We start from the raw sequence: 72,089 nt of genomic DNA, 5'->3' as shown, positions 1-72,089 counted from the left end.
TGAACCAGGGACGTTTCCATATGAACACATGCATGTGTGGAGACATCTTCTTCCCTCCACAGCCTCCTGGACACACAAATGTTGCCGGGGAGGCACCATGAAATCAGAAATGTGAAGACTGTAAAGATATTCTCTCCTTTAGCTCTTCCTTTTATGTCGGCCTCATTAAGGATGCTTTTAGTGTTTATCCAGGATACTTACCTCAATACTGAGTGGAGACCTGCGCCAGCTTTATGAATTGTTTTGTTTGCATGCAAATCATACTTAGGTTAAGACTTCTGTTGTAATCATAGGGTGGACGAGTTAAAAATCTCAGAAAAGCTGAGAGCAAGTTGCTATAGGAGCAGAAGTATGGCAGGCACACCTGCGAGTACGAGTGCTTGTGTGTGTGCATGTATGCATGTGTCTGTGTGCATGTGTGTGTGTGTGTGTAGGGGAACACTGCACAATTCAAAGCAACACCTGATCAATAAGAGTGTAAATGGTGAACAATACAGAGGGTTTGGCCCAGGATTGGGTCAGAAGAGTCGTGGTTTAAGCAGAACATCAGTGAATGTCAGTGATAGGACTGAATTGTGTTTTGGCAAAATTCATCCCTTGAAGCCTTAACACCCAATGTGACTGTTTTCAGAAACAGGGCCTTTAAGGAAGTTATGGGGTGGGGCCTTACTCAGATAGAACTGGCGTCCATATAAGAAGTGGAAGAGGCACCCTTTGAGGACACAGCAAGAAGAGACCATCTGCAAGCCAAGACAAGAGGACTCACCAGGAACCTAACCTTGCCAGAACCCTGACCTTGGACTTTCCAGCCCCTAGAACTGTGAGGGCAAAAAAATTATGTTGTTTAAACACCCTGTTAAACTGTTGCTTTACCACTCAGTGTGGGAATTTTTATTTATTTATTTATTTATTATTTTTTTTTTATTTTTTATTGAGATGAGGTCTTGCTCTGTCACCCAGGCTGGAGTGCAGTGGTGCGATCTGGGCTCACTGCAACTTCCACCTCCTGGATTCAAGCGATTCTCCTGCCTCAGCCTCCCGAGTAGTTGGGACTACAGGCACTTGCCACCACGCCCAGCTAATTTTTTATATTTTTAGAAGAGACAGGGTATCATCATGTCAGCCAGGATGGTCTGGATCTCTTGACCTCATGCTCCGCCCACCTCGACCTCCAAAGTGCTGGGGTTACAGGTGTGAGCCACCATGCCCAGCCCTGGGTGTGATGAGTTGTTATCCCAGCCTGAGCAGACTAAGTCCGTCTTATAGAAGGTATGATGGCTATGGTAGCTGTGCCAGACACACCTAGGTGTGCCTCAGCATAGATTTAGCCTTACCGTCCAATAAAGTCACCTGTACTTCGGGAGCTGGCAGATTTATCTGGACACACCTCTGAAGACAATGCATTCATGAAAACACATTCCAGGCAGTGCTCTTGCTTTTTGATCTCATCTGACAAGCTGAATTCAGTGTCTTGGCATGTGCCTCCTATTGCTTTATAACAAAGAACAAGGTTCTACTGAGGTCATTCTGGCTCCTTCTGAACCTTGAGACGTGTTCCCGTCTGAGAAAGAGCGTGTGGCACTTTTAGAACACACTTCTGGGAAGGCAAGAGGCAGTCTTGGGGCTGGGTATGTGCAGCCCCGTGTGGTGGTGTCTTTTACAGGTCTCAGGGGAACCCCTCTCACTGGGATTGTAATGACTGGTTAACACATTGAGTCACAATAGGAAAGCGATGCTGCTGCACAAGTCTCGTGGGTTTGAGGAGGCAGAATTGCAGACCCCAAGTGTCTGATTCATAATCAGTGAATGTGGGAGTTGGACGGCCCTCGGAGATGAAGGCTTGCCCGACAGCTTTATTTTAATAAAATAAAATACCTGTGAAAATGCCTGTAAAAATGAAAAACCTGTGTCGTAGCTTAACTAAGTGCACCGCCTTCTGTCTCAGCTAAAACCAGCGGGGAAGACACCCAGATCATGGCCTCTGACGGGATCTTTCTACCTTATAAAGCTGTGCAAACTTGGGCTCCCCCAGTTCCTGCTGGACAAATCTGCTGTAGCCTGTTTGTAGCTAATATCCATCTACTGAGCCATCCACACCAGCTGTCTGAAATCAGAAGATTGTGCCCTTGTAGATGGCAATTGCAAGTTCTAAACAAAATACCCATTTACCACTTTTTGTGTCCATCACAGGCATATTAAAGACTTTTTCTGCAAAATGAGGAAGACATTATTAATCACTAGTCTTGCCTTCTGTTTCCAGATCCTGGGATCCAGAGCAACAAAAAGACCTTAATTTAGTTAACATTTTATGAATCTATTGTAATTCTTGTGATAAAAATTATATCATGAGTCTGGGCACAGTGGCTCACGTCTGTAATCCCAGCATTTTGGGAGGCCGAGGCGGGTGGATCACAAGTTCAAGAGATCGAGACCAGCCTGGCCAACATGGCGAAACCCCGTCTCTACTAAAAATACAAAATAAATTAGCTGGGCGTGGTGGTCCAGCTACTCTGGAGGCTGAGGCAGGAGAATCACTTGAACTGGGAAGGCAGAAGTTGCAGTGAACCGAGATCGCACCACTGTACTCCAGCCTAGCAACAGAACGATACTCTGTCTCAAAAAAAAAAAAAAAAAAAAAAATTGTGTCATTAGCCATATAAAACGATATAAATAAAAATCTATAATAATTGGTATAAAAAATGTTTACTTTTCAGTTTTAGAAAGAAAGCGTAATACTTTATAACAAAACCATTTGGATTGTTAAATTACTGGAAATTGCTGGTTAAGTCAATTGCTTATTATATGAATATTTTGGAAGAATCTCACAAACTAGCCCATGGACTAGTTTACAGTCAAAATAACAAGAAAGTAAGGTTAAAGAGAAACAAATGAGTCAATCTTATTGGAGATACACTTGAAAGTTGTACAGACCCTGTCTAAAGTAATCAGTATAAAATGCCATTTCAGGCACTTTGTCATGAAGAGAAAGCACAATTTATATTCTGTTCCACTGAATGTAAGTCTGGATTCTCTGTTGTATTTGTTCAGTTGTCCAGAGAAATAAAGGGACTGATGTGCCTGGCAGTTAAAAAAAAAAAAAAAAAAAAAAAAACTATTATTTTTTAAATAGGGGGATTTTATGGAAAACTTTTCTAATTAAAAAATTTTTGTCATTGGTTCTGTTTATGTGATGGATTACGTTTACTGATTTGCGTATCTTGAACCAGCCTTGCATCCCAGGGATGAAGCCAACTTGATCTTGGTGGATAAGCTTTTTGATGTGCTGCTGGATTCGGTTTGCAAGTATTTCATTGAGGATTGTCACGTTGATGTTCATCAGGGATATTGGTCTGAAATTTTATTTTTTTGTTGTGTCTCTGCCTGGTTTTGGCATCAGGATGATGCTGGGCTCATAAAATGAGTTAGGGAGGATTTCCTCTTTTTCTCTTGTTTGGAATAGTTTCAGAAGGAATAGTACCTGCTCCTCTTTGTACCTCTGGTAGAATTCGGCTGTGAATCCATCTGGTCCTGGGCTTCTTTTGGTTGGTAGGCTATTAATTACTGCCTCAATTTTAGAACTTGTTTTTGGTCTGTTCAGGAATTTGACTTCTTCATTCTCAGCAAACTAACACGGCAACAGAAAAGCAAACACCGCATATTCTCACTCATAAGTGGGAGTTGAACAACGAGAACACATGGACAGAGGGAGGGGAACATCACACACTGGGGCCTGTTAGAGGGTGGGGAGCTAGGGGAAGGATAGCATTAGGAGAAATACGTAATGTAGATAAAGGGTTGATGGGTGCAGCAAACCTCCATGGCACATGTATACCTATGTAACAAACCTGCAAGTTCTGCACATGTATCCCAGAAGTTAAAGTATAATAAAAATAAATAAATATGAAATTCAGAAAAAAGAAAAAGAATTTATCCCAAAATATATGGAACACTAATAAATTGGTCAAACCTAAATTTCCAACTAATACCAATGTCAACACTATTTTTGTACTTCTGCGAGTTGGTAACAAGTTTGTCTGTCGTGCTTAATTACAGGAGACTTTGTATTGACTTTGATGGTGATGAAATAAAGCACCAGGCAGGAAAGAACAGTGAGGATGCAGGGAGACCTTTTAGAGAGGCTGGAACTCTCAGTAACAAAAGAATTAGGAGACAATGTTTAAGATATTGGAGATTCACAGTAACATTTAGGGAATTGAGAATGCACAGTAAATGATTGCTTGTAGGAAGGCAGTACTCTTTCGTGTGCCATAGATAAATCAAGGCTGGAAGAGGAACATTGCTGAAGGTCCACCTTAAGCTCCTGTGATGTGCTTAGTGATGGTGGCCTCAGAGGTCTCCAGGTCCTGTCCCGTGGAGCTCCTCACAGTAACAGGCACAGAGATGAAAGCAGACGCTCACCACCTGAAAAGGGGTTTACGTAGAGATAAATTGGAAGGATAGCTAAGTTAAAGAGGCATATGTTTCTGCTTCGTTACTGTATTTTTCTCACTCTGATTAGAAACAGCAATAAAGTAGTTCCCTTTTGCCTTCTCTTGCACCAACTCTTGGAGTTTCGTTGTTGAAAGCACCTGTTTCCTGAGGGCACCTTCCATCCTTTCTCAGCTTCTGACTTTGCAGCCAGTTAAGGTGAGTGGAAGGTGAGGATGAGGGTGGTGTGTGGTGTGGTGTGTGTGTGTGTGTGTGTGTGTGTGTGTGTGTGTGTAAAGAAAAGACTTTCACTTGCAATTGAGCGAGATGGGCAGCGAGTCTGAGATGTTCCCCAAGATGAGTGCAGGGACAATGGTTTTCGGTTCTTAGTTTGTCTCTGTTCCCTGGTAGGACCTCAGAGGTAAATGGCTTCTAGAGAACCCTGGGGAGAGGGAACCCTTGTCAGTGGAATTCCAGCTCCGGCAGAGAGCTTCTGTCAAGCAAGTGAAAGCAGGCCCAGCCAGCTGCCCTCAGGGGACCGCATGGGCTGAGCAAACACCACACTATCTTTGACCACAAAGGACCACATGGCGGGAGGGCCACCATCCCCTCACCTCCTAAGAAGAGTGAGACCCCAGAGCTTTCCCAGGAACCTGGGAGGGAGAAATATCCCCAGGAATGACTGGATGAAATTTCCTTCCATGGAAATAATATAAAGTTAGAGCTAGATTTTCCTTTATGCCAAAAATAGTAGGGAAAAAAAACCATACGCACACATAAACATACGTATCATATGTGTATACACACAGATCATAACTGTACATCTCAATGGGTTTTATGCAGCATACAGATTAAGAACTAGAGTTTTTTTTTAACCTCAGAAGAATTCCCTGCCAATAAACATGATTACTTTTCCTTTCCTGTGTGTTCCCATGCTGCCCTTCAGGACCCTTGTTGAATTCCAGATAAATGGACTCATACAATGTGTGTTACTCTGTGTCTGTTGGTCAATGTCTGTCTATTGCGCTGAGTAGTTCTCCCTTAATATTTATTGGATAAACATGCCAAAATGTATTTATTGGCTATACTATTGATGAACATTTGGGTTGTTCCCATGTTGGATTGCTATAAGTACAGCTGGATTTTTACAAGTACAGTTGCATCAGACGTTGGTGCACATTTGTACTAGTTTCTCATGGATATGAATCTAGGAGTGGGTTCTGTGGTGGACTCATGTTTATTTTTGGTGGATACAGCCAAAGCAAAGACATTGTGCCAAGTTACATTTCAACGAAGAATGCATGAGTGACAGTTGCTCCCCACGTCCATCTACACTTGGTACTCTGGGTCCTAATTTTAGCCATCCTGCGGGGTGTGTATCTGGTAGTATCACATCGTGGTTTAACTTGTGTATCACTGATTTATATTGACATTGAGCTTTTCATAGCTTGCTCACCATTTGCATATTCTTTTCTGTAAAGTGACTGCTCAATGCTTTTTGCTGATAAAAAATTTGGTAGTTTTTTATTTTAGTTGATTTACAGGCACTGTTTAAAATATATTTTAAATAAGAATCTTTTGCTGTATTGCAAATGCCTTATCCTAGACTATGGCTTGTTTTTTTATTCTTCTTAATAGGGTTTTTCAATGAGCAGAAGTTCTTCATATTAATAAAGTAAAAATCATCATTTTTAAATTTTATTATCATATTTGCTTTTTCTGTGTATGTCCTGTTTAAGAAATCTTGGCCTACCCCAAGGACCTAAAGATAATTTCCTGTTTCCTTCCTGAATCTTTATTATTTTACTCTCCACAATTCATTCTAAGACATTAAAAATAATAATTAATGTTTGCATTAATTATTAATTCATTCTGTGACATATTTAAAAATAGTTATGTGAGGAAGGGACCAAGACTTATTTTTCCCCTTATGGCTACATAACATCTTCACCACTATTTACTGAAAGAGTGTCCTTTTTCCAGTGAATTTCACTGGTGCCTTTTTCATGCATCAGGTCATTTGTATATGTTTGTATGTCTGTGTGTGTTTCTGAACACTCTTCTGTGCAATAATCTGTTATTTACCTTTGGACAATATTTCCCTGTTTTGATATCTGTAACTTTATAGAGAGCCTTAATCTCTGGTACTACAAATTCACTAACATGTTTCTTCTTTAGGATCGTATTATATTCTAAGTCCTTTGCATTTCCATGTAAATTTTAAAATGATCTTGTCAATTTTCTTTAAAAAGCCAATGAAAATTTAAATTCTGATGACATTGAATGTGTTGAATTGCATCAGTCTATGGAGAATTGACATCTGAATACAACTGAGAACTCCAATCAAGAGTATGGGCTATGTCTCCATTTATTTACATTTTAGGTTAGGAATAAACCTAACATACTTTGTTAGGCTTATTTCTAAATATTTGGTGATTTTGACTTACTGTTATAAATTGTATTTTTATTTTAATTTTCAAGTATTTGTTGCTAGTATATTGAAATATTATTGAGTTTTGTATATGAATCTTGTATCCAGCAATATTTTGACAACTCACTTCCTAATTTCAATAGTTTGTTTATAGATCCTTTTGTATTTTCTCTATATGCAAATCAAGACATCTGCAGAAATGATAGGCTTGCTTTTTTCTTTTCCAGAAGAAAGCTGTCAATTTCCTTCTATGTGCCACTGTAGTATATCAAAAAAGTTTTAATAATATTGGGCATTTAATATGTTTTGGTTCAAAATATTTTTGTCATTGTGATTTCTTTTTTTATGCATATGTTATTTAGAATAATGTTCTTTAATTTCTAAAGAGCTGTAGACTTCTTTGTTACGTTTTCCCCACAAGTATACATTTTATTCTTATTTTCTTTCATTATTAATCTAGGTTGGATCCCCACTGTAATGTTGAGTTATACTGATAATATAATATGATAGTGGTCATTTGTGTCTTTTTCCCAACCATCAGAGGACAAATGTTTAATAATTTACCATCAAGAATTATGTTGCCTGTTCATGTTTTATAGATTTTTCTTATGAGATTGAGAATGTTCTCTCTATTCTTTTTTTTTTCTTTTAAGTTATCCTAGGGTAGTGAAGTCTGTCTCATAGATATTGGCATATATTTACTTAATCATATCTTTTTTCTTTTTGCTAATAAAATGAATTGCATTGTTTGATATTCAAATATTAAACCAACCTTGCCTTCCTGGAATAAACTTCACTTGGTTACGATATTTATTTATTTCACATACCAAGTTTGATTTGCTAATATTTTGTTTAGCATTATAATGGATGTGCAATATCTCTCATGAGAGATATTGGCCTCTGATTTTCTTTTTCTGCCATGTTTTTGCCAGGTTTTGGTGTCAGGGTTATGCTGACCTCAGAAACAAATTGTAATATGTTTCCCTTTTCTCTATTTTCTGAAAGAGTTTGTATAAATGTAATATTATTTTCTTCTTAAATAAGTGGAGGAATTAAGCAGGGAGAACATCTGGGCCTGTGACATTTTCTATAGAAATTTTAAAATTATGTGTTCATTAAAAAAAAGTAGATATAGAACTAATACTTTGTCTATTTCTTGTGTTCATCTTGATACTTCTTAAAATGAATTTGTTAATTTTCTCTGCATTGTCAAATTTATCAGCATAAATTAGTTTATAATATCCTCATCATTATTTATATTTTTCTAAAATTTAAAAAACTTGTAATAGCTTCCTTTTTATTTCTTATGCTGCTAATTAAATTTTTTTTTGGCTTTACAAAATCTGTTTGGGTTAGGGGTTATATATTTTATTAACCTTTTCAAAGAGCTACCCTTAGACTTTCTTGATATCCTCTATTATATGACAGTTTTCTATTTCCTTGGCTTCTGCTTGTATCTTTCATTTAATTATTGTAGATTTTAAATTACAAATTCTACAAGATTTTAAATTACAAAATCTACAAGATTTAATTAATATCTACAAATTATTGTAGATATTAATTAAATCTTGTAGATATTAATTAAATCTTGTAGATTTTGAGTTGGTAGCTTACATCATTAATTTTATATATATATTTTTCCAAGATATGTATTTGAAGCTGTCAATTTATTTCTAAGTACCACTGTAGTATACCTAAAAAGTTTTAATAATGTTGAACATTTAATATGTTTTGGTTCAAAATATTTTTAATTTTTTCATTGTGATTTCTTCTTTTATGCATATAATGTTGCTTAATTTCTAAAGAGCTATAGACTTTGTTATATTTTAGTTATTAATTGCTCGTTTATTTATACTATTTTTAAATACCATAACTGTGTGCTTTCAATTCTCTAAATTTTGTTGACCCCTGCTTTATGGACCAGAATATGATCTGTTTTTAAAAACCTTTCACATACACGGAAGAAAAGTGCTACCCCTGCAGTTGTCAGGCTTAGGCTGTGTGTCAGTTACATAAAATTGGTTTATTGTGTTACTTGAATCTCCTTTATAATAAAATTTTCGTCTCCATGTTGTGTCAATTAATGAGAGAGGTGTACTAAACTTTCCAATCAAAATAATGGATTTGTCTGTTTCTCCTTTTAGTTCTGTCAATTTTTGCTTTAAATAATATGAAGCTATGTTTTCAGGAGCATAGGAATTTAAGATTGTTGTGACTCTCTGTTGACCTGACTTCTTATTATCTTGAAATGTATCTGTTTGACACTAGTAACACTTTTTTTCTTGAAATCACCTTTGTCTATTATTACTGTCACTGCATCTATTTTGCTTAATATACATGATTCTTCCATTTTGTGGTATAAGCACATGTGCATTATATTTCTGGTGGTTAAAAACTTATGTATGCATTTTGCTTCTCTTTATTCAAACTGACAACGTTTATATTTTTTTAATAGGATTTAGTTCATTTATATTAAAGGTATTCATTCATGTAATTGGCTCTAAATCTGCCATCTCACTATGTATTTTCTCCATGTCCTACTGGATTATTTGCTCCTTTATTCTTTTTTCTTATTTTGAATTAATCAAATATTTTTTTCCCATTTACTCTCCTCTGTTATCTCTCAAATTTTACAGAGTCTTGTAAAGACTTTTTTTAGGGTTTACCATAGAAATTTCAATATGCGTATTTGAATTATTGCAGCCTAACTTAAGTTTTGCTTTTGTTCTGTTTTGAACAATATCCCATAATTTACCCATGCCCTCTTTTTTTCTACTCTTATGATGTTTTTACTTTTATGTATGTCAGTCTCCCACAGAATAGTATTATTTTGTGTATAACACTCATTATTATTGTATATTTGCCCACGTATTTGTTCTTTCTAGTAAATTTTATTTTTTCAGCATTGCTGCACTCACATCTAGAATCAATTGTGTCCAGCAAAGAACTTTTTATTTTCTAATTATTATTATTATTACTATCATGTTTCTTATAGGATGAATTCACTCAATGTTTGCCTGAAAGCATTTTATTACACCTTTTTACTCTAAATTAGCTATATTGAGAGACAATACAAATCCAATAATACTCACCAATTTTAAGTGAAATCAGAACACTTAGTTTTTCCATCACCTCCCAAAATACCCTTGTGCCATTTTGAGTCAGTCTCCTCCTTTTTGGCTCCGTTTTTGACAGCCACTGATCTACTTTTTGTCAGTATAGTATTTTGCTAGAATTCTGTACAGTCACATTCATTGAACACAGTGCATTTGAGAGTCATTTATATTGCTCTGTACAACAGTACTTTAGTCCTGTTTATTGCTGACCAGTATTTTGATATAGGGGTGTACCACAATTTATTTATTCATTCAACAGTGAAATAAAATTTGGGTTGTTTTTGTATTTGTTCATTATTAATAAAGTTGCTATGAGCTTTTATGAATAAATACTTTTTATTATATGCTTTTGTTTCTTTTGGAAAAGCACTTAAAAGTGAAATTGGTTGGACATTTGGTAGGTATTAAGTGGTATAAAAAGAGCAAAATATTTCTCCACTGGCTATACCATTTTACATCCCCATGAGAAATTTATGAGAATTACAGCTGCTCTTCAGTCTCATCAATAACTAGTGTTGTCAGTCTTTTTACTTTAGCCATTCTAGTGACTGAAGAGTGGTATTTCATAGTGGTTTTAATTGAATTTTACCTCATAATTGATAATATTGAGAATTTTTTCTTGTGACCATTTTCAGTTCCTAGATTCTTCTTGGTGCACTATTTATTCAAAGCTTTACCTTTTAAAAATTCGATTATGTGTCTTATGAATATTGTGATATAACAGATTTTAAATGTATTCTGAACACAAGTTCTTTTTCAGATGTATATTTGTAAGCGGTTTGGTTTCTAGTTTGTGGCTTCCCTTTTCTTTTACTAATGGTGTCTTTGAAAAGGCAAAAGAAATTGATGAAATGTAATTTATTGATTTCTTACTTAATGATTTATGGTTGCCTAATTCAAGATCATAAAGTTTTTTTTCTAGAAATTTTATAGTTTAAGGTCTTACATTTAGGTATATTATTCACTTCTAGTTAATTTATGTGAATGGTGAGAGTGGATGATATTTATTTTTCCAAATGGTTATCTATTTTTCTAAGACAATATGTTAAAAACTGTATCATTTCTTATTGTATTTCACTGATATTTTTGTCAAAAATTTATTGATTTTATATATGTGGGTATATTTATTGACTCTCATTATGTTCCATTAACTTATACATTTATTCTTATACCAATACCGCACTGTCCTAATTACTAATTTTAGAGTAATGCTTAAAATTATGTATTAGAAAGCCTCCAAATTTGTTGTTAATTTTAAATGTCGATTTGGCTATTTTAGATTCTTCATTTACATATAATTTTAAAAATCAACTAACCGATTTCTACAAAACAGTTTGCTAGAATTTTGATTGGAATTACATTACATATATAGATCAATTTGGAAAGGATAGATATGTTATCAATATTGAACCTTATACTTTGTTAAATTCTTGAGTATTTTATAATTTTATGCTACTATATAATACTTCTAAAACTTTTAATTTCTAAATGTTTATCTCATATATATATATAAATTCAATTGATTTTCATATATTGACTGCTATCATTTGAATGTCCCCTCCAAAACTTATGTTGAAATTTAAATGGCATTGTAATAATCTTAAGAGGTGGGATCATTAAGAGTTGATTAGGCAGTGAGGGCTCTGCCTTCATTAACGGATTAATGCTATTATTGTGGGAATGGATTCTTTATCACAAGGGTGGTATCCTTATGAAAGGATGGGTTTGGCCCCCTTTTTTCCCTCTCTCTTGCCCTCTCTTTGTCCGTCTGACATGAAGTAATGCAGTAAGAATACCCTGAAAAATGCTGGCCCCTCCATCTTGGACTGCCTAGCTTCCAGAATAATGAGCCATTAAATGAATGTTTATGACAAATTACCCTGTCCATGGTTTTCTGTTATAGCATCACAAAATGGACTGACATTGACCATCTCGCCTATGACCCTGATAAACCCACATATTCATTCTAGTAGCTTTTTGTACATTTTTCAGGAATTTTACAGAAATGTTTAAGATGCCTGTAAATGAACAGTTTTATTTTTCTTTTCCTTTCTAATCTAAGTGCCTTTATTTATTTTTCTTGCCTCATCACACCGGCTAGTATCTCTGGCACATACTGAATAAGAAATGATGAGTACAGGGCTGGCATGGTGGTTCATGCCTATAATCCTTGCATTTTGGGAGGCCAAGGTGGGCAGATCACCTAAGGTCAATAGTTCGAGACCAGCCTGGCCAACATGGTGTGAAACCCCATCTCTATTACAAATACAAAAATTAGCTGGGCATGGTGGTGCACACCTGTAGTTTCAGCTACTCAGGAGGCTGAGGCAGGAGAATTGCTTTAACCTGGGGGGTTGGGCGGAGGTTGCAGTGAGCCAAGATCGCACCATTGCACTCCAACCTGGGTGTGTGTGACAGGGTGAGACTTCATCAAAAAAAAAAAAAAAAAAAAAAATACCATGATGAGTACAAACATCTTTGTCTTGGTTCACCTAATGATAAAAAAAAATATTGTCTTTCACTATGAATATATGTTTGTTGTAAGATTGCATGGGTACTCTTTATTGGGCTAAAGAAATACAGTTTTATAGTGTGCCGTTTTTATCAATATGAGAAAGTTCTCTCTGCTTCTGTTTTGTAGTGTGACTTAAAAAAATCATAAATGCATGTTGAATTTTGTCAAATTCTGTTTTGTTTCTATTGATATGATGATATGCTTTTTATTCTGTAAGTCTGTTAATACAGTCAATTACATTCACTGATTTTTAAGTGCTAAAACAACATGACCTCCCTTAGCTAAGCCATATATTATAAAGTGTTACCGTTTTCATATATTTCTGGAACCAATTAGCTAAAAGTTTTGATAAGAATTTTAATGTGTGATTTTACTTTTATAATGTCTTTGTCTGATCTTAGTGCCAGTGTCGTGCTAGTTTCATAAAATTAGTTGGAAAGTTTTTACCTCTGCTCTGTGTTTTCAGAAGAATTTGTGTAGGGTTGGTATTACATTTTCTTTTAATGTTTGAAATAATTCACCATGCTAGCCATATGAACATAGGTTTCTTTATAAGCAGGTTTCTCATATACATTCCACTTCTAAAATCATTATAGGGGTATTGTGCAATCTATTTTTTTCTTAAATGATTTTTAGGATTTTGTGGTGTTCAAGAAATTTGTCCACTTAATATCAGCTGCCAAATTTACTGGTATAAATGTACTTTCCTAATATGTTTTTATTTTTCTGTAGGATTTATAACTAAGTACTCACTTTCATTTCTCTTATTGTTGATGTGTTTCCTTTCTTTTATCTTTCTTTCCAGCTTGTCCCAAGGTTTATCAAAACCGTGTTGACCTTTTGAAGGGATCAGATTAAATTCTTTGAGTTTTTAAAATTTTAGGCATTTTCTCTTGTATTGATTTCTGCTCTTATTTCTATTATTTTCTTTCTTCTGCTACTTCTACTTGAGTTTCATTTGTTCTTTAAAAAATATTCATCTTTTGGGTAGAAGCCAAAATCATTGATTTTGACATTTCTTATTTTCTAATATAAGTAGGTGATGCTATCAAATTATCTCTTTTCATGGCTTCATCTATGTCCCAGATACTTTGATATGTTTCTTTTTCATTTTTGGTCAGTTTAAAATATTTTCCAATGTTTCTTGTGATTTATTCTCTGATCCATATTTACATTATTGTGCATTATTTAATTTCCAATTATTTGTGGATTTTTCCAGATATCTTCTCTTTATTTATATCCAATTTAATTGCGTTGTGATTAGAGGACTTCTGCTTTATGTCAGTCCTCTTAGGCTTACAGAGATTTTAAAATATAGATATTTTAATGTACATATTATATATAACATATAATAACATACAAATTTATAAATACATAGATAATAAAATGTGAATATATATACAGTGATATATATTTTAAGTGCATTCCTTGTGGCTACTTACATTTTCATCTTCATTACAAAAAATAATCTGAAATTTTTTGCTTTTTTTTGTCATTATAGGCATTTATATTTAATGTAATTATTGATATTGTTGGATTTAAATGTGTCATATTACAAATCATCTTTTTGAGTCCAGGCGAGGTGTCTCACACCTATAATCTTAGAACTTTGGGAGGCTGAGGCAGGCAGATCACCTGATGTCAGGAGTTCGAAACTGAAACCCTGTCTCTACTAAAAACACAAAAAATTAACTAGGTGTGGTGGCATGTGACTGTAATCCCAGCTACTCGGGAGGCTGAGGCATGACAATCGTTTGAACCTGGGAGATGGAAGTTGCAGTGAACAGTGATCGCGCCACTGCATTGCAGCCTGGGCAACAAAGTGAGAGCCGTCTCAAGAGAAGAAAAAGAGAAAAAAAATCTAAATTATCTTTTTTCATCTTACCCATTATTCGTTCCTCTTTTTCCTATTTGTCTTCTTTTGCATTGATTATTATTTTTTGATTCCATTTTGTTTCTACTAATATTACACAACTTTATAAGGAATACATCACCTTACAATAGTATACTTACAGCTTCCATCCGTTGTGCTGTTTTTGTCACATGTTTTAATTCTACAAATGTTATAAAATTCGTAAGACCTTGTGGATTTGTTTTGTATGAAACTGTGAATTGTCTTTTGAATTTATTAAAATATACAAGGAGCACTTTATATATCTGTCTATATGTTGATCACTTCTGGTCCTCTTCATTACATAGATCCAAATTTCTATCCAGAACCGTTTTTTCTTCTGTCTAAATAATTTTAGCATTTTTTTCTTGTGGATGTCTCCTGTTCATAAATTCTCCAGGTTCTGCTTCTGTATTAAATCTTCATATCTGTTTTATTTATAAGAGACATCGTGCTAGATTTTAAAAAGTTGGATTTTTTTCTTTCTTTTATTTTCTGTTCTCTTTTTTCTTTCCTTTCCCCTCTCTTCCTTCTTTCCTCCTCTTTTCTTTTTCTTTCTGTCTTTCTCTTCCTTTGCTTCCTTTTTTCTTCTTTCTTTCCATACTAAAGGATGTCTCTACTACCTCTGACATGCTCTGTTTCTGAAGAAAATCTGTGTATTTTCTTGTTTGTCCCTCCTTGTATCATGTGTCTTCTTCCCTCTGACTGTTTTTAAGATTTTCTTCCTATTACTGATAGCAGAATTTTGATTCTGATATCTTGCTTTTTCATGGTTTTAATCTTCTTAGGATTTGTAAAGTGTGTTGAATCAGTGATTTATCGTTTGCATCAAATTTGTAATATTTTGGCCATTATATTTTCACATATTTTTTCTTGATTTCTTCCTTTTTTCTGAGATTTCAATTGTAGGTATGTTAGACTGTTTGATATTGTCCCACAGATTATCAATACTATTTGCATTTTATTTCCATCTTTTTTATTTCTTTGCTTCACATTTAATAGTTTCTGTTGCTATGTCTTCAAGTTTATGATCATTTCTTCTGCGATGTACATTTTGCTGATATTCCAATCTGGTGTATATTAAATTCAGACTTCCCACCGTCTGTGGAAGTTTCAGGTACCTTTTAGAGAACTTTTGTCGCTCTCTCTCACGTCTCTGTTCGCCTTAATTTTTGTGATCATCTGAAGTATCTTTCTGCATCTGTTTTAATGTCCTTTTTCTTCTAGTTGCATCATATCTGTCCTTTCTCAGTAGTTTTTGTGAATTAACTATTATCCTAGTTAGTAGTCATGTTTTTCTCATTCTTTGTATGTCTGACAATTACTTATTGAGTGCCAAATATTTTTTTTTAGTTGATGTATTTTGTTGTAATCCTTTAGATATTGTTGCATTTGCTTCTGATGCACAGTTCAGTTATTTGAGTCCATTGGATCTTTTTGAGGCTTTGTTAAAGTGCTGTCAAGGTTTGCCTAGAGAAACTTTTGTTCTAATACTAAGTTAGTTTTAGTGCTAGATGATAACTTACGAGGAGTCTGTTCAGGTACCCTTTCCATTATAACCTTCTATTATAACCTATGCTGGTGAAAACACAAGCAGTTTTCAGCCCTGAATAAACTCTAAAAATGGTTTCACCGACTCTTTTTCAATTAATACCAAATGTATGCGGGTTTCTCTTTACCCTGGTTCCTCTGCACTGGCTCGGGCTGCATTGACCCCAGGGAAGAAAAGAGACAGTGCACGTTGAGTCACCTAGCAAGGACTCTTTGCTCTCTGGAATGAAGTTGTCTTAACCTTGGTGCATTCATAGTTCTCAAGTATCTTTACAGAATGATTTTCCCATTTATCTTGTTATTTTTAGTTCTTACAGTGAAATGTTAGCTTTCATGACATACTAGAGTCAACCTGGAAAAGCGGAAGATTTCTTACAGACCCAAGTCTGTAGGGAAAACAAATGTATTAAATCCATAGATGTATCTCTATTAAATGTGCCATGCTCAACAAGGTAGATGGTTTATTAATTCTTGCAAAAGAACAGAGCTCATGAGGTGGCCGCATATGAACTTGAAGGAGTCAAATGTTCTACCTGTTAAAATATTAAGAGTGTACTGAAACATTAAGAATCTCCCCTCCAACTCTCTACCCAGCGTCTCTGCACCTTGTCATTCACTTTGTGGGATGGGTTCAGGTCAATGTGGAAACTGACCAGAAATGTTCAAAAGAGCATAATACATGGAAGAGATATAGAATTCTACAAGTATTCAAGTAAAAGGAAGAGGGGAAAAGCTTTATGAATAAATGAACTTGGGATACATTTGAGATAAGTAAAATACATGAATCAGGTGAGGAAACTGAACTTTAGATGGAAGAAACAGAATGAGCAAGCCATGGAGTCAAATGATAAGAAAGAAGATTTGGGCAGCGAAATGGAGATAAATTAAGACTTTTAGAGAAGCAAATTGTTATTCCCTTAGGAAAGGCCTTGGTGGCTGAAGGGAAGCATGAGTAGTTCTTTACTGGCAGATTTAAATGCTCTGAGGCAGAAACCATACGTAGGTTTGTGTATTACTAAATTCATGGTGGAGTCTCAATTTATACAGATTAATTCGATTTTAAACTCAGTGTGGTAGGTAAAATTGTGCACTGCTAAAACTACCTTTTAATAATCTCTTCATTAGTCCATTAAATATGATATATAGAAATACTGTCTCTTAAAAAACTCCAACATCACCAATTTTATTCCAGCCCTGTAACAGATTTCCATATTTGAGAACAAGATAAAGTCATTGGCTTATGGACAGGAGCCATATTATATAGAAAGTTCATATCTGTAATAAGCAGAGTAACTCGCTGTCAGCACTGAGGGAATTTAGTAGAGTTCACACATGTTAATTGCATGTAAGTTGTGGCTCCATTGGGATCTCATTAGGATGGATTGTGGTGGAAGATGCTGCAGATAGTGTGATGACTGGGGAGGCTTTCTGACTTCCAGGGGAAGAGCACCTAAAATTTCACTTGTGGCCCATTTTGAAAGGCTTGACAAGTTATTTGGTTTGAGTGCTGAGAATGTCAATGGTGAGAAGAGGCAAAAAAAAAAAAAAAAAGAAAAAAAAATGACTTGCGTGAGGGGAAGACGACAGAGCATTCACTAGAATAGGAGGCTCAGTCATGCAGCTGCTTTATGTGCAGTGAGGGGAGGGGCGTTGTGTTGAAGATGCTATGGCCTATCCGGTTAGTGATGCTTGGTGGACAGAAAAATACAGGGCTGGACATAGGAATGGCTAGATCTCCAGACTGACAGCTGTCTGCACATGTCATGTTTGAAACTATGGCTTTGAGTAAGATTGTACGGACTTAGCCAGAGATTAATAAATGGATTTATAGTTCAGAGAAGCCTTGGCATATTGGTCAGCGTTACTTTTCCCTAGTAGGGTCTTCTAAATTTCATTACGTAGACCTTGGAAGATATGACCCAAGCCATAATCTCATCTCAGGCAGCAGTAGCTCTTGATCTGTTTGCCCTCAGTGGGTGCTCAGGTAGGGAGTAGTTGTGATTTGCTGACCCTGATCTTACATGGTCTTCATCACCCAAAGAGCTCCGCTGTGTCCCTGGAATGAGTACATCAGCATGTGGCCAAGGCCATCTCATAGGGCTGGTGACAAGTATTCATTCATCAGACAAAAACTGATCACCTTGAAGACACCAGCCACATTCTGAAATATCAGACCCGAGAGACTGATCAACTTTCAACTTCAGCAAAAGGTGTTTGAGTTTGGCCCCTCTGGAGGGCAAGTCATAATTCTGATTTTATTTAACTAGAAGGGTAGAGAGAATAATGTGACATTTTATTTGCACAATGAGTACTTTCCAATATCCCATTGTATATGTAGTGTATAATTCACTAAGATCCTAGTCATGCTTTTCCTAATTATTTATTTTTGGGGGGGAAAGTTATACAATTCATTTTTATAGCATTTTAATGTAAAACTAACACCATATTGTGAGCAAGATGTCATAGTTTACATAATTCCCTTGGATTTATTGCTTGCAGTTCTATGTATTAATCATAACAATATCACACATTAGAAATTGCTTCTCTACCTTGCCCATTATATTTATAGAGAGGGTCATAATTACCAAAGTATTCATTTTCAAAGTCTCTTGGTTTGCCTCCAGTCTCATTTATTATGGTTGCATTATTTCTGTAATGCTGTTTATTAGTTGGTGCCAATCAATATCATAATACATTTGCTGTGTTGCAGCCAAGTCATATAATAGATATAAAATTCTGTGAGTCACATCTTTTACTACCCTGTCAGTTGCCTGAGAATGAAACTAATTGAAAAATTTCTCCGTATGCATTTAAAAGAGGCGTATATTTACTGTGACATGGGCAGAGGCACAGCTCAGATTTAGAAGAGAGAATGCTGCTAACATATAGCAGGCCTCATTTTTCTCACTGGTAAAATCAGATTTGCCCATCTCAGGGTTTGTTAATCTAAGGTTTGCAGAGCCCGAATTTCCTTGGAGCCTTAGGGAGGTTCTGAGAACTTGGGACCCCTCTCCTCTCATGCCAACAAGAGCAGCTACACTTTTGTTTCATGTATTGTATATGTGGATATAAGGATCCATGCATAATTTTGTTTGAATAAAAGTTTCCATGGGTCTAATATTATATGATTTCATGAAGCAAAATACTTAGATTCCTATGGAAGTGACAGAAATAATAGATCATGAGCCCGTGGAGCTCTTTGTGTGAATGCCTGGATATTTGGAGGCGCCTGAGGATGAGTGCAGGAAGGGGAATCTCGTTAAAATGAAGGAAGCTCACCTTCATGCATGTACTGAGCATTGCGTCCTAGAGAAATACAATGTGTTGAGACAATGTCCCTAGTGTCAAGGGTGGGGACACTGACAATGTTGACATTGGGGACATTATCTCAACAGGTTGTATTAAGGGAAAGGTTCAGGGCAGTTGAGGCAGGCACTCCAGACTGGGCCATGCTAGAAGGTTACCAAGGCACTAACCCTCTGGCTCACCGTCTTCTGGAAGTCACAGTGGCTAACTTACATTCACATTGGTTTCTACCCTACCACAGCCTGCAGAATTTTGTGTCCATAATTTTTATTTTATGTTTCTTGAATAATATCCACGAAAATATACCCAGGAAAGAAACATGAAAGGCATGTGGAGTGATAGGAATGGAGCTGATAGGAGCTAACCACACTCAAGAGGACTTTGCGGCTCAGGTTCCCATAGGTAGGTGATACACACCTGGGCGGATGTTGTAACAGCAATCTTTCAGAGCTGTGAGGTCAAGGTATGTCCAAACAGGATGGAATATTCCACATTCGTCCTGAAGCTGAAAATGTGGCTGTGTATGTGCAGCTAATATATCATGAAAGAGTGTGACCATAGTCAGAATGGTCTATGGAGTATGGAGATGTGAATTCTGCAGGGGTGTTCTATTGATCTACATCAGTCGAGCAAAAGTAGGAGATAGTCTTTCTGAATGCAGGTAGATGTGTTGCACTGATTTTCAGGCCCCTTGAAACTATTAGTAGTGACCCTTTCCCAAGGCCACCACACTACACAACCCTGGGAAGCACCAGGCACATGGAAAACAAGAGGAAAGGTAACTCCTGAAGCTGAGTGGTGTGGCAGCCCTGAATCCTAATATTGAGTGGCCATCTCCCAGCTGTCTTTGGCCACCTCTGTCTAAACAGCTCGAGGGTGCATCAATAATCTACATTTTCCTAACCGAGCACACTCCTCCTTACTTCCCTATCCTCGCTTCCCTCTGACCCCCAGTCTCCTGTATGGTCTTCATCTTGATGGTGAAGCGTTGTCACCCCTTGGTTACCTTCATTGCATTTGCTTTCTTATTCCCTAAGCTCAGTCAGCTACATGGCCAAGTGACACATCCTTCCCCTTGTGCTCTGTCAAGCTTCTGTAACTGGCATCTTTAACCTTTGGGACCTCATAGAATATTCTCAGCTGAGAAGCTCTCTGATGGCTTCCTCTGGCTTGGGGACTCTCCTCCTTTAGATGAGAGCTGGGTAGAACATCGTCCCAGTCAACTTCTCAGAACTCAGTGTTGATTGCGGACCTTCTTTCTTTCTTTCCTAGTGCATACAGGATAAAATTCAGACAGCTTAGTGCAAGGTATTTCACTTTAAGATCCCCAAATGCTTACAAACTTACCTCCTGATTAGTTCTGTGCAAGGACCCCATGCTTGTGACTCAAGGCCATGCTCCTTTCCTTCATGATTTTGCATTTGTTTTTCCACTGTCCTCTGGAAAGTCTGTTCTCCCATCTCCTCCCATCAAAGTTCTCACCATCAGTTCTACTATACGTGGGTACCTGGGCACCCTTCCTACAGTACCTCTGCGCCACACAACTCAGACTTCCTATACTGAAAGTTGGATTTGCCCTTTTCATTCTGAAAACACAGCCAGTTGTCATGTTTTTCCTTTTCGGAGCTGAAAACATAGGCAGACAGACTCAATTACCATAGGTTGGAGGTTGAATCAATCCACAGCATTTCAAGCTTCTGCTGGAGAATCCTGAGTTATCCTTCTGAGGAAAATTACAAAATGAAAGGCTTTTTTAAATTGACATTTTATGACTCCAAGAACAGAGTGAGCAAATGCAGTGTTAAAGAGTTGGGTATATATAGCTATTTAGGGCTTGTCTTTTTAAATAAAATTTAAGAAACATGAAGCTTCCAAAGGTAGTCAACTGTTACCCAGACTGTCTTACTTCATCTCTGAGTACTATAACCTTCCACTTGAAGGCATGTAATGGTCACAGTGATTGGGCAATACTGTGTATCAATTATTTCATATAATGTGTTTATTTGTAAGAAATGGAATTTGCTTGCTAATGTTGTATATGAACTCAGCAGCCTTCTACTAATATAGTTCTAAGCAGTAGACAATATATTGCTAGGTTTATATGTTAAATATTATAAAGGTGACAGATTCCTTTGTTGCTCTGAAAATGTGAGACTTTGATTTACCTTTCTCTTTTTAGGCATACTTTACCCAAAAATGTGACCCTAGCATATTCAATGCAAACAAACTGAAATCTATTATTTCTAGCATTTTCTCTAGACTAGAAGACAAAATATAATTAATTTATAGGTTGCTTTTCTAATTTATTAATCTCAACAATAATCCAAATTTATCTGAAGCCCATTTTCTATTTAGTATCATTTTGTTGTCGCTTTTTTTTTCTTTTTCTTTTTCTTTTCTTTTTTTGAGATGGAGTCTCTTGTTGCCCAGCCTGGAGTGCAATGGTGCAACCTTAGCTCACTGCAATCTCTGCCTCTCAGACTCAAGCGATTGTCCTGCCTCAGCTTCCCCAGTAGCTGGGATTATAGGCACACATCACCACACCCAGCTAATTTTTTTAAAATGTATTTTTAATACAGACAGGGTTTCACCATGTTGTCCAGGCTGGTCTCGAACGCCTGACCTCAGGTGATCCACCCGCCTCTGCTTCCCAAAGTGCTGTGATTACAGGTGTGAGCTACCACATCTGGCCTGTTTTGTTTGTTTGTTTTGTTTTGTTTTTTTCTAACCAGTGTCTTTACATTTGGATCATTCACAGTGAAATTCCTCTTTTTTTTTCTTTTAGTAACGGCATCTCCAACCCTATTTCTCATGAACTCTGTTCCGTTGAACAGTTTCAGGAATAGTTTTCTCTCCTGTCTATCTAAAGACACGTGTTGAGTTTTCAGCCTTTTGTTTCCAAATTGAGTCACTGTGTCTCCTTCCTATTTTTAATGCAAAACATCCTGTATCTATTTTTCAGGCTACTGCGTGTGTCTCCCTCTTTTTAGCCTGTCTGTAGTGATGTTCTGTTAGCTTTGTGGTTGTGGAGTGTCTGTGTCTTTTCCACCTTAGGAGATCTCTCAGGGACGCTCCTTATAAAGTGTGGGCATGGGGTAGCTACCATATGTGTGAATAAATTTTTTAAAATACTGTACATAGTATGCAGACATGGCATTGACCACTTATTCCAAAGTCATGTGCATTAGCTTAGAAACTGTAAATTGTGTCAGATTGAACGTATGGTTGTCTATTTGGCCAAATGTCCTCATTATCTGATGAGGACTTCTTGTCTTGACATCTGGACGTTGGTGTCAGATGATTGTTTGGGAGCAGGCCTGTGCATGGTGGGATCCCTACATTTGACCACTGGATGCCAGTAACATCTCCCTCTCCCAAAGGTGACCACTCAAAATAAATATCTCCAGACATTGCGAGATGTCCCTGTGGGGGGACTGTGTGTGGCAAAATCATTCCTGGCTGAGAAAACCATCCAAGAGTAGGTACTAATTAAGGACAGATGTCCAATGCCAACATAGAGAAAGAAGAACATGTAGAAATGAAAGGCATTTAGAGTCCAGCATATTGACGACTGTCAGAATACATTAAATACATCACATTATTCTGAGGCAAAACATTCTTTTTGAGTGATTTTGGTATGTGTCTGCTTAACAGCAGTTTCAAAGGAAAAGAGTTTTGCTTGAAGTGAGAATTTATCCAAAGGTGAAATAAGAAGATCACATCCAACATTCGTCCTAGAAATATTGAGAATTCTTTTGCTCTTGACAGTAGAGGGAGGGCTTTTTTTTCCTTCATTTAAAAATTTTTTTTCACTTTTGGTCCATCAGGAATATCTCAGATTCAGAATAAAGTATTGGTATTCCACAGAAGACAAGGAAAAAGGCCCAATGCCCCAGCTCTTGGTTGCAAATATTGTGCAGAAAGATTTCCCTGAGTGCCAAGAAAGGGAAATTTTTTCCTTTTTAGCAAAAAGTGTAAAAACCTCAGTTAACTCACAGAAATAAAAAGGACACAGGGACTTGCCTGTCAATCAAAAACAGTTGCAAGAAATCAGGGATCCGTGGGCAGAACCGGTTTTAAATAACTCACTCTCTCCACTTGGCTCAGCCTCGTTCCCCTGAAAACAGAAGCCTGGCCAGGTTGTTAGCACCAGGCAGAAAGGACGGCGCCCAGCTCCCCGGAAGGGCGCTTGTGGTTCCCTGCACACAGCTGGTGATGCCCAGGGTTGCAGGGCATTGCTGGACCCACACAGGCACCCATGGTGCCTTCAATCTTCCTGCTTGTTGATGTCCACCTTTCTTCTAATCCTATACAAGGGGCAGAAAACCTGTTCTCGAGCTGGTTTTGTTCAGATTCTGGGGTAAGGAAAAGATCATTGTACATACAGTCTGAGTAAGGTGGAAGGGAATTTTGAAATAAAGTGAAGTTTTGAGTTTTTAAAGCTGGCACTGCTGGTCCTGGACACACGCCGTGAAGTGGACAAACCTTTCCATCCATGAGTGGCAGCTCTCAGCTCTGTCCTTAAACCATGTTGTTGGCCTCCATCCTAATGGATATTGTGAAGCATTTTTTCCCACTTAAAGGAGACTGTATTTATCACTTAGAAAGCAGAGCAACCTGGAGCCTAGTGAGCCTTCCTCCGCTTCATCAGATGCCCTTGATTTCACTTCCTCTGCTTTAGAACATTAATTACATGGCCCTCGGCGTAGGGAGGGTTTGTAACCAAGATTCCTTTCTTGCCTATAAGCCACAGAATAGAGTCTCACCCACCGGAGATGGAGCCACGGAGAAGGCACAGCTGTGCCCTTCCAGAGCCTTTCCCGATATGGACTTGCTGATTATCTTCACGATGTTCTAAGACACTGACCCCAGAGGGGCCGCCCGGATTTCGGATCTCAAGGAAAACTCTGAATATTCTTCAGTCTCTCACACCTGGCAAAGCGCGGGGAACCAAGCTCGCCTCCAGTTTGCCCACCAAATATCTTGGAGTCTCCAGCAAGACTATGCACTTCAGTTTCTTTGCCCATGCAGCATGGGGGAAGGTGACCCCCTTCCTCCCACGTGGACACTTTAGTGATGGTCAGATTCAGCAACATGTGCTTGTATGAAGTATGAAAGTCAGCCCTGAGCCATAATAGCCTCCCCCAAAGTAGTCACAGAGCCATCAAAATTCAGTGTTAGAAAAGCCAGTCAAGCAAGCTGAACTCAAAGTTGTCCACCAGGAGATTCTAGAAAAGGATGGGCTTTCCTGGGCTGAGGCTCTGACTTGCCTTTATTCAAACATCATTCAGCAAACACTGATGACCCTATCCTATGTAGTGTGGAGGTCAGGGGAGCGATCCGAAAGACACAGCGTCCTACCATCAAAACACTGCGTGCATTCCCGTGGGGCCCCAGCAGAGCAAAGCCAGCTCACTGATGGGCGTGACCCAGCCCAGGGAGACGTCCAGGTGGCAGAGGGAAGGCTGCACTTGACTCTCATTTGCCAACTAAGGATCTTTCCAAAGGATTTAAACCCATCGCCTCTCATCTGAGCTGGCTCCTTTGTGGCATGTGGAAGGCACCTCCCAGGGCTTGCTCGGGAGGAAGGGGAGCTTGACAGCCTTCCTTGTGTCGCAGACCTCCAGACTGACAAAGTCTTCAACGGGCACAGGCAGGGCCCCGACCAGTGCTCCAGAACGGATGTTTCCTGGACGTGGCAAAGGTGCTGGCAGTCAGGAGAGTACCTGTGTGTTGGTGCTCGGAAGCAGTTCCTGAAGATCTCAGTCTCTGGCTGTCCCCAGCACACCTCCTGACACCGTGAATCTCCACACACCTGAGCCAGCTGCTGCCTTCCAGAACCCACCAGTTCAGGAGGCCCAGTTCTCCTTCAAGAATAGTCTTCCTTACACATGGTGCACAGTAGTCTCCCCCAGTACGTGGTCCATGGGTCAGAAATTACGTTGCTCCCTCCACGGTGGCTGGTGTGCTCGTTCACCCGCAGACTCGCTCACCTGGCAACCCTCCCTCCCCGTGGCTGGCTGGCTGTGGCTGGTGGCTGCTCCAGGGTGCCGCAGCACCGTTCCCGCTGTGCTGTAAGCCCGCATGCCCTCCCGCAGGATGCTCTGGTGGAGACACCACATTCTGGCTCCACGTTACACCGTGTGGCTTTCAGAGCTGCTAAGGCCTCTCTTCTAGAAGGCACCATTGCACGTCCCCTCTCAAGTCTCCTCCCATCCTGCCAGGGGCTGGCAGGGGCCCTGCGTGTCTGGACAGCACTCCAGCACCGGATTGCCCTTCCGCATCTGACAACAATGCTCTGTGTGTTAGAAACCCAGCTTTTCTGTAGCCTCTGGGTACGAGTGACGGTAATTGCCAAGTCACAGAGGGAGTTGCCACAGAGCTGGAGGTGAAGCGTCTGACCCGGAGTCTCCTTCTGTGAGTGTGGACGTAGGAGGAGAAATCAGGTCCCTGAATTGGATTATCTTCCTAGAATAAGCATTCCTGTTAAGTTCTTTTCTCCGTCATTCTCCCTGCCTGCGGCTAGCCCCTTTCTGTCCTCTGAAATTGCTTCCCGTGTCTCCCACTTTTACTCTGTCTTGAATAGGAAAAAGAATACAGCAGGAATAGACTGGGTGTGTGCCTTATGCTGGCTTTGTTTGTAGTCTTAATTTTTCAGATATTTGCTGTAGGTGCTGTAATGGGAAAGGCAAGCACTGCCTTCAGTGGATAACTATTATTAATTTAAAATCTACATGCTAAATGTGAGCAAGGAGAAGCCCAGGTCATTATCAAGATTCTAACACACAGAAAAATGAGTTGGGCACCTGCCGGTTATAAATCCTCTCCTCTAAGAGATATTTGCAGCTGACTAAGATGATCCTGATGTAATGGAAGCATTTAATGTAGAAAATGTTGTTCTATTTCTCTTCTTGATAGCACCAGACAACCAGGGCGTTGAGGCGGGGGAGAAGAGCTAGAGAGGAAGGCTGCCCAAGAAAAGCAATATGTTTGCTACACTGATCAATAAGAAGATTAACTTACCCAAGTAGAAGATGTATCAATCTTATTATTGATCAGTTTAGCACACATGTTGGTGTGCTGGTGTAGGATTACAGAGCTGTCTGGGCAGCGCTTCATCAGGTCCTGAGTAGATAGCTATTCCTGGTGGCAACCGTGGGACCTCATGCTTGTGGTGCACACATCAGTAGCAGAGGTCACCTGCCTTCTCTTCCCGTTCAAGATGATCTCTGGAGAAGGGGACTGAGGGAGAGTGAGGTGGGATTGTGTCAGTGGGCAGCATGTACTGGATTCAAGGTTAATCAACAAGCTCTTGTTTAGTGAGGGACTCCCGGGACCCATATTCAAAAAAGATAATAGTAATGCAAGCTTCTACGTGTTGCGTATTTGCTGAGAGCTCAGAGAAAATCATTTTAAGCATGCACATTTGTGACTCAACGGTGATCATTGAATATACCCTATACCTGAGTGCTGAGAAGTAGACTCATGTTTATTTTCAGAAATAGTGAAAAAAAAAAAAAAAAGCTGACAGGTTTTATTCTTTAGAAATAGCTATGATTTAACTGTCTTTGGACAAATGGCAAATACTGTATTTCGAATCACAGATATGAAATAATTAAGAGGTTTTTGAGGTGATATTTCATGTAGCTTTTAAAATTATGTGTTCATTCAATAAATATTTACTGCACACAAAGTCTAAATCTTTTGGCTTGTGACAAGAGATCAATCCACTCTGTACTTGTAGTGCTAATCCACTTTGAGAATGAGTGAATGGAGCAGAATGAGATGACATCATTCCAGGAGCTAAAGAACTTCTTTCCCCCACCCTCAGCTACAACTCCAAGGAAAGGGCAAATCCTCAGATTAATTCTTCACAATTGTTATTATCTGCAACTTGAGTAATCATATTATAGAACTAAATTTCGTTCCTAGTTAATTCCACAATGGTTTGGCTCATTTCACCTCATTTCATAAAAGATAAATACTTGGCCCAAGATCCTTTGCTTCTTGTTTCCCTTCAAAACCTTAGAACTGAAGCTCACTCCAGAGGGACTCGGATACCATCCCATCCTAAGGTATTACAGACAGGATGAACGCACTGTGGTTCTTGCAGGGGGGAAATTGTGCTTATATACAAGGAAGACGAAGGTTGCCTCTTTCTCTGAGGAACTCTTGATCCCTCTGGGGAATTCCCTTGGTCATCCAGGAGAAAAGAGTCCAGGGCTGCCGTGTGTGTTAGTGGCTGACATCCACCGTGTTAGTGTCAGTGTGTGTTAGTGGGTGATGTCCACCGTGCTAGCGTGAGTGTTAGGGGCGGTGTTGCGGAGGCCTCACCAGGTGAGGACAGAAGACAGGGGCCTGTGAGCGTGACTTTTTTATCTGGTATAATTTTACATGCTTAGGCAGAGAAAGTGAGAGGATCACCTACTAGTTAATTCATCCAAAAATATTTCTTGGATGCTAAATATTTTGCCAGGAATTGAGAGTGAAAGATGAAAATTGTTTAAGTTGTTCACTGCCTTAAAAAAAAAAAAAAAAAAAAGGAGAGTCTAGAAGGGAAGGAGACCCGGGTGGCCATGTGCATTTAGAGGGGCGTCTTAGGGCATGGTGCTTCTTTCTGTCTGGGTGCAGGGGCCATTGTACACTCACCTCGTGACAATCTTCCTAGTGGGAAAGATTATTTCAGTGACCTCCATTAGTTGTGTCAAAGCAAGGCAGAAATCATCCTTGTTCTAGGAAAAGGGAACAAACAAATCCACCTCGTGGTGTGTCTGGTTTATGCTCCGAGCATCAACCAGAGCTTCCTGGTTGTCAGAGTGTCCCCAGATGAATTGCTGTCTGGGAGACCCCCTACTTTGCTTTTTCTAGAGGTGGCGAGAGATAGATTGGGCAATGGCTTGTCACCAGGCACAGTAAGCCTGGATTGGTTACCTAAAAAGAGTCACCTGTATGGATCCTTCTAAACCTAAGGGATTATAAGTCTGTTAAGCGATCAGTGGAAAAAAAAAAGTAAAATTGCATTCAAAAGTGTGTTTACCTTGTGGGTAACTAACGAAACAGTGAAATCAATGGCTCCACAAAAGCCAGAGGTTTAGAAACAAGATCTCCAAAGCCGCTCCTCAATGAGATACCTGGACCTAACTAAACAAAATGTTTGTCTGCAGCTCAAAAGATTTATTTCTGTCATTCCTAAACAGTGAGACATCTCCAAACCTGCAGACAATCGCTCACGTGCTGTCAGCTGCCTCTCCAGGCTGTGAGGACGTCATCGCTGAACTGCCTCTCCTCTTACACTCCATTCCCCTTTGGGGTCAACATCACACATTTCTAGAATAGCTAACTGTGTTGAAGAGGATAGCTTTTGACCACAGAACTGAGTCTTTCTCTTTGCACAGAGCTAATTGGCCATAAGGGGCCTGAGTCTCTATCTTGCTCTCATTAGCACCAAATTTTAACTAAATGGCCCAGCTGACCCATGTCCAGAGCCAACTTCCTCATCAAATGGTAAGATGAAAGTCCTCTGCGGCACTTGTCATTCATTAGCATTTACATGGTGATGGCGGAGGCTCTGGAGGCTGTGGGTCTGAGGGGAACACACTGGAAAACTTCTGGAGTTCCTTCAAATTTGGCATCCTGCATTTTTATGACGTGCCTGGGACACCTGAATAGGACATTATATGGCAAGTAAGAAATAAACAATTGGGAGCCGTTTGCCTGAGACAGTGCCCAAGTGAGAGTGTGCCCCAGCTCCAGGAAACCAAGCTGAGGGGGGATGATTAACGCTGGCCTCACACAGCCTGCTTAGGCTCAGAATGATTCATTTTTGGCCAATATTGTGGGCAGCCTAGATATGTCTAAAGAGCGCGAGGCCTACGGGATGCCAAGTGAAGTTTGCTGAATGTATTTGGAGGGATTGGCCATGGGACACAAAGGTCCTTCATTCCTGCATTCATTTATTCCTTCACTGGCTCACCGCTTCCTGGGCACAGGTGATGTGTAGAGGGTGAGCCAGGGCAGGGATGTGCAGGTGGGGTCCCGGGTTTCTGGGAGCCTGATCTCAAGGCTAATGCATAGCTATTGAGGGACGGCGTTGGGATCTCTGCATTCTTCACCCCCTGCGCAGTGTGTCTGGATGTCCTCAGCATTGTGATCCACATTGGCTCCTGCGAGTCTCTCCTGTGGACATAATTTCCAGGACTCTCCCTGCCTCACTGGTATAGTACCGAGAACACAGATGGACACATCGCGAGTGCTGAAGGGAGAGGAGGCTGGCAGTGGTTCTCACCACACTCTGGCTATACTCGAGCTAGCAAAGGCATGGGAATTAAGTTGTGACATATCTGTAAGTGTTCGCTGTCTGGAAAGAGAATAAATGGTAGAATTATAAACACTCAAAGGAGCCTGATGGACTGCCTTAGCCTGAGCTCCTTGGAGCGAGGCATGCAGTGGTTTGCAGGCAAGAGCTGGGGAGGTGTCTTCGTGAAGAGGCAGGGTTGAGCAGGAGAAGAAGCTGGCGTTGAATGCAGCTGCAGCTGAGGCCTCGGCGATCCTGGAGCTTCGATGATCCTCAGGCTTGACTGGAGGTTGTCATCAAGCCAGTGGCTATCCCCTGAGAAGGGATGTGAATGTAGGCAAGTCAATTCTGTGAGCTTTTAGCAGGCAATATTTTCAACATCTGGGGGATGCTGCCTCGACCCTGAGGTGGGGATCCAGGTGGAGAACCCCCATGTTCACCACAAGGATCACCCGGTCTGATACTCCATCCCCTCACGAGCCCCCGCCGTCATGCTTCTGACCGATGGTCACCCGGTTTCTTTGGAAACTTCCAGGAATGATGGTCCTGCCTCCATGCAAATGAGTCTATTCTGTTTTAGCTGAATTATCAAGCTATCAGACATATCTTTCTTTTATTGAGCTAAATATGTCTTTCTACAATTTTCACCCTTCACTGACACAGGTACAAGAGGATAAGACATCCGCTGGCCCTATCTGTGGTAGAATAAGTTCATTTCTCCTTTCTATTCATACCCTTTAAATAATCAATGCCAGTTACCATGTCCCTTTAGTAACTTTTTGTCTCTCAGCTAAGTAATAGCTATGGTAACATCAGAGCATAATCACAGGAGTGATTTAAAAGACTCAGGGAGAAAAGATCTCTGGAATAATCTTAGAATTTATTTAGTCTTTGGTGGGTTAAGAGTCAGTATGAATGGCTATGCCAGAGCAGGGCCCGTGTTCTGATGGCCAGAGCCGGGTGCAGGTGGTGGTACAGAATCCATCTCATGTGTCGTGGAGTGCCTGGCCCTGAAGGATAACGTTTGGTGATGAGGGTGGACCATGATTTCTGCTCTAGAGCGTTACTTTCCAGATAATTGCTAGAAGTGAATCCAGTGACATTTTAGTCCTACCCACATTAGGCAATGCCACCGCCCCCCATGGCTTTGTATGCAATGCAATCACCATCCTTTTTGTGGCTCACAAAAGCAGCTGGACATAATAACATTTCTGTCTGGGGACTTCCTTTTTTCTCTTTTTTTTTTTTTTTGAGATGGAGTCTCACCCTGTCACCCATCACCCACGCTGGAGTACAGTGGTGCTGTCTTGGCTCACTGCAACCTCTGCCCCCTGGGTTCAAGCGATTCTCATGCCTCAGCCTCTCGAGTAGCTGGGATTACAGGTGTGTGCCACCATTCCTGGCTAATTTTTGTGTTTTTAGGAGAGATGGGGTTTCATCATGTTGGTCAGGCTGGTCTCGAACACTTGACCTCAGGTGATCTGCCTGCCTTGGCCTCCCAAAGTGCTGGGATTACAGATGTGAACCACCACACCCGACCTGTCTAGGGACTTTCTGTGATGCTGTGATGTAGACAGATACTCTGCGAGGGCAGAGTATGTTGCCTTCTTCCCTGAAACTGAAAAATCCACAATAGAATAAAACAGAATGGCAAAGTGTCCCTCACAGGTGAGTGTGAGTGGCTCTTCCTTTCAGGCTGTAGTTTATGTGGCTGCAGCTGAACGTGGCCACCTTGGATGGGATCATCTGGGGCGCCCCCATGCTCTCTGCAATGCACATGTGTAGAGCTGTCATCACGCATGGGAACTGGAATGTCCGTCCTTAAGAGCTGTGTTTTCATGGAAAGATAGAAACGTAAAGAGCTTAACTGTCCTTGCTTTCATCATCTGTGCAAGGAGGAGACTGGAATCGATGATCTTCAGGTGTCTTTCACTTTAAGGATCTTGGAAATGATTTGAAATACACACACACAAAAAACACATACACACACAAACACACACACAACACATACATACACAAAAAAACCACAAACATATATATACATTTCATTATTATCTACCTATCCATCTATCTGATTTAATCATAGGTTGTGGCTGGGCACAGTGGCTCACACCCGTAATTGCAATGCTTTAGGAGGCCAAGGCCAGAGGATCTCTTGAGGCCAGAAGTTTGAGGCTAGCCTGAGCAACATAGGGAGATGTCCATCTCTACAAAGAAAAGTAGCCCAGTGGCCCATCATGGTAAAAAGCACCCTTAGTGTCAGCTACTCGGGAGGCTGAGGCGGGAGGATTGCTTAGGCCCAGGAGTTTGAGGCTGCAGTGAGCTATGAACACATCACTGAACTCCAGCCTGGGTGATAGAGCAAGACTCTGTCTCTCAAAAATAAATGTATATAATATATATATGTATAAATACACACACACACACACACACACACACACATAGTGATAAGAAGTATTAAACAGAAAAAAAAAAAAAAAAACCACCTTGACCATACTATCTTTAAGTCCAAAATTAATATGATGTAATTAGTCAAGCAATTATGTCTGGATGTGTAAATAGCAGTTTTGCTTTTGGGAGGTGTAGTTTCCTCCTGGTCACCCGCCTTGTTCTTCATACTGACTGTCTCCCATCTGTGAAGCCTGTAGTAGAACCACTCTCATTTCTACTTTACAGACTCCAAGGAAAGGGATCTGAGTGTCCTGTTTTGGTCACATACCCAGCCAGGCCTGGAGATCAAATTGTTGAGGGAGGGCATTAGCCCAGCCTGGGCCAGGTATCCACCTGAAGCTATCAGCAGTGGCAGGGGCGTGCTGGACAATGGCTGTTCTTCTGGGTGGGATGCCTGGGAGGGCAGGGGTCACCGTGGAGTTCAGCTGGCTGTACAGGGGGTTAAAATACAGAGACATCTGTGTACTGACGGGTAAATAGAAGTTGCCATGAGTGCCCAGATGCCACAACATAGCCAACCAGGCCTCTGAGATCCCTGACACCTCCTCCCATCTAGCACCTAAAAGGATGACAGATGGGATTGCAGGGTACTCCAGGCCCCTGCTCAGACACCAAGGCATGTCCCTTTGGGTCCCTTTGGTTGGTGAGTAGCCACTGTGTAAGACCGTTCAATGTTTTGTTACTGCTAACCCTGGAATAGGGATGTTGTAGGGAGGCGGGGGCTTGGGTGGCAGGAATGCTATGAGTTCTCAGAAAAGCAGAGAGGTCAGAGCTGCAGACAAAACTCCGTTTCCAGTACAGTCCTGTGGGTTTGACCCTTGCAGCGGGACTTCCACCAAGCATTTTGTGTTTCTAAGCCTCTGCTTCCTTATGTCTACAAGGGGTGAAATTCCATTCAGCCCTGTGGTGTATAAAGTGCTTGGTATACAGTAACCCAAAATAAGTGATCATAATAGGCATATGGGTTTTAGAATCATAATCTTCCTAAAAAAATGCACCTGGCAGGAGGCTGAGATGCTAGAATGTGATGCTGCACTCACAAGGCCCAGAACCGAGGGTGTGGTTTGAAGAGGATTGGAGCCCTTGCCCGCTGCTCCCACTGCAAGCCCCATGGAGCAACCGGAGAACCTGCAATGGGGTGAAAATGGTAGAACCAGCTGAGGAGACCTATTCTGTCAGCATGGCACTAGTATGGGTGACTACAAGTACAGTCCATTTTTGGATGGCAACTTCCCAAAATTTCGTCCTTGTAGGGTAGGAGTTATCAGCCAAGGGTGATTTTTTTCCCTCAAGGCACCTTCAGCAGTGTCTGGAAACAGCTTTGGGTGTCACAGCCAGGAGAATAGGAGCTACTGGTCTCGTGGGTGGAGGTCAGGGATGATGCTAAAGCCCCTACATGGCACAGGGACCCTCACAGTGGAGAATTATTGGACATCAAATGCCTCCAGGGGCTCTGGGGGAAGGCAGCTGTGCTGATGGGCAGGCGTCAGCAGTGAGAGTCTGTTTGGCTCCCTTTGGCAGCCAGGCGTGACATGCTTGGTCGAATCAAGGACTTGAAAGCTGCCATGATCATAAAACTGCAGCATTCAGGCCCAGGGTGTCCAATGAGGGGACAAGAGTTTCCCCAGCTCTTGGGTCACCAAAATATGACTTGGTATTAAAATTAATTTAAAATGCAATTCCTGTTTATCCAGTAAACTCTACTGCCAAGCCCTGGGATGGGCACTGGGGATTCAGTAGTAAACCAGTTGGGTACCTTAACCTCATAAAGCTTAAATCCTAGAGTATAGCCCCAATCCCAGTGATTGTAGGTGATTACATGTTGGAGACAGAAGGTACAGCACAGTAAGGGACTGAAACAGGAAGACCTCGCTGGGGAGGGGACATTGCACCTGAGACCAGGTGAAGAGCGTGTGTGTTCAATGGGCCACTGATCCCCACTGAGGAGCAAGGATCAAGTAGAGCCTCCAGCACATCAGTTATCTGTCCAATTTTCCAATCAGAGGAGAAAGAAGAGGGAGCTGGAGGTCACGAGAGTTCCGAAGCATAAATAAATATACAGAAGAGGACTTTATGTATTCTTGATACTAGTGATCAGATAGAGATATTGCAAATGCTCTTTCACTGCGCATGGCTTGCATATTCACTCTATTTTTTTTTTTTTTTGAGACGGAGTCTCGCTCTGTTGCCCAGGCTGGAGTGCAGTGGCTGGATCTCAGCTCGCTGCAAGCTCCGCCTCCCAGGTTTACGCTGTTCTCCTGCCTCAGCCTCCCGAGTAGCTGGGACTACAGGCGCCCGCCACCTCGCCTGGCTAGTTTTTTGTTTTTTAGTAGAAACGGGGTTTCACCGGGTTATCCAGGATGGTCTCGATCTCCTGACCTCGTGATCCGCCCGTCTCGGCCTCCCAAAGTGCTGGGATTACAGGCTTGAGCCACTGTGCTCGGCCACATATTCACTCTATTAACTGTATCTTTGCCTGAACAGAAATTCTCAATGTTAGTGAAGTCAAATTCATGCACATTTACTTTTATAGTTAGTGCTTTTGTGCAGTAGGCAAAGATTTCTTAAAATACTCCCATGTGTTGATTCCTAAAGGTTTTACCATTTTAAGTCTCAGATTTAGGGCTGTGATGCAACTGGAATTGGTTTTGGGTAGGCTGTGAGGTTTGGGGTCATGGTTTATTTATTTATTTTTTGTTTTGTTTTTGGTCTTAGATGGATTTCCAATTGATCTAGTACTATTTATTAAAATGACCATCCTTCCCACCCCTGGATTGCCTAGCTGCCTGCGCTGTAATAAGGTGATGAGTGTGGTCCATTTTCCGTCCTCTGTTTTGTCTCTATTGGTCTTCTCTGTCCTCTTCACCAATATCAAGTGGTCACAAAAACTAGAGGTTTAAATAAGTCCTGACACATAGTTCATAAGTCCTTGTTTTTCTCCAAGTTTGCTCTGGCTATTTTTGATTTTTAGCATTTCCGTATAAATCACACATTCAGCAGGCCAATTCTGACATTGTCATGGCTGTCATCACCATCATCATCACCATCATCACCATCACCACCATCACCATCACCACCATCACCACCATCATGATCATCATCATCATCATTTCTGATGCCATTTTGCTCAGGATTGACTCAAATCTAGATCTCAACTTGTAGAAATTGTTCCTTTAAAAATATTAACCCTTCCAACATATGATCTTTGTATATATTTCCTTATATAGATCTTCTTCCATTTTTCCTCATGTATGTTTTTTAGTTTTCAGTGTAGAGGTCTTGCATATCTCCTGTTAGGTTTCATTCTAAACATTGTATTGGTTTTGGTAATAATACACACAATTTGTCTTTTATGGTTTACTTTTCATCACTTGGCTAATCTATAGCATATATTCGAATTTTGTACCTTGACCTTATATTCAGAGTCCTGCTAAATGTTTATGTTTAATTGTTTGCAAATTGTTTTAGATTTTCTACATGCAAAAAGATGTCATTTTCAAATAAGAACAGTTTCATTTATTCCTCTCTAAGTGTATCTTTTATTTATTTTTCTTGGCATATTACATTTCTTTCCTTCCAATCTTTATATATTTTATTTATATTTCTATGTTAATTACATGGTTGATCATATGATACATTTAATAAATGTTCTGCATTCACTTAAAAAAATTGAACATTCTTGTGTATGTTCATTATGCTGATTTTTTATAGTTTTGTACAAAATCATGTATTCTGTTTTTGTCTGCTTGTCCTACCAGTTATTTAAAGATTTATATTAAAATATCTAAGTATGAAAAAAGTTACACCCTCCATTGCCTCATTATAATTAATAAACCATATAACTAATTTTATCAAAACTTGAAAAAATTGAAAATGTTGTTATAACCTGTAACTAGCCTGCTAACCAGTTAATTCACTTAACTTAATGAGCTGTCTTCTATCTAGAAACAACAGCTCTGACTGTCTCTACGTATATATTTATATTCATATGAATAGAAATATCTCGATATGTCCTGATGCTCAAAAAGATATGGATACTGCTTAAATAAATAGATCATGTTGTGACATACAATAATCAAACATATTTGGACATACTTGATTATTCAAATTCTAAAATATGGAATAAATAATCCTAGTACATTTTATAATGAGAAAAACAACTATGTAGATACCATGAAAAGCAGGTCTTCATGAAATCAAGACAAAACTCAAGTAAGTAAATCTGAAGTGATTGTTTTTCACACACTTGAATATATTCATAGCAATGATGCCCATTTTCACTGCTGCCTTAGAAATTGATTCCATTAGTTCCCCTGGGATTTCAGCCAGAAACTGTTGAGTGCTTCCAGGTTCTTCCTCTCCCTGACCATGAATCATCAACCAATCTAAAACTTCTCCCCAAGGTCTCCCTCCCCACCACATTCACCCAACCAGCGCACTTTCTCTATAGTGTTGCCACCTACATAGACCAAGGCACCATCTTCTTTTCTAAGTCATGTCAACAAACTCCTTCTCTGTACTTCCTTTTTTCATACACCCACAGTGTCTCTGCTCCATACTTACTAACATGGGTCAGACCACACCATCTCAGGGCTCTTTGCTGCCTTCCTGCATTGCATTTTAAAATAAGTCCACTTCCCTGATGGGACCTTCATACACATGAGCTCAGACTGCTGTCCCTCCTGCAGTCTCTCCTATGATGCCTTTCTGCATTCCCGCCCACCCACAGCTTCCTCCCCTTCTCAAGAAGCTTCATCCAATATCATCATCCTTCCCTCTGTTTTTCTTTACTCTTCCCTGCTTTTGACAAGGTGGAATTATTTGCAACCTCAACTTAACTTAAACATTATTCCCTGGAGTGCTTTCCTTGACTATTCAGCAAATTTTGTCCCTGACTGCATCCTTGTACACTGTTCACATTATCCTTGGCACAGGCACGTTTGTATCTTGGTTGGCTACTTGGTGTGCATGTTCACTGTCAGTCTTGCTAGAATCTTAGCTTCCCAGGTGCAGAACTTGCTTGTGTTACCTACTCCCAAATGTTCAATTATTTGCACAGTGACTGAAAAACATAAATAATTAACAACTCTTTACTAAGAAAAAACAATATTTTAAAAACTGAGCACAAAATAAGCATATCCTTACAATTTTTTCAAGTTCAAAGAAGGAAGAGGACTTGATCTTCTAAGGAGGTATATCAAGCACCTTGTGCTCAAAAACTTAAAGTCTAGTTTCTTATTTGCATATGCTAAAAACATCGCAATATTTAACATGCTACAACTGATTAATTATGTAATCAATAAGTACCTAGTATTGTTAAAATCCACAAGACATAATAATAAGTGAATTCCCACAAATCACATACAGGATACCCTTTTTGGTGTGGGTTCTCCATAGACACAAGGATTCTTCTCTTGGGAGTTGTCCTTAAATTCTTCTTGCACAGTGTGACAATTTCTTGGTTCAGGGATGATTAGACATATCCAAAGAGTGGGAGACTCTAGTAATGTTCTAGACACATCGAGAAATAGCACTGAGAAAAGACCATATTATTATTAATTTGCTAGAGTATAATACAATCATTAAAAGGTCTTTCATTTCCATATTCTTCAATTTTATTACTCCAAATCTAGAGTCCCACATAATGGGTCCCATGTAATACTTTCCCAGATTTTTTTTTCTTTTTTTTTGAGATGAAGTCTTGCTCTGTCACTCAGGCTGGAGTGCAGTGGCATGATCTCTGCTCACTGCAACCTCTGCCTCCCAGGTGTAAGTGATTCTTCTGCCTCAGCCTCCCAAGTAGCTGGGACTACAGGCGCCCACCACCACACCCAGCTAATTTTTGTATTTTTATTAGAGATGGAGTTGTGCCATATTGACCAGGCTGGTCTCAAACTTCTGACCTTGTGATCCACCCTCCTTAGCCTCCCAAAGTGCTGGAATTACAGGTGTGAGCCACCGCACCTGGCTACTATCCCAGATTTTAACCAAGCACACTGTCTGGACTACATTGGTTTATAATATTCTTTTGTTTGTAAAATAATCAGGATTCTGAAGTTTACATCCAGCCATTGAGGAAGTGTTATAAATAAACTAAAATTACAAAAACATACTGAACTATTTCAATGCAATTTTATACATTAGGAATAGGAAACAAAGAAGGGTTCATTTGAAAAGTACTTCACTTTGACTTTTTAAATAGAGCATCATTTCAGGAATAATATGTATCACTTACACAGAAAACACCAGAAGCATAATCAAAATTAAGGAAACATTTATTGAGCAAATAATCAGGCCTCAGAATTGTGGAAGAACAAATTAGCTTTTCCCTTCAAAATTTGGGGTATTTCACCAGCTTTGGCAACATAATGAGACTCCATCACTACAAAAATGTCAGCAAAATTACTAGACATGATGGCAGGCACCTGTAGTCTCAGCTTCTTGGGAGTCTGGGGCAGTAGGATTACTTGAGCTCAGGAGTTTGAGATTCCAGTGAGCTGTGGTCACGTCACTGCATTCCAGCCTGGGCAACAGAGTGAAACCCTGTCTTAAAGTTGGGTCAATTAAAACCGCAATGAAATACCACCTCACTCTTGCAAGAACGGCCATAATTTAAAAGCCAAAAAACAATAGATGTTGGCATGGATTTGGTGAAAAGGAAACACTTTTACACTGGAGGTGGGAATATAAACTAGTACAACCACTATGGAAAACAGTATGGCAATTCCTTAAAGAACTAAAAGTAGAGCTACCATTCGATCCAGCAATCCCACTACTATCTACCCAAAGGAAATGAAGTCATTATATGAAAAAGAAACTTGTACACCCATATTTATGCAGCGCAATTCACAACGCAAAGATACGGAACCAACACTACGCAATGCAAAGATATGGAACCAACCTAAGTACTCATCAACCAATGAGTGGATAAAGAAAATGTGGTATATATACACCATGGAATACTGCTCAGCCATAAAAAGGAGCAAAATAATGTCTTTTAAAGCCACTTGGACGGAGCTGGGGGCCATTATTCTATACAAAGTAACTCAAAACCAAACATCGTGTGTTCTCACTCATAAGTGGGAGCTAAACTATGAGGATATAAAGCCATAAGAACTGCATAATAGACTTTGGCGACTTGCAGGGAGAAGGGTGGAGGTAAGGGATAAAAGACTACATATCTGGTATTTTATTTGAAATAAAAATAAACAAGTTTTGAAAAAGAAAAATCTGGCTATTTGTAAAGGAGAAGATTAATTATATTTCATAATTACAAAAATAATTGAGAAATTCTTTAGTCATGTGCACATGAAAGTGTTGTAGTAACGTAATTTTATTCATTCCCCAAATGTTTATGGATTGTCTATAGTGTCCTAGACATTGACCTGGCTGCTGGGGACGCTGGTGTGACTGAAAGCAGCAGTGTCCCTGCCCTTCTGGGGCTTACGTTCAAGTGAGCTGACTATAAAAGTCAACAGTTATGGACGCTTCCATTGTACTAAGAACTGTCCCTGAATTCACTTATATCGAGAAGCACACGTTTATTATCCTGTTTTTGGAACCATGGCACAGAGAGGTCAATAACCTACTATGGCCACGGAGTTAATATCAAGTCCAGAACTCTGCCTCCAAAGCTGATGTACGCTCAATAAGTTGATCAATATTTATTGAGCTTCTGCCACATTCCGGGCCCTGTGTGAGACAGTGGAGGTATTCCAGTAAACGAGATGGTGATTCCACCCTTGTGCGTCTTATGTGGTCATAGCCACTGCCCTGCATTGCTCCTGGAATGGTGTTTTCAATCGACTCCACTCAGCAGGTGCTCTGCCTTCTGCATGGAGGTGGGTGTCTAATCTAGGGGTAAAGTGCAATTTTTGAAATAAAATTTCAATGAAGATATTGATAGTGTGTAGTAACCCCACTTTCAAATGTTTCTTTCCCTTAGGAACAAAGTTCCCATGATCATATAGGATATAATAGAACAAGAACCAACTGGGTTCAAAGAACTCAGTCTTTTCCACAAAGTAAACTGGGAAGCTTATGAGGATTTCATGTCTGACTGCATAAGAGGTAGAGCTTGGCAGATTAGGAATCAGGTAAATGATGAAGTGCTCAACTTCAGAGGGTGGTAGGCAGGATAATGGCCCTCAGAGAGGTTTACATCCTAAAGCTTGGAGTCTGAGGTTGCACTTAGAATGAAGGTTGCTTTTCATCTAACTTTGAGATGGGAAGATTTTCCTAATTTTTCCAGTGGGCTCAATGTAGTCACAGGGTCCTTATAAGTGACAGAGGAGGTCAGGCACAGAGGCTCATGCCTGTAATCCCAGCACTTTGGGAGGCTGAGGTGGACAGATCATGTGAGGTCAGGAGTTCAAGACCAGCCTGGCCAATATGGCGAAACCCCATCTCTACTAAAAATACAAAAATGAGCCGCGCATGGTGGCACATGCCTATAATCCCAGCTACTTGGGAGGCTGAGGCAGAGGAATTGCTTGAATCTGGGAAGTGGAGGTTACAGTGAGCCAAGATCACGCCACTGCACTCCAGGCTGGAAGGCAGAGCAAGACTCAGTCTCAAAAAAAGTGACAGAGGGAGGCAGGAGAGTCGGTGTTGGAGAGGCCCTGGAAGTGGAGGTGGAGTGATGAGATTGCCGACTTGGAGATGGAGAAAGGAACCAGTAGCCACAGAGCGTGGGCGCTTCTAGAAGCTGGAGAAAGCAACGCCTGGATTCTCCTCTAGAGGGTCCAGAAAGGAATGCTGCCCTGCTCACTCGCTGATTTCTGCCCAGGGAAACGCATTTTGGGCTTCTGACTTCCAGGTCTGTAAGATAATAAATCCATGTTGTTTTCAGCCACTAACTTTGTAGTGAGTTTTTACAGCAGAAATAGGATTCTGACGCAATTAGGTAGACAGCTTCCATCACGACCATGTCAACAACATTCCCTGGATTTCCTAGAAACACTGATGATTGTGTTTTCTTCTTGCACACTTGTGCCCTGTAGTTTTGGGGGGTCATATCTTATCCCTTTAAGAGTTTAAAGTGGCCAGGCACGGTGGCTCACGCCTGTAATCCCAGCACTTCAGGAGGCCAAGGCAGGCGGATTGCTTGAGGTCGGGAGTTTGAAACCAGCCTGGCCAACGTGGTGAAACCCTGTCTCTATGAAAAAATACAAAAAATTAGCCTGGCGTGGTGGCACGTGCCTGTAATCCCAGCTACTTGGGAGGCTGCGGCATGAGAATTGCTTGAACCTGGGGAACGGAGGCTGCAGTGAGCCGAGATTGTACCACTGCACTCCAGCCCCTGGGCGACACAGTGAGTTTCTGTCTCAAAAAAATAAAAAGAGTTTAAGGTAAGCTCACTTTTGTCCTAATCTGTCATGCTCCTCTTGCTATCCTAAATAACTTGCTTAGTATTAGACTTTGTTAAAGACAATCACCAGCTTCACTCTATAGCTCAGCTCTCTTTAAATAACCTTTGGACATGTTCTGTGAATCTAACAGATCATTCCAAGTGTAGATTCTCCAACACCTTGGTGGATGATGTCTCCCTCAACATCGTCTCTAGAGATGAAAGTGCTCCTGTGTATATAAGTAGCAGCAGGTAGGCGAGGTACCTGGAAATAGTGGTTCCATTTATTGATACCGCACAACCTGAAGTGTTGTCAAAAACTTACCTTTCGCTTTGACGAATATAACAAACCAGATTACTTTCTTCAGCCAAGTAGTTAGGGATGACAGTACAGTCTTAGATTTTATTTTGGTCAACCTGTGGGTAATGTAAACCACTGGCAGCACTTCACGCTGTTCCTGGATCGTGGACTAACACCACCATCTCCTCTTCATTATAATGTGTGTGGTGTTTTAATATCTGATGAGTACTTCTCTACAACTACTGCTCCACCAGATAATCCAACAAAGGATTAAAAAACCCAAATAGGGCAAACACACATTGATTGATGTGTAAAATGAGAAAACTAGATCATTTTGAATAGAATACCATCTTCAAGAAAAAAGTCAACAATATTAGAGAAGACCTGGACAATTTCCAGTAGCGTCTTCTGCAGTGTTGGCTGAAGGGCTCCTAAAGGAGATGCTGAGAATTTTAATAGAGTTCCAGCACTCCGAGGAAAATATGTCATTTTACAGCAGGGTGAATTGACGCACGATTCCAAGAATCCTGTTCAAACACCAATCACAAGTCTACCAGATTCTGTTCAAATTCCTATAATCAATCAATGATGCGTTTCCACAGTGTAGGTGCTTCGGTGTAGGTGCTTTGGGGGCTGTGCTCCCGCGAATGTCAGCAAAATCACTAGAGTACCCACTTCCTGCTGCCCCTAACAATGCACCAGTCTCTGAACCCCACACTATACAAGATAGAAGCCCACTTTGCTTAGGGAAGCTGGCTCTCACAGGCATAGCCCTCCTTTACTTACATAAGTAGTAAAGTCAGCCTCTGCTCCACTGTTGAGCGGGGGCTGCTCCTTGGCAGCCAGATCTGCTGCCTCTTGTCTCCTCACCAAACAGGAACTGATGTGGATGTGTGGGAAAAGGAGGTAAGAGGAGAAGCAGCCGGAAGTCAGAACATACGATAATGACTCCAATGAAACTTGAGTGACTGGAGTATGCCCAGTGTTAAGTCCTAGAATGAAGTTAGAAAATATTTCCAGTGACCACAGTAGAGGAAATGAAATTATTTAACTGTATGTTTATATGAACATTAATTATTAAATCCCCACATACATATATATGCAATTTCTTATTTTTATGCTACACTTAAGAATCCAATAGTCAGATTATTGTGCCAAAGTGTAACTAGCCTTTGGATGAAGTTTGGTTGTTTATTCATTGATTTAAAAATAAGAATGAGATGTACACCTCTCTTTTCAATAATAAGAATGAGATGTGCACCTCTCTTTTCAATGAATGGGCACAGCTTTGATTCGTTCATGAGGTTGCAGGGCCCCTGGTGGAAGGAACATGAACGTGAGGTTAGTCTTGTTGTCTCCAGAGGGTAGGTTTGCTGACCTGATTAGTATGTAGTTAGCAGAGGACAATTTAAAACAATTTCCTGGGTCTACTTTGTGCTGTGTTCCTAATGGAAACATCAGAAAATGCCCAGTTGTAGCTTTCATCTCCTGCTGTGTCCTAGCCACAGTTTCAGCGTGCTATCTTCTTTTCACTTTTGGAAACCACAGTGGTGTATATAACAGAAGCACTGAAGCACCAGAGATATCATTAAGAAATGGAAGGTCAAATATTTAGTTACAAGTGTAAGAAATGCTTTAAAGTTTATAGTTAAGCATGATTTTAAGATGTGAAGAATGGTTTTAAGCAGGATGGATATTTTCACTTCCCTAAAACAGTACAACCAATTGAGCGATTTATTTGAGCTCAAGGTCTTAACAATTAGGTGTTTCTTTTTTAAGTGCAAAGAAGAAACAAAGAATTACAAAAATTCAACGATCTTCCAAAATCAATCTTGTTCTCCAAATGGTGTGATTTTCCTGTATTATTTCCTTCTATTTTATCATCATTATCAGCTATGAACTCTTCTATTCGGCAAGAATGATTTTGTGTGTCCCGAATTCTGTAGGATGGCCATTATCGTGGAAAAGAAAAGAAAAGAAAACACTAAGGGCAATAACCATTACACAGCTAAAGGGAGGCAGAAACGCCCTCTTCAGGTGGTTCAGAAACCACCGTCTCACAGAATAGTTAAGGTCTTGTGAAAAGCATCATTAGCTTCCACTTAAGTTGATCCCAGGAGGGCAAAATTCCTGAATGTGAAGAAAATCTTACCGGGAGGCTGGGATGGGCAAGACCATTGGGGTTTGAAGGAGCAGTGGGGCTTCTGCTGAGCACCAGCTGTATGCAGCCTGTCTATTAGAAACCTTGCTTTGCAGTTAAGGACTGGAATGTGCATTCCTGGAAGCTGGTTAAGTCAGTGGCTGCAGCAGCCACAGCCATGTCTGCCTGTGAGAACAGAAGACCCAACTTCAGGAGACAGGGGCTCCAGGACACACACAGAAGATGGCAGAAGGAAGGCACAAGAAGATGGCAGAGGTGTCAGGCTGAGGGTGACACCAGCATGGGCACAAGTGGGGGTGGTGGGCCTTGTAGGTGGCTGTGACCTCAGTGGTCCTGCAGACATGTTTCTGCCCTCACAGGAGCAGCGAGGGACCTGCCCAGGGAAGGCCAGGTGCATCCACTGGCTGGCAGAGGTACGAAATGTGTGCTGATTCTTTTCAAGAGAGAGGCAGGCTCCTGAGTGGGAGTGCTGGAGTGGCCCAGCCCTAGTTCCTCCAGACTGTGTGTGGTTGAGCTCCTAGGACCCAGTCCCTCCTGCCAGCACCATTGTCCTTCTGCGGAAGACTGCCTCAGTGTCCCGCTTCTCCCACCCCTCCTATGCCCATGGCTGACTTGAGGCCGAGTCTTGAGTCAGAACAAAGCATTAGTTTCAGAAGGAGCTGCAGTGCCAGCGTCAGCTGCGCCCGTGCCGATGCCCACTGCTGCCTGGACCTCTGCATCTGCTCCTCAAGCGTCCACTCCCCATTCCCCACACACACCTGGAGCAGATTCCCTCCAGGAAAAAGACCCTCCAAAATAGCATGCTCACTTGGCCAGTCATTATATTAAAGTGCATCCAGATACAGCTCACAAATGAGACAGTGTATATGAAAAAAACACAGATGTGAAGTTTTATAGCCCTGGGGAAATGCTAACTCTTAGAGACACATGCATTGGAATCTAGGCACTGAAGGGTGCCCACAATACCTGGTGAATCTTTTCCCTGCTCAGTAAATACCCCTCAACTTTACCCATTTTCCAGTGCCCTTGAAGGACAGGAACTTTTCCCACTAACATGAATTATGGAGCTTTCTTTTAAGTCCTGGTGTGGTTAAAGGATGTAAGTGGTGCTAAGCCGGTTGTCACTAATGGATGCTGTGTATTCAAAGACTGAGATTTTGCCAGCTCTCAACACTGATCACATTTAGACTCTATACCTGGAATCTCATGTCTAGGATGTAGGTTTTAAAGAAAGGAAATACATCTATCAATGCAGATACATATTTGCATAGCTCTGAAGCTGGCTGGGCATTCATAATTATGCATACTGTCGGGAAAGAAGAAATAATAAAAGAGCCAAAAAGAACGATGGATATGCGGACAGCAGAGTCAAATGAAGAATCTGGTGTGAGAGATTGGCACCATGCCCGGCCGGTGGGGTAGCCTCAAACCAAGCGTGGGAAGTGCCCAATGCAGACGCTTCCCTTGAATCAAGCAATTAAAAACAGCAGACAGTAAATCGATTTATTTTTAAAAGGTATATGGAATTCCAAAGGAAACTGCATTTATAAAGAATGTGTATATGCCTCTTAAATAGCCTAACAGGGAAGAGATGGTTAATGGGATAATGCAAAGATCAGATGGACAGCAGAAAACCCCACAGGCCAGGCTCCCCTCCACAGCAGTGGGGCATGGAGCCTGCCTTGGTCCTTTTAGGTAAGAGGCTGTTTAATTTCTAGCTTTCTTAGAGACCTGGTCGTGAGAAACCCTGCCTATCTGTGTAATATTGTGAAAACATGGCCAGCAAATCCTGAAGACAAACTCTGACCCTGCATTATCTGCGATTAAATCCTCCAAAATTACAGCAGCATGGCCACCTCTGCATTGATTTTTCAGGCATGTTTAAAATTACGTCGCCTGTTAACTTGTGTGTACAAATAGGCAAAGAAAATCCCCCCAAATCACGCCACGTGGTTGAGGATTTATGAAACATGCAGGCAGGATAAATATTTCCTCTTAAAAAAATTAGACAACGGATAAATTGCCATTACAACGCAATAAGGCAGTTTAGCTCCATTTAGCAACTAAGTCAATGTTTAGCCAAGCCATGATGCAAGCGCCTTATTAAAATCCCAGTGGCTCTGGTGTGTCTGAGGTGGGAAAAAAAGGTTAAACTGCATATCAACTACTGAAGGGAGTGGAAAGGCTGTGGAGCCCAATTAAACCTTCAGCACGGCTGGCTCATAAACACTTGCTACTTCATTCCCCCCGGAACGCACAGCCAGGCGGCTGGAGCGGGGACCCAGCAAGAACCTTTTCATGCAGCTCTGCCGCTGCGCCTGGGGTCTGGCCGAGTCCTCATGGGTGAGAGGCAACGCGCTCCCTCTCTATTAATCATCATCTCGCTCTCAACACCTGGGACTGGCTCCAACTCCCCCGGCTGCTATATTGACAATATTCCCTGTTGATTTCCTCATTTTCTCAGCCAAGGCTAGACTGACCTCTTTAAAATTCTTTATAAACGTCAGTAATTGCTGCATCCAACTTCAATTCATTACTTTCCCAGGCCTCATGTATTTTGATGATATGAAAGTTGACCACATTTACATGCAAATTGAAGTTTTATATTAATAAGGGCCAGTGAAAGGAGATCGCATGGTAATGCTCCATGATGACTTTTAAATACATTTGCCCATGTCTCGACTGGCATTAGCATGGTCAGACCATGAGGAAATCATGTTGGTCTGATTGCAATTTTGTTTTCCAATTGAAAGTACAATTTCATCAGGTTTCCCTGTCATTTCTAATAATGACTTAAGTTTGCTTGCTAAATTGGAGAATTTCTCCGGCCTTCGGATGGGCTGGCAAACAGGTGAGGCGACAGCTGCTTCTGCATGAAGTGCTTCATTACGGGCGCGGGCAACCGTCCGTCCCACGAGGCTGCTTTGATGACAGGGGCAAAATTACTGAAGGCGCCACTCCACGCAGTGGAGATTGATGATCTTAAGCACATTAACTTTATCATAAAACTTGGAAAGCCCAACGTTTTGTGTGCTCACACACTCCACTTTTTAATACAATAATCAGTGGATGCTTCATCTCCCCAGTTGCAAGTTTGGTGATTTTCATCACAGCTCATCCATTTGTATTCTGTCTTGCCAAAAGGAGCTGACTTTCTTTTCCTTTCTTCAAAGGGAATTTTCTGTATCCAGCAAGAGGAGTGTGATGCTTCCGCATCATCATGCTTAAGACTACAAAGTAGATCTTCAACAGGGACAATTTTTCCAGACTTACCTCCCATTAAATTGAATGTGGATTGTGTTCCTACAGTCCACCCAGATTTGTCAAGGTGCTGAATGGAAGTTACTGAAAAAATCCTCAAAGGTTAGAGTAGTAAGAGAAGCAAACTGCAAGGATGTGTAGTAGAAAATGCAGAAATGTTGAACAAAAAGGACAGTCAGAGTTTTTTCTTGACTCAGTTCACACAGTGAGAGTGTACATCGTGTTCACCTCAAAACTTGCTGTCAAAAAAACAAACTTGCTCTCAGCTCCACTAATTTATGAGTTTTTGATGGCATCATCATTTGTGTCTTGCATTATAATGATTTTCTGGGTAAATATTTTCTGGATGATATTCCAGGTAAAAAATTCACCACCAGCCATCATAGGTCTGGTCTCCCTAGCAAAGAGCCTTAACACGAGTCACTTGATTTAGATAATTCAATAAACTTCTAATCAACAAGTTCTTCATGTATTTCATTTTATTTGCATTGTCTTTTTCTCTGAGTAGAGAAGACGCTGGTAGCAAGTTGAATGTGAGAAAGTCTGCAGTAGGATTCCATTGTCCCTGACCAGTACAAATATTTACCCAGAGAACTAGCAACATTCACACCTCCCATGCTCAACTGGACCCTTTGGTAACCTCAAGATAAGCATGATGCATTTTATGAATGAGTCCAATAACAAGCAGGTGCAAGGGCTATCTATGTCAGAACAGAGAGAGAAAAGATGGCTTGTCAGTTGACATGTTTCTGGTTTCAAAGTGAGATTAAGCCCAATACGTACACTGTTGTTTATTTACGTATTTTTTTTTTTTTAATCTTAGTGATTACAAAGATGTATCACAGAAAATGACGTAAGCTGTGCCATGGCAAAAACACATGTTCTGGGTAAAGATGGAGCCTTACTAGAGCCTCCGGGGACAGGGGAAATGGAGATGCTTTGAGGATTTACGAGAAATGTTTAATGATTGAATACAATGTGCGTGTGGATTGGAAAAATGTATTTCATTCTTTCAAAGTGCTGGTAAGTCACCAGCAAAGAATTGTACTTTGTAGTAAGTCACATAACAGAAAAATCACTTAGAGAAGTGAGGATTGGTTGTTTTATTTGTTTAAATTTGTGCTGGAGATGAGAGGGGAGGCCTGGAAGCACAAAAAGAGAATTTCGACTTTTGTTTGGTTTATTTCAGGGACTTTAATTCTCCTTGTTGTCATGGTCAGTTACTCAGAAGATGACTTTTCTAAGAAGTAAACAGTAGATACTCATAGAGCAATCACCATCTAAATCTCTCTTTTCACCTTTTTCTCTCCTCAAAGCAATGTAAAACCAATTTAAAAACTTCTTAACCAGAAGCCCGATATATATAAACACAGAAACAGCAGCTCTAATGAAAGCTGGGGTGTGGGGTGAGTCACCCCCCATTCCCTGCTCCTCACCAAATAGCCCCTGGTAGGAAGTGGACAGAGGAGATCAGATCCCAGGTGGAGCCCGTAATTCGGGCTGAACACTGAGGGGGAGCACAACATTGGGGTGGGGGACAGGGCATCCTTCTCCTCTGTGTGTGGGGGATGGCAACAGAAGGTTCTTTGCTGGCATCAAAATTTCGGGTATGTGGCCAGGTGCAGTGGCTCACACCTGTCATCTCAGCATTTTCAGAGGCCAAGGCAGGAGGATTACTTGGGTCCAGGAGTTCGAGACCAGCCTGGGTGACATAGGGAGACATCTTGTCCTCAAAAATATAAATAAATAATTAGCCGGGTGTGGTGTTGTGTACCTGTGGTCCCAGGTACTCAGGAAGCTGAGGCAAGAGGATCATTTGAGGCTGCAGTGAGCCATGATTGTGCCACTGCACTACAGCCTGGGTGACAGAGTTGAGACCCTGTCTCCCCACCCGTCAATGGAAATTGTATGTGCTTTCTTCATCATAGGGCAGAATTCAAAGGGACTCAAAATGGAAACATCCACATGGTAGAAATATGTTGGCCATGGTTTTTTTTTTTTTTCTTATTTCTTCTACCATTAATTCCCTACCCATCCCCCATCTCCCCCCACCCCCGAGCGCGCGCGCGCACGCGCGCGCACACACACACACACACACACAAGCTAAGACATTTCATGGGCTAAGTGTGACAGGAAATCATTCTAAGAGAACAATGTCAACTAATCCTCCCAATAACGTATGCTTTCCTAGATCACTGAGGGAATTTAAGAGATGGAAGGGCCTCTGGACAGTCACCCTCATTGCTCAGATATATTATTTAGTAATAAAACTCATAACCCATTGCCTAAACTTTTAAGTGTTTCCATGTCCGTTACCTCATTTTACTTTTATAGCACCCTTGTGAAATGTGTAGTATTGCTGTAATTAGCCTCTTCTTCTTTTTCTTTTTCTTTTTCTTTTTCTGAGGCAATTAAGGACAGCAACAGGCACAGGCAGCTACAGGACTGAAGCCAGGCCTCTGGTTTATTGCTGTCTTTATTCCCTTGCAAAGTTAACAGCTGCAAGACAAGGGTTGTTTTATTTTTGGCTCTACTATCAAGATAATTGTATCTCTCCCCATTTGACTTTCTATTTTACAGACCATAAGAGAAAGCCCATCCTGGCTGACACGGTGAAACCCCGTCTCTACTAAAAAAATACAAAAACTAGCCGGGCGAGGTGGCGGGTGCCTGTAGTCCCAGCTACTCGGGAGGCTGAGGCAGGAGAATGGCGTGAACCCGGGAGGCAGAGCTTGCAGTGAGCTGAGATCCGGCCACTGCACTCCAGCCTGGGCGACAGAGCGAGACTCCGTCTGAAAAAAAAAAAAAAAAAAAAAAGAGAAAGCCAAACTTCTTTATTTTTGGGGAGGAGGGGCGGTTAATTTATCCCAGTTGCCCACTGATGTTGATTATGGACATTGGAAAGGCTGGTTAACTCTTTAAACCTTTCCCTGTGTGGAAGCAGCAGCTGATTTGAATATTTTGTTTTAGTCAGGTAATTCAACTTATGCAAAATAATTCAATTCTATGAAAAAATAAAATATTCTAACCACTTGGTAGAAAACAACTGAAATGATTATTCCTTGTAAGATTCCACAGGACAGTGACTTATCACTGCCTACACTATACACATCCCTGCATACTTGCCCTCCTTGGATGTAAACTCGGAAGAACCATTGGTTAATTACATGGCTCTGTCATTATCTGTCTATTTATCTATCTATCTATCATCATCATCTTTTCAGAGATAGAATCTCACTCTGTCACCCAGGCTGGAGTGCAGTGGTGCCATCATAGCTCACTGCAGCCTCAAACTTCTGGGCTCAAGTGACCCTCTTACCTCAGCCTCTCAAATAGCTGGTATTACAAACACACACCACTATGCACAAGTCCACAACGTACCTGGCTAATTTTCTGTTGTTGTTGCTGTTGTTGTTGTTGTTGTTTTGAGGAACTACCATTCCGTTTTTCACAGTGGCTTACCATGTCACCTTCCTGCCACCAGTACATGAGAGCTCCTATTTCTTGACATCCTCACCAGCTTTCTTTGTCTTGAATAATAGTCATCCCAATGGAGGTGAAGTGGTATTTTATTGTTCTTCAGTTGCATTTCCCTAATGCTTAGTGATGATGAGCACCATTTCATGTGTTTCTTGGCCATTTGTATGTCTTCTCTGGGGAAATGTCTATTCAAGTCTTTTGCCCATTTTTAAAAAATCGGGTTGTTTGTTTTTGTTATTGAGTTGTAGGCAGTTTTATATATTCTAGACTTTTTTCTTTATTAATATATAATTTGCAAATGTTTTCTCCCTTTCTGTGGGTGGCCTTTTTCCTCTATCATTTATGTCCTTCGTTGAACAAATTTTTAAATTTTAATAATGGAGGGCCTAAAGCCCAATTTGTCTACTTTTTCTTTTATTACTCATGTTTCTGGCATCACATCCAAGACATCTTTGCCAAATCTAATGCTATGAAGCTTTTTCCCTATGTGTTCTCCACCGTTTTATAGTTTTGCTCTCATGTTTAGGTCTTTGATGCATTATGAGTTAATTTTTACGTATGATGAAAGGTAAAGGTCCAGGTTCACGAGGGTTTTTCTTGTTTTTTGTTGTGTTTTTTGTTTTTGGAAAGTGGATATCCAGTTTCCCCAACATCATCTTTTGAAAAAACTGTCCTTTCCCCATTGACTGGTCTTGGCACCCTTGTCAAAAATCATTTGACCTTATATATGAGGGTGTATTTCTGGGATCTCTATTTGCTTACCTTGGTCTATATGTCAGTCTATGCCACAGCACACCACACTGTTTTGATTACTGTAGCTTTGTAGTAATTTTTGAAAGCAGGAAGTGTGGGACGTCCACATTTGTTATTTTTTGAGATTGTTTTGACTGTTCGAAGTCTCTTGAAATTGCACGTTATTTGTAGGATAATTTTTTTATTTCTACAAAAAAAGTTGAGATTTTGATAGAGATTGAATGGAATCTATAGATCACTTTTACAATGTATTGACTTCTTAAGTTTTCCAATCTCAACAATGAACATGTCACCATTTATTTGTTTTTAACTTCTTTCTGCAATGTTTTATAGTTTTCAGAGTATTAGTGTTAAGCCTCCTTGGTTAGGTTTATTTCTAAGTATTTTATTCTTTTAAATACTTTTGCAAATAGAATTGTTTTCTTAATTTTCTTTCCAGATTGTTTATTACTAATGTAAAAAACACAACTGACTTTTGTGTGTTGATTATATATTCTACAACTTTGCTGGGTTCATGTATTAGTTCTGACAGGTGTGTGTGTGTGTGTGTGATCTTTTAGCTTTTTGACATTTAAAGTCATGTCATCATCAAGTAAGTCTGTTCTTCCGATTATGAACAATTATACTTATTTATTGAAAGTAATCTTGAGCCTGTCTGAAAATAAGTGAAAGGACACTACCAATTCCTTCTGGATCACCCTGCTTTTGGGTGGGAAGAAATTCACCATCTCAGAGATGCACTCTCCACACTCGTAGTAACTGGCATTATATTCAGACATCTTTAATGGTGTAACTGGTTGATTCTTTTCATTTATGGCTTGTATTCACGTGTTTGTCTTTCTGCCCCGGTGCCTGCCATATATAAATGAATTTTAAGCCATTTAAAATATGCTGAATGGTTCTTCTTGGCTTTGTTTCCCACAGATACAGGCCAGGGGGCAAACCTCCAGCTTGCAGCACTCACTTTGCAGATCCAGTTCGAATTATTTGTATTGACGCTGTCTGCTCTCTCCGCTTTCTCCCTGAAATGACAAGGAACTGAGTACAGTGGACACTGGCTTCTGTGTCCCCAGCTCCCCCCAAGCCGTGGGCTGCTACATCAAAGGTCTGCAGTGGGCCGCCCTTCCCATAATATTTCAATTTAAGCACCGACTCACTTCTGTGGAATCACATCTCATTCACGCTGTGGCCTTTGCAAGAGACAGGGATCATTATGGAGCAAGCACTTAGGAAAAACAGATTACACCCTGGCCCCGAGCAGCCAGGTAAGGGGACGCATGGAAGGAGACGTGTCCCGAGGAACAACCAGGAGAAGTGGGGGCTCCCGGGAGATGTCGGGGCCAGGGTAGGGTAGGAACCCCGGCCACTCCAGATTGTCAGGCTGGAGTCAAGTGCATCCCCATTGTCACCTCTGACTCCCCACCTTGCTCTCAGAAGCCGCCTCTCTGCTTGTCTCTGGTTAGTGCAGTAAAGGCAATTCCCCTGTGCTTTCAGGTCCGAGATGATCCTATTCTCTTTAGATTTCCCTTTATCCATTCTTATTTTTAGTCTTTTCTACACACACAGGATGGACCTGGACGCACATTATGCAGACCGCTATTCTGCAGGCCCTGCCTTTAAATTGCATTCATTGGTTTAGACAGACCCTCCAGTGAGGAAATAGAAATCATCTTTTGTTTGTTTGTTTTATTTTCTCTCCAGCCTCTGCAGTTCGCAGCCTAATAATTTCATTTTAAAAGGAACACCTGTCATGATGGTTTGCTCTATTTACCATTAAAACAGGAAGAAAGAACCTTATTAAATCTCCAGCTAGAACAAGGCTCCTCCTTTTCTTCGCCTTCCTTCCTTTCTCTTTCTCTCTTTCTTTTTTTCTTGCTGTCTTCCTTCTTGTCTTCCTGTCTTTTCCGCTCCCTCTGCCCGTGGCATTGTGTGTGCTGGATATCGCCAGGATGTGGCTCAGTCCCTTCAGGAAAGGTCCAGAAGTTTGGTCAGCAGGGTCTTGTCTTGGTTCCCTTTGGATAACTATGACCTTTTGACGTGGGCGCATATGTGATTATTTGAATGGATGAATTTATAATACTTGAATAACCAGTTCGTTTCAGCAAAAATTGTGATTTTAGAGAGAAAAAAACACTTGAGAACTATAGACTCCAGCAAAGGTTCATATTTACAGTATTTGGAAACACACTTGGCCTGGTGTTACGCAGCCTAACTGTGGATCCCAGGCTTCACCGATGCCTAGGTTGTACCCCAGATGCTGCGGGGACATGGTGCCTGCTCTGGAGAACGAGCAGCTTCCACAGTGCCCAGGAGCCAGAGTTTCCAACCCAGACTCAGGAGCGAAAGTCTGTCTTTTCCGTTTCTGGGACCTGGAAGTATTTGCACGACTTTCTGGGCCTCAGGTATCCCATTGCCCACCAGGAATTACCTTCCTCCAGGATCATGGTCAAGATGACCAGAGATGGTGATGCTTAGCCTGCGGTAAGTACTCTGTAAATATATAAACTGTTATTTTAAATCACATGCGCTGACCTGTTTCCTTTAAAGGGTCCACTGAAAATCCCATATGATTAATTGTAGCTTTGATTGATGAACTGGCTGGAGGAGTCCACAAATTGTGCTTCTGCAGTGTAGGGCTCATGCAGTGTGGGCCGCTTGAGGAGCTGGTCGCACTGTATGTTCACCCCCCGTGACCCCATCCCCTGCCCACAGGTGTATTCTCCCCACCATCTCCCCGTATCCCCATCACCTGCCCTCAGGTGTATTCTCCCCACCATCCCCCCATGTCCCCATCACCTGCCCACAGGTGTGTTCTCCCCACCATCCCCCCGTGACCCCATCACCTGCCCATAGGTGTACAGTCCCACCATTCCCCCTGTGACCCCACCACCTGCCCTCAGGTGTGTTCTCCCCACCATTCCCCCTGTGTCCCCATGAGTTGCCCAGAGTTGTATTCTCTCCACCATCTCCATGACCCCATCACCTGTCCACAGGTGTATTCTCCCATCATCCCCCCATGACCCCATCACCTGCCCACAGGTGTACAGCCCCACCATTCCCCAGTGACCCCATCACCTGCCCTCAGGTGCACTCTCCCACCATCCCCCCTCTGTCCCCATGACTTGCCCAGAGTTGTATTCTCCCCACCATCTCCATGACCCCATCACCTGTCCACAGGTGTATTCTCCCCACCATCCCCCCGTGACCCCATCACCTGCCCTCAGGTGCACTCTTCCACCATCCCCCCTGTGTCCCTATCACTTGTCAGAGTTGTGGTCTCCTCACCATCACCCTGTGACCCCATCACCTGCCCACAAGTTTACTCTCCCCACCATCCCCCCTGTGTCCCCATCACCTGCCGACAGATGTAGTGTCCCCACCATCCCACCGTGCGAGCCCATTACCTGCCCACAGGTGTAGTCCCCCTTCCGTGAGCCCACCACCTGGCCATGTCATCCTCTGTTGCCCATTCTATTGGCCTCTGAGTGGTCCTGGCTGATGGCTGAGGTTTCCATGCCCCTGGGAGGTCTCGGGTGTCCAGGAGGGAGGGGCTTGCTTCAGTTGCCCTGGTCTTCACAACCCGGCTGTAACTCAGTCTTTCACATTTTCGTTCTTTCCTTCTCTGAGGAGGTTGGCAGAGAAATTACAGAAACTCAGTGGAGATGGTTGTGTTCATGAACTTAATTCTTTCCTGGTGTACAAATAGGTGTTTGCTTAACATCTCCCTGTGAACGTCTCCCTTCACCTCCTCACTGGACCCATCCTTCACACGGCTCCTCTTCCACCAGCATTCCAGAGAGTAAGAGGACAGCAGCAGTGTCCTCTAAGAAGTCAGTCATTTGGGGTTTTGAGGAGAACTTTTAAGAGATGCGTGTGTTTTATGTTTAGAACACACACCAAAAATATTTCAGTTTTAGGACCCTGGAAGACTCTTTACAAAAAGTTTTCTGCCCCCACACCCTCCACCCCCGGCCCCCGCTCCTGAGTCTTGTTCCATCTATGCTGTAGAGAAGGGGTTCCTGGGAGCCATCCCATAGGACCTGCCCTTAAACAATGTTGTGTTTGAGTCATTCAGCTGTTCAGAGGAAAGTGCTTGGTGAGGCAGAATCACCAGTGGACACAGTGCACCCACTCTGGCCATGTATACACGGCTCCAGGCCACACCTGTCTTAGCAGCAGAGGTGGAGGCCAGGGAAGCTCTTCAGGTAATTCAGACCAGGACAGATATTCCCATTCCTCATGTGAAACTTGTATTTTTTCCATGTCCTTAGGTTGCTATTTTTAGTTCTCCACATTCCTAGAAAGCATGCAGTTGAAGTTCATGACAGTATTCTCTCAACGTGTGATTCAAAGACAGAGACCGTTTCCCACCCATTAGTTCTCACACTGCCCCATTCTGCAGCTTCACCATCCCTGCACTAAGAAGGCAGGCCCTGCACCCCCTGCACCCAGCCGCTGGGGTCCTCAGGCTTATAGATAGAAAACTCAGGAATGAGTATGTTTCCCCATGATGTGCAGTTTAGCCTAGAAACTATACAGAGTGGGGGTCCCTGCTGGCATTCGTTCTTTGTACTAGTACGGCTTCGGAAAGCACTGGTTCTCTGAGGTGCGCTCAGCTGCATCTGGAAGGTGCAGTGTGCACGGCAATGCCACTTGACACCAAGGTGTGAGCATTTGAGCTGTGCTGGAAGGTTCTCCATGGATTGGTGCCCGCCCTGGAGGGTCCTGTGCCGTGCACTTGAGGAGGCTATGGTGGTGAGGAGAGACTCTAGAGCAACCCGCACTCCTGATAAGTCAGATAAGAGTGCATCCTCTAGGCAAGTTTATATTGCAAATTTAAAGAAATAAACCAAGACATAGTGAGGACACTGAGCCAGGACTGAGAGTTTGGGTCTTGGGTGGCTTTGGGTCATTACGCCCTCCCGAGTGGATTGCTCTAAGCCTTGTTTATTTGTTAATGTGAAGAGTTGGATGGAATTGTCTTTGTTCTAAAATATTTTATTCTGCTTAAAGTCTCTGGGTCAGCAAACACATGCCACAGGGCTTCTCTCTCCGCATGGGAATGCACACCTGAGTAGGGAGGCTGGCCAGCCCATGCTCCCCCAGTGGGGTGGGTGTTAGCTGGCTAGGGCTGCTGGAACAGAGGGGATTCAACCACATAAATGTATTTTCACAGCCTGGAGGCCTGAAGCCCCAGATCACGGTGCCACAAGGCCAGGCTCCCTCTGAGGGCACTAGGGAGGACCTGTGCCCATCCGCTCCAGCTCCTGGTGGTTCCTTGGCTTATGGCAGCAAAGCTTGCACCTTCACATGGCACTCTCCCTTTATGTGCATGGATGTGTCCAATTTTCCTTTTCTATTGGGGCCCCAGCCGTACTGGCTTAGGGGCCCATCCTACTCTAACAGGACCTTGTCTGAACTCATGACATCTGCAAGACTCTGTATCCAAATAAGAGCACATTCTGAGATGCTGGGGGTTAGGACTTAAGCACAGAAAATTTGTGGGGAGGTACACAGTTCAATCCATCTGGAAAGTAGATAACCATGGCAATGTGGAAAGAGGTGTGTGGGTACAGGCAGGAGGTGGCCTCACTGGTGAAACTGTGCGTGGCCCCACAAGGTGGTGGCTGAGTATGGAAGGCACTGGAGCTGCCCTGTGATAGGGAAGGGGCAGTGTGGCCAGCAGCCTCATCTGCCTTTGTCATCACTGGGTGGGGCCAGGAGAGCAATGCTACTCTTCCCCTCACACCTTCTATAGGCAAGTTGGCCAGGTGTCAATGCAGCCAGGTGACACGGCTGCCTGGAGGGCAGGAGCAGACAGCCCCATGGAGGCTCTAGGAGACAGACAGGGAGGCCTCAGCTGTCCAGGAGCTGAAGTGAGCAGCAGAGGGCGCCGGGGGAGATGCGCCCTCGCACCAGGCTCTGAGTGCCCCAGCGCGCTTCCTTGCCTTGACTTTCCTCACTGGGAACCCAGGCCTGGAGTCCATATGAAGCCTCAGCCCAGGGGAGGGTCCACCTGTCCAGCAGGCTCCCACCATCCAGCTTGCCCTGGGTGGTGCCCTCAGAGGTGCCTGGGCATGGGCCACCTCGGGGATTCTGGAGGGGCCTCTGGACAGTGCAGCCACAAGCAGTCCTCTGCTTCTCAGCACCCAAGACAGGGAACCAGAGCACAGCACTGAACACATTTTAGTTCTGTTTTAGTTCAAGTGCTGCTTGCTGAATTTCCCTGAACTCCGAGAAGAGCCTGATGCAGAGGAAGCGTCGGAGATCTGTATGTTTTCTCATCTGGGCCAAGTGTTTTCAACGGTTTCAAAAGTTGGCATTCACTGAATTTCAGCTCCCCTTGGCTTGATCTCTCATACAAAGGTTCTCAAATTCCCTAAAAATAGGAAATAATTTTCTCACTCAACAAACAACTTTTCTGTCACCATGAGAGGATTCCCAGCCCTGCCCCGCAAAGCGTGTTTCAGTATCACGTCTCTTCACCAGCGCAGCAATTATGAAGCCATCTGCTGCAAAAAAGTTAGTGTTCTAACTCTCAGAAAACTGAAAGCCTTCTTCAGAAAAGTATTTTCAATGCATTCTAGACACATCCACAGGCGTGTCTTTGCCAGGGCTCCCCTGGACGAGCAGCCCTCCTGAAGTGGGGATGGAAGCAGCTCCCACAGGAGTCCTTTATTAGGAACCCCCAGAAGAGAGAGGGGGTGAGCAGGGCTGTGGTGGGTTTCTCTCCTCCAGGTGGTAGCCTGTACGTTTTGTTGTTATTGTTGTTGTTGTTGTTGTTTTTGAAAAGGATTTTTCCTTGTGAGCAGTCTCCAGTTTCTACTCAGATGTCTGAGATATTTGCTGTGAGTCTACCATGAACCAACCCCTGTCCTAGAGAGGTACCCCTGGGGGCGTTCCCCAGCGGGGAGAGGGCCCTCCCCAAAGGGAAATTTTGCACTGGTCTCGTGTGTGCTTGGCAGGGGGGGCTCAGCACGGGGGTCCCAGGGCAGCTGTTTCTCTGTGGAGGGGATGCCCCCGAACTCCCAAGGCTTCTGAATGGCGTGGGGGTGGAAGGGGCAATGTGGGCAGGAGGAGCACTGTTTCTGTGCCTGCAGACCCTAAAAGGCTGGAGGATTTATTCAACACATACCTGTTAGTGTATGTGTTAGCCAACACATACAGGTATGGCTCTGTTCTCCTGGAACACAATGCACAACATAAAAACAAACAATCCTGCCCGCCTGGAGCTGCCATCGGTGTGTGGGGGGTGCAGGTCATCAGTAACGGAGTGAGCTGACTCCCCTGGGGTCCTTTGTGCCACAGGACTGGAGAAGGATCACTGCGGGGAGGCACAGCAGGTCTGGGTGTATAATGGTTGTGCTCATTGTTAACTAGGGTGGCGAGACACTCACATGACAAAGAAAGGCGACTTTGCACAAAGGCTGTGACCTAGAAACAGTCTGGGGGTGTTGAGGGAATGACCTTCGGGACGCAGGGAGGAGCAGGCATGGGAGCCTGAGTTTGGGTTTGGAGCATCTGGGAGAAGCCAGGAGCTAGTGGAGGGGCAGGTGTGGGAGGATAGGTGAGGAAAGGCCAGGGCCTGGGGGCCACGTGACCTTCTTCCCTGGGGAAACGGGGGCTATGGAGGGTGCAGGAGGAGCACCAAGCTCTGCGTCCTGTTTCTAGAGGACCTTGGGTTGAGAACAGGTGATGGAGACAGAGACATGGGAAACCCTGGCTGGGAGGGGACAATGACAATTATAGGAGATGGCCCTGGATAGGCCCAGGTAGGAGCAGGGAGGTTTCAGGAAGGGGTCTGCGGCCCCCTCAGAAGGGCCCAAGGCTCTGGACAGATGTTCCCCCTCAGAGGCTTGGAGTAGATCCACGCTGTGCAGCGTCATTTTGACAGTCTGGGCCAGAATCTTTGGGAACAACACCCCACAATGATGCCGTATTATCTATGTCCAGTTGTTTCCTGGGAGAGAAGTCAAAGTCATCATTTTTTAAGAGTGGATTTATCATATAACAGAGAACACATTAGTGAATTACGGATGAAAACAGAAAACAAAGGGCAGTGTGTAAAATACCAGAATGTTTATTAGACCATGCTCTGGATTCAACATAGGCTATGTAAAAGCATCACTTTAAAGCCCTCCTTTTCTCTTCTTTTTTTAAAAAATTTACCTTTATCTATCATCTTCAAGAACATCCATCCCATATATCACCTTTTTTAAAAGGGGGGATTACATTTCCCAGGCGCAGCCAAGACCACGAATAAGCTGTTGAAATTCTCTGTGTTCTTGATTCGGCTCTAAGACTTTGGGTCATTGTCTTTATTATAAGAATTATACACAAATCCCTGCACATGAAATGTTTAGACTTCCATTTTTAATTATTCATGAAATGTGCAGAACATGGTCCAATGCACACTTGAGCAAAATTCGCTAATGCTTCTGAACAAATCATAAACACCTCACCAGGGTGCCTGGGATGCAAGGCTCTCCGCTAATAGGTGCTTTATTATAATCTGCACTTGGTACGTAGGCAGTGAATTCATGGCTGTGGTCCCCAGCACCCAGCCACTGTGACTTCGCCACGATCTCACCCCTGCAGGAGTTACGTTCAGCAGCCTTCACAGGCTGAATGTTAACCCCAATTCTTCTGTGCTGAAGAAATAAGAATCCAGTGACACCATTCACTTTTGGTGCCTGGATACATCTTTTCCTGTGATAAAACTCCAGGTAAGACCTGGCTTTACTGTGGGGCAACCTGAACAGAAGCAGAAATCGCCACTGGAGAGATCCTAACTCTTACGGATTGGAACGAAGCCAACGTGCTCACAATGACAGTCTGAGATTACTGCTTGGGTGGTGCTCCAGATTGTGTGAGATGTTCACAGAAACAGAAAGGAAAAAATATATGAAGATGCCAAGAAGGACGCAAGCATGAGCAGGTCACTCATACAAGAGAAAACTGGGAAATGTTCAAACTTATCTGCTAACAAAAGTCATAAAGTGTAGCAGCATTCAGCCATGTGTCTTTGAAAGGTATTTATCGAGCATTGATAATTGTCATGTGCCTTTGCAGATTCAGAAAATACAGCAATGAAAGAAGCAGGCTAGTCCCTGTTTTCATGCGGGTTAGATCCTAGCGGGAAGAGCACGTCAGGTAACACAGTCAGATGGGCTTGGAGCTGACGCCTGAAGCTGTGTGGGCGTGGTCTGCCCTGAATCCGCAGAGGGAGCACTCCCGGTAGAGTCAGGGACAAGTGTTCCATCAGGGTGTTCTACAAGTTCAAGGACCAGAAGGAGATGGTGTTGTGGGAGCAGAAGGAGAGCTTGGGACAAAACCAGATAATGAGGCCAGAGGGGAGGTGGGCCTGGTCCCCATGCTAAATGGGATGGGAAGTCCTGCCAATGAAGTCACATAGTGCCTGGTATTTGGGATTTGCCTTGTTTCACGCAAAATTATGTCTATGAGCTCCATCCAGGTTGTTGCACATAATAGCGGCTCATTCATTTTTGTTGCTATCTTGCTCCATTGTGTGACACTATCAGAGTTTATCAATTCTACTGTTTGAGTTACACTTGGGTGGTTTTCAGTTTTGCCTACTATGAATAATACTGCAATGAACGTTCCCTCATATGTCTTATGCTGCACATACATTTTCATGGGTCTGCAGTTTAGACCTAGGAGTGGAATCTCCTTATCACTGGGCATTTGTGATCGAGTCACCGCTACGAGCAGCATGGCGTGGACCTTTCCGTGGTTCATATCCTCCACCACTTTCGGTATTGTCAGCCTTTACAAATTTGACCATTCTCATGGGCATGGGGTTTACTGATGATGGTTTTATTTCTCAATTTTCAGATAACAAATAAGATGAAGCATCTTTTTAAATGCATTATGAGCCATGTTACTATCCTCTTTTGTCCAGGATATTTTAAAGTCTCTTGATGTGCTTGCTATTTAATTGCTTCTCCTTTTTTAATCTGTAGAGATGTTGTGGAGTCAAGCCCTTTGGCAGATATTTTTGTTGAAAATATCCTTTCTCTCTCTCTCTCTCTCTCTCTCTCTCTCTCTGTGTGTGTGTGTGCGCGCGCGCACGCGCGCATGTGTGTGTGAGTGTTTCTGGCTTGTTTTCCATTTCCAAACAGTTTCTTCTGATAAATAGAAATATTTAACTTCAATGCAGTGCAATTTATCAGTCTTTTCTTTTCCAGATTGTGTGTGAGTGTGTGTGTATTTCCCTACCTTAAGTTTAAAAGTTGTTACTTCTAGATCGACTCCTAGGTAATTAATGTTTCACCTTACATTTATGTATATAAACTACCACAAATTAATTTATGAGTATGGTATAAAGTTAGTCAAACTTGCCAAACTACACACACACAGACAGACATACACAGAGAGAGCTAGGATTTTTATTGGGAATGCAGTAAGTCTATGGATCAATTTGGAAATAAGTGACATATTTTAGTATTGAGTTCTCAATTGATAAACATGTTATGCCTTTCAATTTATTTAGAAGTTTTTAAAATGTCCTATTAATAATATTTACAGTTTTCTTTAGGAGAGTTAAAAAACTGTTAGCTATATTTCTGGGTCTATTTTGTATTTGATGCTATTATAAATGCTACATTCAATTAAAATTCTCTTTTCAATTAGTTGTTGACAGATTTTGACAGGATCTCCTTGAGTTCCCTCTGATAATAAAGTGTGAGGAGCAAAGGAAACCCTCTCAAGGGGGCACCTGTAATAATCCGCGCTGGACATGGCAGGTGGTGGGAGAGGGTGGTGAGACATAGCTAGAGTCTGAATATATTTGAAGGTATAGGTGACAAAATTCTACGCTGGGTCACATATAGAGTGGAATAAATAGAAGACTTAATGACAACTTTGACACCTTAAAGCAAACTGAATAACATAGTTATTATTTATTAAGGTGTGGAAGACTGCTGGAGAAGTTTGGAGACAAATATTGAGAGCTTGTTTGAAGACATTAAGAGTGAGATGTTTCTTAGACATCTAAGTAGAAAGAGTAAGGAGACAGTTGGATTTACAAGACTTTAATTCAGGAGAGAGGTATGGACTGGAGGTTTTTGTGAATCATCAGTGCACTGTTAATATTTTTAAATAATGGGCTGCATATTATTATCTAAGAAGTGATAGTGAAAGAAACACCCAGTGAGATAGAAGCAAAACTAAGAGAGATCTTCCAAGAAGCCAGTAAAGTGTTTGAAGAAAAGCTGTTGATCAAATCTGTCTATTATGAATAGGCCAGATCATCTGAGTTCAATGAATTATCCATTTGTTTATGTTATGAGCTATAGTTTGTACTTCCAAAATTCATAGGTTGCAATCCTAACCCCTGTACTTCAAAATATGACCGTATTTGGAGATAAGGCCTTTAAAGAGGCAATTAAGTTAGAATGAGGACATTATGGGGGGACCCTAATTCAATATGGCTGGTGTCTGTAGAAGAAGAGAAGGTCAGAACGTAGGCAGAGGAGAGATGCCATGAGAGGACCCTAATTCAATATGGCTGGTGTCTGCAGAAGAAGAGAAGGTCAGAACGTAGATGTGCAGAGGAGAGATGCCATGAGCAAGTAGACAGCCTGTTATAGGCTAAGAAGAGAGACCTCAGAAGAGACCAGCTTTGCTGGCATCTTGATCTTGGACTTCCAGCCTCCAGAAATATGAGAAAATAAGATTCTGTTATTTAAAGTCCCCAGTCTGTGGTACTTTGTTCTGTCAGCCCTAGCAAGCTAAATTCTAACTTGTCAAAGCACATGTGGTTACCGGGCACAATGCTGTGGCAGACATAGCTGGTTAGTGACCCAATATCTACTTCTTCATTCTGTACTAGATTGGCCTTGCTTGGATGACCATGTACCTGCCTTTAAAAGAAAATTTAATATTGGCCTTTACTCTTTGCATGTAGTCAGTCCAGGGAGCATGTTCTGACAAGAGATGTAAGAGGTTCTATGCTAAGGTTTTGGAGGGAGGGCTTGCTCTTTGATGAAGGTGAGATGTAGGAGAGAAGGTGTCTTCTCTTCTTTCATTTTCACTCTTTAGAGACGAAGGAGAGAAGAAAGCCCTAATACTGCCATGCTCCTTGTCCCTCTTTTATATGTTCACAGCCACATAATTAAACTAGAAGTCCACAACTGAAAAAGGGCTTCCTTCTAATCTTTTCAAAATCAAACACCCCATATTTAGTTCACTAGTTAAAGGAGAAATCACAACGGAATAACAAACACGCATACCAAAATCATGCATAAAAATAGTAGTAAATCAAACTTGGGAGGGAAGGCCAGAGCCAAATTCAACACTCTTCAGAGGAAGATAACAGAAGCCAGAGCCTCTAAAACATATTCCATGCAAACTCCAGCACGTATTTTGTAAAATATCATCAAAGAGAAAGCAGTAGGTATCAGAGAATCAAGGGAGAAAACAGATGACTGAAGCAGATCAAAAGTATTTCAGGTTTTGTTATTAGCAGGTAAAAACTTCAAAATAACTGTATTTAATGTTAAATAAAGCAGAGGGCAATATGGGCAAATGAAGAAGAAAAAGCCTGAGTAAAAAATAACCCCAAATATTCATTCTAAAATGGAAAGCTATAATATATCGTGTGTGTGTGTGTGTGTGTGTGTATAAAGAAAGAGGGAGTAAATCTGTGTGTGTGTGCATGTGTGTGTATAGAGAAAGAGGGAGTAATAAATTTAAAAGTTAAAACGAAAAAAGGATCTTTAGCTTGAAAAAGCTTCAGAATTCAGTGTCTCAACTGAAGGATAAAAAGAAAAAGAATAGAAACAGCAGAATGGAGGACGGGAGAGATAAGAAGCATTGTGCGAATGAAAAATGATAAAATAGGAGCTTTATTTTGAAAAATTGTAATCCAGAACTTTCCAAATAATAAAAGACCTTGACTCACAAATTCAAGAAACTCAGCAAACTCAAAAAAATGGCAATTTATCACATCATTGTCAAACTGTTCAAAACCAAAGATAAAGAGAAAATATTAAAAGAGCTTGGGGTGGGAGGTGTGGCGTGCATTACGTTGGGGAACAACTCTGAAGAGAGAAGACAATGCTGTGACTATTTAAAGCTCTGAAATGCTATACACACTGAAAACGTTCTAAAACTAAAGGGAAACAATGATATTCTTAGACACACACAAAAAAGCTGAGAATGTTTGCTCCTATCAGGTTTCACGCTATTGTAAGTATTTTAAAATCTTCATGTATAAAGAAAATGATTCCAGAAAGAAGCAGAGAGCTGCAGAAAAAGAAAAAAACACAAACATTGAAAAAGGAAACTATAAAAGGTAATTGCTTAAAACAAAAATAGTGACAGTGTTTTATGGGGCTTATAACATATATAGAAATAAAATATATGACAATAAGGGCAAAAATGACAGAGGTTTTAATTGAAGTTAATAGGCTCTTAGATGTTTTGATTGCTTGAAGTACTAACTTAAGGTAAAAAGTAAACACTAAGAATCTACTTTTTAAAAATTTTAAGGTGACTACTAAAAGCATGATACTAAAAACAAAACAAAAAATATAATAGAGAAAATAATAAAAATATAATACTTAATATGTTAAAAAACAAGTTTGACAGTAATTATAAAAATGATGTATAGTTATCAAGTAGCATTTATTTGTGGAAAGTAAAGATAATTTAGCATTATGAAATCTATTCAGATTTATTTTGAAAAAATAAGTTAGGTCACTAGCTAGACTAATAAAAAAGAGAAGATCCAAATAAACACAATTAGAAATGATAAAGGTGACATTATCACTAACCCAACAGAAACAAAAATAACCATCAGAAAGTACTACAAACACCTCTATGCACACAAACTAGAAAACCTGGAAGACATGGATAAATTCCTGGACATATACAACCTTCCAAGACGAAAAAAGGAAGAAATTAATTTCCCAAACAGACCAATAATGAGTTCTGTAATTGAATCAGTAATAAATAGCCTGTCAACCAAAAAAAGTCCAGGACCTGATGAATTCAGAGCTGAATTCTACCAGGTATACGAAGAAGAGCTGGTACCACATCCACCGAAACTATTCCAAAAAATTGAGGATGGACTCCTCCCCAACTCATTCTATGAGGCCAGCATCACCCTGATACCAAAACCTGGCAGAGACACAAGAAAAGAAAACTTCAGGCCAATATCCTTGATGAACGTCGATGCAAAAATCCCCAACAACAAAATACTGGCAAACCGAATCCAGCAGCACATCAAAAACTTATCCACCACGATCAAGTAAGCTTCATCCCCAAGATGGAAGGCTGGTTCAACATATGCAAATCAATAAATGTGGTTCATCACATAAACAAAACTAAAGACAAAAACCACATGGTTGTCTCAGTAGATGCAGAAAAAAGCCTTCGATAAAATTCACCATCCACTCATGTTAAAAACTCTCAATAAAATAGGTATTAAAGGAACATATCTCAAAATAATAAGAGGCATATATGATAAACCCACAGCCAACATCATGCTGAATGGTCAAAAGCTGGAAGCATTTCCCTTTGAAAATCGGCACAAGACAAGGATCCTCTCACCACTCCAACTCAACATCGCATTGGAAGTTCTAGCCAGAGCGATCAGGCAAGAGAAAGAAACAAAGGAAACTCAAATAGGAAGAGAGGAAGTCAAAGTATCCCTGTATGCAGATGACATGATTCTATATCTAGAAAACCCCACAGTCTGAGCCCAATAGCTCCTTCAGCTGATAAACAAGTTTGGCAAAGTTTCAGGATACAAAATCAGTGTACAAAAATCACTAGCATTCCTATACACCAACAGCCAAGCCAAGAACTAAATAAGGAAGGCAATCCCATTCATAATTGCTAAAAGAAAAATGAAATATCTAGGAATACACCTAAATAGGGAGGTGAAAGATCTCTGCAATGAGAATTACAAAACACCACCTAAAGAAATCGTGGATGACAAAAACAAATGGAAAAACATTTAATGCTCATGCATAGAAACATTCAATATCGTTAAAATGGCCATACAGCTCAAAGCAATTTACAAATTCAATGCTATTCCTATCAAACTACCAATGACATTCTTCACAGAACTAGAGAAAACTATTTTGAAATTTGTATGGAACCAAAAAAAGCCTGAACAGCCAAGGCAATCTGAAGGGAAAAGAACAAAGCTGGAGGCATCATGTTACCCGACTTCAAACTGTATTTCAGGGCTACAGTAGCGAAACAGCGTAGTGTTGGTACAAAAGCAGGCACATAGACCAATGGAAAAGAGTGGAGAGGCCAGGAGTAAGGCCACGCTCCCACAACCACCTGATCTTGCACAAAGCTGACAAAAACAAGCCATGGGGAAAAAGTTCACCATTCAATGAATGTCATGGGATAATTGGCTAGCCGTATGCAGAAGACAAAAACTGAACCCCTTCCATCCACTGTATTTAAAAATCAACTCAAGATGGATCAAAGACTTAAATGTAAAACCCCAACCTATAAAACTCCTGGAAGACAACCTAGGCAACATCATCCTGGAGGGTAGGAATAGGTAAAGATTTCATGACAAAGATACCAAAAGCAAAAATTAATAACTGGGATCTAATTAAACGTAAGAGCCTCTGCACAGCAAAGCAAACTATCAACAGAGTAAACAAACAATCTACAGAATGAGAGAAAATATTTGCAAACTATGCATCTGACAAAGGTCTGATATTCAGCATCTATAAGGAACTTAAACAAATCTACATGAGAAAAACAAAAAAACCCATTAAAAAGTGGGCGAAGGACATGAAGAGGCTTTTCAAAAGAAGACAAACATGCAGCCAACAAATGTGAAGAAAGCTCAACATAAGTGATCATTAGATAAATGCAAATCAAAACCACAATGAGATACCATCTCACACCAATCAGAATGGCTAATATTAATAAGTCAAAAAACAATAGACACTGGCGAGGTTGTGGAGAAAGGAGAGCCCTCATACACTGTTGGTAGGAATGTAAATTAGTTCAACTGTTGTCGAAAGCTGTATGGTGATTCCTCAAAGATCCAAAGCAGAACTACCAGTTGACTCAGCAATCTCATTCCTGGGTATATACTCAAAAGAATATAAATCATTTTACTATAAAGACACATACACATGTGTGTTCATTGAAGCACTGTTCACAATAGCAAAGACATGGAATCAACATAAATGCCCATACATAACAGAGTGGATACAGAAAATGTGGTACATATTCACCATGGAATACTATGCAGCCATAAAAAAAGAATGAGATCATGTCTTTTGCTGGGACATGGATGGAGCTGGAGGCCATTATCCTTAGCAAGCTAATGCAGGAACAGGAAACCAAGTACCACCTCTTCTCACTTTTACATGGAGGCTAAGTGGTGGCAAAAAAAGATCACCTCAAGCAAGAGAGAGGTCCTTGCTGTTTAGAACTGGAGGACTGATTAGACTTGTCATCACCCCCCAAGAGCAGCCCTTAAGGCTGACCTGTGAAACCCAAGGGTGGCCTTCTGACCTATGAAACCAATCTCCTTCTGCCTCAGGTTTTTCTTCTAGAAAATGGTGATAATACCATTGTTGTCAGTAAACATGTAATGATGTGTAAAATGCACTTTTTGTGGTACCTTATGTACAGATAGTGCTCTAGAAATGTTAATATCTATCTCATAATCATGTATAGACTTAAGTCCCCCTCTGGCCCATGTTCAAAATCAGGTGGATTTTTTAACCTTGCCACAAAAGATTCTAAATTTCACTTGGAGCATAAACAGACAAGTGTCAGTGTGAAAATGTTCACAAATCAGAGTGGCTAGTGGGGCCTTGTCATTCACGATGTGAGATGCCAGCTTTTGTGGAACAGTACGACTCAAATGCTGAGGTCCACAGAACAGCACAGACACTCCACGAGGGATCTTCTTGCTGGTCCGTCCCCGTTATGTGGACAAAAATGCAATGAACAGAATGAGGAAGGAAATGTCCTTCAGAAAATAGGTTCCAAAAATGAATATTTGAAAAAACAGCCAAGTACTCAGATATTGAGTACTTTGAAAAAATATTCTCCAAATGGATTAACGAATTATACAGAATACAATTTTTCTACATTATTTGATCTGAGACATGGGACATTTTAAGCATATTTAGCAATAGAAAAGCTCAAAGGTTATGACATTAAATATTATAAATTTTAATATACTTTCTACTAAAAATAATGAACAATAAAGACAAGGATGCAAATACAAGATAAGAAATAAAAAGACCCAATAAAGTTACAAAACGTTGCCTGACATTATTGTAGCCAGATAAAATGCAAGTTAAAGCAAATGGTCTCTGACGTATTGGTATCTGGCATGTAATGCTGAATCCTGTCCAAGGTGTTCTGAGCCCCTTCTCTCATAGTTTTAATGGGATTTTATATTTGGCACAAGTTTTCTGTAGAGCATTTTTATAATAGATAGTAAGAGTTTTAGCCCATCCCGACATTTGAGCTCAGCAATTTCACTGAAGGAATATCTCCTAAGGAAAAACTCAGGGATGCAGTTGGTAATTTAAACTGAGAGAGCTCAGGATGGGGAACATCACACACCGGGGCCCGTCGTGGGGTGGGAGGAGCAGGGAGGGATAGCATTAGGAGATACACCTAATGTAAATGACGAGTTAATGGGTGCAGCACACCAACATGGCACAAGTATACATATGTAACAAACCTGCACGTTATGCACATGTACCCAAGAACTTAAAGTATAATAATAAAAACAAACAAAAAACAAAAAAATAAACTGAGAGAGCTGTCTCAGTGTCTGGTGTAAGAGTGAAACACTGACATCTATCCAAATATCCAGGGACAGAGGAACTTAAATATAGGAGAGTGTATTGGTGAAGAGTAGGCTTCCATTACAATTGTAATTTCAATGTGCCCAAAAGACTGATGTGCATTAAAAAGACTAAAAAGAAATGTTTCAAAAGTTAGTCATTTACCCTGAAAGATACCCCCCATTTTAAAAGGTAATATAATAATTCTATAGTTAAATGAATATCTTGAATTAACTTAAAAATATATATTGTGACTCTGTAAAGGCATACTTGTGAGTATGCAGTCATGAGGCACTGAATGATGAGAATGCGTTCTGATAAATGCATCATTAGGCCACTCTCTTGTGCAATCATCACAGAGTCTATAACACAGAAGTAGGTCGTCCAACCTCCTACACACTTAAGCTGTGTGGTGCAGCCTATTGTTCCTAAGCAACAAACTTGTGCAGCACGTCACTGTGCCGAATACTGCAGGCAACTGTAACACCATGGTAAGAATGTGTGTATCCAAAAACATCTAAACATAGGAAAGCTACAGTAAAAACAAAGTAGGAAAGATAAAAAATGGGACACCTGTCTAGTGCACCTACCGTGAATGGAGCTTGCAGGACTGGAAGCGGCTCTGGGTGAGTCAGGGAGTGGTGAGTGGATGTGAGGACCTAGGGCATTACTGCACACTCCCGTAGACTCTGTAAACACTGTACACTTAGGCTACACTAAATGTATACAAAACATGACCCTTCTTTAATACTAAATTAATCGTTGCTTACTGTAACTGGTTTACTTTATAAATTTTTTAATTGTTTTAACGTCTTAATTCTTTTGTAACACTTAGCTTAAAGCACAAACACATTGTACAGCTATACAAAATATTTTTTTCTTTATTAGTCTATAAGTTTTATTCTACTTTTTTTTTTTTTTTTTTTTGAGATGGGGTCTCACTCTGTCACCCAGGCTGGAGTGCAATGGAGTGATCTTGGCTCACTGCAACCTCTGCCTTCCAGGTTCAAGCAATTCTCCCCTCTCAGCCTCCGGAGTAGCTGGGATTACAGGCACCCGCCACCGTGTCCAGCTAATTTTTGTATTTTTAATAGAGATGAGGTTTCACCATGTTGGTCAGGCTGGTCTTGAACTCCTGACCTCAGGTGATCCACCTGCCTTGGCCTCCCAAAGTGTTGGGATTACAGGCATGAACCAAAGTGCCTGGCCTCTATCTTAATTTTTATTTATGTATTTATTTATTTTTTAAACTTTCTTGTTAAAAACTAAGACACACACACCTTAGCCTGGGCCTCAGAATCCCATCACTGTCTTCCACTTTCACGCTTGTCCCACTAGAAGGTGTTCAGAGCAAAAACAGGCATGGAGCTGGCAGCTCCTACGAGGATAATGCCTTCTTACAGATACTTCCTGAAGAAGCTGCCCGGGGCTGTTGACAGTTAACTTTTTAAAAATATATAAGTAGAAGGAACATAGTCTAAAATAAAGATAAGCAGTATAGTAAGCACATAAACCAGTAACGTCGTCGTTTGTCCCCACCATCAAGCATTACGTGCTGTACATAGTTACATGTGCTAGACTTTCATACTCCTGACAGCCCTGCAGGTTTACTTACACCAGCATCACCACAAGCACGTGAGGAATGTGCTGCACTGTGGCGTTGCAGCCCCATCTCTAGGTGATGGAAATTTTTCAGCTCTCGTATCATCTTCGGGCACCACCATCCTCTGTGGGTCCCTCATTGATGACACATGACTGTGTATGGGAGAAAGAGTGGTGCCCGGTGGATGAAATGGAGCAAATACAGGAAAACCATGGCATCATCAGAGGGCAGGTGCTGCCCCGGGGCTGTGGGTTTCCCAGCTGGGCTACCTGTTCCTACCTGCCCAGTCGCCCCGCAGAACGCCCCACTGCCTCTTCCCTGGGCCTCAAGGGAAGGAGATGCAGGATTTGCTGCAGGATCGCTCTCTTCCCTTTGTAGCTTCTTTCATGCATGCACCTTTTGGACGGGGGACATCCACTAAAGATCAGGGCTGAGCCAGAGGCTGGTGGTTGCCCTGCAGTTCGTTGACCTTGCACACTGTACTGAAGAGCCCTGTGTCTGTCTTTATTGATTAATCTCTATTAATAAACCATAAGAGATGACAGGCACATCATGGGACTGGAAGACCTGTGTCATAAGTGTAAGGGAACCAGCAGAAGTCCCAGACCAAATCCCCGCCTCATTACAAAAGAGCCTGTGGCATGTTTGTCAGTGCGGGGTCTGGGCCACGGCTCACTTCAGCTGGGCAATTATTGAACTGACCCTTACAATTTTCAAAGGAATAACACTTCCCTTCTAAGATCTGACCTGTGCCTGCCTCTCCTCAGAGCAATTTCCCTACTCCAGAGAACTCTTGTTGTGGAATCGAATCTGAGGAGCACTGTGCACACTACAGGAAGGAGGATGCGGCTGTGAATTAGAGACTCGGGTTAGGCTTCCCTGCCCTGGCTGCAGGTTCTGAGCAAGCAGAAGTGCTCCATAAGACATAAAGAAATGGAATTGCTCAATCGAGGCACCGTGCTCAGCTCACCCAGGGAAATTGTCCCGCGTTCTGCAATGCAGCAAAAGGTGACTCTGGCAGATGTGCTTATTTATTTGAAACGGCAACATGCAAATGAAGAAGTAAAAATTCCAGAGGAATTGTGAACCGGTCTCAGAGATACAGGTGGGGTGAAGAAAGACAGAGCAGACACCTGCGCTATGCAGAGATGCTGAGGGCGGAGCTGGAGCGGGAAGCATGTGAAGGAGTTCTGTGCCACCAAGTGAGAAGAATCCCTGTTTCCATCTCAAAGACCGAGGCATTAAAAGTACTGACTTGCCTTTTCATCTCAAAGATTTTTGTTTCTTTTCTGTTTGCTCATAACACTGGGTCTCAGTGAGCTACCATCAGGTAAATAGACCAGAAAGTCAGTGGCTTTTCTGTGTTCTCAGACATCTGT

The sequence above is a fragment of the Papio anubis genome, chromosome 5 (assembly GCF_008728515.1).
Source record: "Papio anubis isolate 15944 chromosome 5, Panubis1.0, whole genome shotgun sequence".
NCBI lineage: Eukaryota > Metazoa > Chordata > Mammalia > Primates > Cercopithecidae > Papio > Papio anubis.
Note: the sequence above shows the minus strand (reverse complement) of the source record.